The sequence below is a fragment of the Azolla caroliniana genome, unplaced genomic scaffold (assembly GCF_043228905.1).
Source record: "Azolla caroliniana isolate FFs.n. ecotype wild unplaced genomic scaffold, voAzoCaro1.0.p SCAF_6, whole genome shotgun sequence".
Lineage (NCBI taxonomy): Eukaryota > Viridiplantae > Streptophyta > Polypodiopsida > Salviniales > Salviniaceae > Azolla > Azolla caroliniana.
Window position 1 is genome coordinate 16,935,366 of NW_028230441.1, and position 72,089 is coordinate 17,007,454.

The 72,089-nt window shown below is 46.9% G+C and overlaps 1 protein-coding gene and 1 long non-coding RNA gene across 2 annotated transcripts; both read left to right on the forward strand.

Moving 5' to 3' along the window:
- The first annotated feature begins 30,858 nt into the window (after positions 1 to 30,858).
- LOC147863204 (uncharacterized) lies at positions 30,859 to 33,003 on the forward strand. Its single transcript, XR_015529985.1, has 3 exons — positions 30,859 to 30,929; positions 32,576 to 32,618; positions 32,801 to 33,003. It is a non-coding gene; the product is annotated as an uncharacterized LOC147863204 (long non-coding RNA).
- Positions 33,004 to 38,224: 5,221 nt separating this feature from the next.
- LOC147863205 (transcription termination factor MTERF9, chloroplastic-like) lies at positions 38,225 to 42,310 on the forward strand. Its single transcript, XM_087321307.1, has 4 exons — positions 38,225 to 38,501; positions 40,408 to 40,812; positions 41,012 to 41,704; positions 41,810 to 42,310. Exons 1-4 carry the CDS (start codon positions 38,343 to 38,345, stop codon positions 42,143 to 42,145), a joined length of 1,593 nt encoding a protein of 530 aa, XP_087177433.1. The 5' UTR covers positions 38,225 to 38,342; the 3' UTR covers positions 42,146 to 42,310.
- The last annotated feature ends 29,779 nt before the right edge of the window (positions 42,311 to 72,089 follow it).

Below are 72,089 nucleotides of genomic sequence, written 5' to 3' on the forward strand. Positions count from 1 at the left end.
CCTCCTTTATCTTCGGTCTTATCCCGACACACGGTCTCGACTGCCGAAGTCTCCGGAACCAGTGTGAAGGAATGCCTTCGCTCATGCACATTTACCTTGTCTTCTTCATCGCCCTTCCGGTCGTCCTCTTTTTTGTCCACACATTCTGTCTCTCCGGTCTCACGTTGGCGCACGTGCACAACCGCCGAAGTCTCTAGAATAGGTGTGGGGATATCCTTTCTTCCTCGATCTTCTTCCTCCTTGTGTTGGGCCTTCGTCTTCCCGTCACCACCTTCCGTCTCTCCGGTCTCACATTGGCACACGGGCGCAACCGCCGAAGTCTCTGGAGCAATCGTGGAGAAAGTCTTGACATGGCTATCCGTTGTCGACTCGTCCATAGCCACCTCCAACTCGATGTCGTTTGTCATGGCTACCTCCTCAATCTCTTCATACTCAAACACTTTATCTCCCTCGATCATGCAAGATTTTCTCATGCTTGCACCTTCATCACCCGGTGTTTCGTACACAATGTGTGTTCCGAAACATTTATCCTCCCTGGAAGTGGCGTTCGTCGTCCTCGAGTCATCGGCCTCCTCCTTGGCCGTCGTTTCTTCGTAAGACAAGAAGGTGACTTGTTTCACACCTTCTCTCTCGGTACCGTCATACCGAACCAGAGCCTTTGTATCGGCCACTTCATTAACCCGCATTTGTTGGGAGGTCTCTTCTTCCTCGATCACCATTCACCTCGGTTTTGTCTCCCTTTTAAGCTTCATTTCTTTTGTTGGTGGCGCGTTGTTGCATCTCGTCCCTCTTCGATCGTCCCTCATGGGCCGTCTTGTTGTCGCCGATATTCTCGCTTGCCCCTTATCGTGTAGTCGGCATACACTTTCCACTTTGCTCCAATCCTCGATGAGGCCATTTGCACCATCATCTTCTTCGAGTTTGAGACCGATCGCCATCCTTTCCATTCGATCGATTGACTTCACGAACATAAGGACCTTATCGACCCCCACCAATCTTTGTTCCCGCTCCGAAAATTGAGAAAAATGATGCTCGAAGTCTACGAATGCTTGTGTCGCACCTTGGTGGGTCTTCGCTGATGTCACCCATTGGTCGAAGTTGCGTCGATCTCGTCCCTTCAGTCTCTCATAGCCATATTCCTCCAATAGAGCCTTCTCGAAAGTCGCCCACGAATCATGAGCTTCTAGAAGCTCTTTTACATCTTTGAAGATCGGTTGAGACACCACCCGACAAAAGTACTCTAGCCTCATAGCTTTGTCCACACCTCTTGAATCCATCTCCGCATTGTAGACTTTTAGGAAACTTTGGACTTCGGCGCCGTTGAAATAGCTCACTCGCTCGACTACCCTGTCGACGGCTTGTTGGGCTTCATTTCTTCTTTTCCCTTCTCTCAGAAACTCCATCATCCTTCTTGACATTGCCTCCATGAGATATTCGCCATCCATCTTCGTCCTCCCCTGCTGCTCTTCACGTCGGGTTCACCAAATGATGTCGCGAAGATTCGCGCGTGCGTGTGCTACTCGAGCGATCACCGGGGTCTTGGACTGGGGAGGACGTTCGTGGAATTATCGACGCTAGATGACGATCAATGTAAGATTGGATGAAATTTGTTCACTTGAGAAGAAGAAAGATTGTACACCTGAGAAGTAGAAAAACATGAAGAAGATAAAGACAAATATAATTATATTGATGATAGTGGTGTTGGTGATATCACATATTGAGCCCCCCTTACACAAGCCCAACTAGAGGCTTTTATAGGTCTTTCCATGCTCGTGATATTCACAAAACCATGGGCTAAAACCATGGTTTTGTGCACACGGTTTTGCTTATGTCATGCACAAACCATGGGTTTAAAACCATGGTTTTGTGCACATGGTTTTCTATGGTTGTTTCGTCTATAATTTGTATATGAAAAGGAAATACATAAAATCTACACTATATGATAGTTGTCCTAGTGGTAAGGCAATTATCTTGTATCTTAGAGGTGCAAGGTTCAAACCTTGCTTGCACCCCTTTGTATGAACTCAAGTGCCACTAGGCCTTAGGAGGCTTATTTGCTAAGTGTATGTGCAATGTTGCACATCCTTGGTTTATTCGTCTCACTCGGTTTCACACCGTAGCCGAAAATCGTCACGATAGCGCTCTGGAGTTTGTCATCCCAATCGGTCCTGTTTTCATTGACGATCTTCTTCAGTATGGTTTGGAGGATTTTATTGGTCGATTCGGCCAAGCCGTTCACCTGCGGGTAGTATGGTGTGCTTTTCTTGTGCACCACCGCGTAGTGGTGTGTAAGCTCACGTATTATGTGATTGATGAAGTGCCCACCTTGGTCACTGACGAGCTAGATTGGACATCCATAACGGCACCAGAGGTGCTCGTACACAAATTTAGCTGTGGATGCCGCCGTGTTTTCTCGGAGTGCCTTAGCCTCGACCCATTTGGTGCAGTAATCCATGGCAACGATAATATACCTATTCCCTGTTCGGGCCGCGGGTGGTTTGAAAGGGCCTACAAAATCCAAACCCCATTTTTGAAATGGGTCCAACGGAAGAATCGGCTGGTGTGGCATCCGTGACTGTTCCATTGGTTGCCCCAGACGTTGGCACAAATCGCACTGCCGGCAAAACTCGTGAGCGTCTTTCTTCGTTGTCGGCCACCATAATCCACTTTGCCAAACTTTCCTTGCCGTGGAATTCCCGGCGTAGTGTCCCCCAGCTACTCCCTAGTGGGCTTCCTGAAGAACGACGTTCTTCTCGAATTGCCGAATCGCGCGGCGCCATATGCCGTCCGAGCCTTTGTGGTAGAGAATGTCCGAGACGAGGCAAAAATTCCGGCTACGTACTGCTAGGCGTTTTCTCGTGTCAAGGGTCATGTGCTCGGGAGGTACACCGGTAGTGAGAAAATGGGTCATCTCCGTGATCCATTCATCTCCGTTATCTTCTGGTACCGTGGTCAGGTTAAATAGGCTGGCATCCGGTAGCTCGTCGTACGTTGTTTTCGCCGGTTCTCCTGACTCAAGAAGGCTCAAGTAGTCGGCGACGGCATGTTGTACCCCGGGTTGATGCTGAATCTGAAAATCAAACTCTTGTAGTAGGAGCATCCACCGAGCCAACCGTCCGGTGAGGGCTTGTTTATTGACCAAATAAAGAAGGGCCGAGTGATCCACGTGAAAGGTAAATTTTCGGCCCAAGAGGTAATGCCGAAATTTATTGATGCTATAAATCATACCGAGGGCCTCCCGCTCGGTGGTGGAGTAATTCTTTTCCGCGGTCGAGAGCCGTCGGCTGGTGTAGTACACGGGCCTAATATACCAATTCGGGGGTGTGCATTGCATCAGAGCACTTCCGATGGTGATGTCCGAAGCATCTACGAAGACATGAAACGGTTCGGACCAAACCGGAGACTAGACCACCGGGGCATGTGACAGCATTCGTTTCAGGGTCTGATAGGCCGTGTCCTCGACTGACGTCCATTGGAAAGGAAGGCGATGGACTGCCGCGTGTAAGGGTGTCGCGAAATCGGCCAGGTGTCGTATCATTCGACTGTGCCACCAGATCTATCCCAAAAAACGACGGCTTAGTGCCTTAGCGTTCGAGGGTGCGGTGGCATTCAGGATTGCCTTTACTTTATCCGGGTTCATAGCGATGCCTTCTTAACTGACAATGTGGCCGAGAAGGTTGCCGTTGGCGACTAAGAACGTGCATTTCGCTGGGTTTAAACTCAATCGAGCTTGGCGACATCGGTCCAGGCAGAGTCGTAACTGGGTCATGTGTTCCCATCGATGGCCATACACGGCGAAATCGTCGAGAAAGACTTGCATGAACGCCGGGATGTAGTCATGAAAGATTTCGGTGAGGATGCGCTGGAACGTAGCCGGTGCCGTTTTTAGACCGAACATCATAACTTCTGCTACAAAAACACCCCATTCCGTGACGAAAGCAATTTTCTCCTGATCCTCCGGGTGCATTCTTATCTGGTTATAGCCGCTGAACCCGTCGAGGAAACTGTAGCATTCGTGGCCAGCTACCGTGTCGAGGACGCTATCCGTGAATGGGAGAGGGAAACCGTCAGTGACTGTTGCCACGTTAAGCTTCCGATAGTCGACGCAGACGCAGATTTTTCCATTCTTCTTTGGGACCACTACAATCGGGCTCAACCATGTAGCCCGTTTAACAGGGCGAATGAAGACCACTCGGAGTAGTTTGTCAATTTCCTCTTTGACTTTAGCGGCGTAGTTGGGGTTCATCCTATAGCGCCTCTACTGAACCGGCCGAGTGTCGGGTAAGATGTGAATTTGATGTTGGTAGTATTGAGGATCCAGCCCCTTCATATCGGTGTAAGACCAAGCGAAAACATCCTGGTAGTCGGTGAGTAATTTTACGAGGCATGCCCGTTCGCCGGTTGGTAGATTATTGGCAATTTGTACCTTACGGGGATTCTCGTCCGAACCGAGGTTTATTGTTTCCAGGGTTGATGCTTTCACTCATTGTGAAATGGCGAGTTCGCGTTCGAAAGCCTCCCGAGCATGACGTAGCTCGACAACTGTGGTTGCATCGGGTTCATCCTGTGGTGGTGACTCCTCCGTGACTTCCTCGTCTTTAGATGGCTCAATGGTTGGTAAGGCATTGATTTCGAAGAGAGGGATGATCGTGGGATGATCATCTAGGAAGTCATCGACCTCCTCATCGGCCAACCCGTTGAGCATATGAACCCCTTCCGCATATAACGTCGAAGTGTTGAGGGCGACGGGGACTCGTTCTTCAGTGATGATTCGGACTTTTGTCTTCCCTCTTCGGAACGAGATCATCTTGCGTTGCCAATGTTGCTTGATACTCGTTGTACGCAACCATGGTCGACCTAGTAACATTGGGTAGGCACCTTGTGTCTCCAGTCGTACCACGACGGCCGAGATCGTGAACATGTGGCCTCCGAGTGTGAAGTCGAGATGGCGGATTAAACCAATGGGGCGAACGGAGCGGGTGTCGGCCATCCGAAGCCAAAAGGGGCATGGTTCCCATTGATTCAGGCCGAGGTTGAGACATGTTGACTCGCTAATAACGTTTACGCCGAATCCGTCGTCGATGATGCATCCGTGCAGGTCTTGTCCCTTAATGATGATTCGCACGGCTGGGTTCTGAGAATCCATGAGTGGTGGACCGGTTCTTGCTTCGGTGAGGTGTACCGGTGGAGTCACGAGCTTAGTATTGGCCTGGAGTGCCGCCAGGGTGTCCCGAAATCTCGGCATGAGTGGTAGCAGTTTATGTAGGGCCAGCGAGATGCGGGAGTTGGTAAGAACATCCCATAGCTAGTCGTCCTCCGATGACGTGGATGGTGCTGAGGTTTGTGGTACTTCACTGGGCCCATCCCTCATGTCAGTTTGCATGCGTATGGCATTATTTTTATTGGCCGTGTCGACCCATTCTTTTGCTGCCTGTCGTACGTCATCTTGGATTTGCCACTGAGTAGTCTGCGCTTTACTCCGGGTAGTGACCGTTTGAACATCGGCCATGATACTGTTCACCGCGGGTGCCTTGCCACGGTTGGTTGTCGGACATTGCGTGGCCTAGTGGCCTAGTTGATTACATTTAAAACATGTCACGTTGGCCGAGTTGCTGGTGTCCGCTCGGTCTGTGTATGGAAGCTGTTGTTGTTGATTCTCGGTCTCGTTTGGTGGTGGGTTGTGTTGGCCGGTCAGAGAAGGCAAATGGGAAAGCAAGGTCGGATCGGATAAATATAGAAATAGGAATAGAATTATTAGGAGGGACGGATCCGGTAGTTGTAACCGATCCGGATCCGAACCGATTCGGTTTCGGTTAACGGTTGCATACCGAGCACCGATTGTAATCTGGCCGGATGCCTATAAAAGGATCCGATGTTTTGTAATGAAGTAACGAAGAATTAATATAGTTTTGCTTATGCTTCTTAATCTTGTCTTCGTCTGTGCTTAAGTGGAATTATCATACGCGTGTATTAACATCCTATCCCTACCACCCCTTTGGAGAAGTGTCGGATAGACACCTGTGTTGCGGCTAGTCCAGCCATACATACAACACTATTTTGGCGACCACGACGGGATGGATGTCTAGACAAAATAACGACCACATCACCGAAAGAGGGAGACGCCACGCCGAACGGCAGCGACGACGGGAAGCCCTGCAGCAAGCCGTCGACGAGATCCGGCGCGATCGGTCATTCTCAAAAACGCTTCGGCAAATCGCAGAAGAAGCACTGCAGTTCCAGGTTCTACAAGCTTCCGACGAAGGCAGTAGCATAACCAGCCTCCAAGAAGCGGAGACACTACTACAGACTCTCGCCGGCGGCGACGGGGACGCAGCGGCATTTGCAACATTAGAGGCGGATTCGAATAGCGGGGAAAGCGTGGGATCCCGCTATAAAAGCAGCCACGAGAACAACCCCTTTGAGTCGGATCACTCAGCAACATCGGAGCCAGAGGAGGAAATAACTCTGGAGTTCGGTGACCGGCAATCGCCGAGGAGGGAGGAGCGGATACCAACACCACCCGCGGAGGAACCGCAGGAGCGGTTATCAACACCACCCGCGGAGGAACCGCAAGAGCGGATACCGACTTCGGAGGAACCAGCGCAGGAGAATCAGTGGGACGACACACTGCCGTATCCGTACCCAAAGTATCGGGATGAGCCCGACGGAGAGGCACATGTGTATGCATTCCTGCGAACATGGGAAGCCAACCACGTGTCCCAGAGACTGACGGAGCCCGAGGCCGACCGATCCAAAGTCGCCGAATTCGGCATGACATTAGAAGGACCGGCGGCCCGGTGGCACGCAAAGCACTTACCAGGCAGCTTCGCCACGTTCGAGGCATTGAAAACCCAGTTTTTACGCCTGTTTCATAGACGAGTGGAACAAAGGGAATTGGTCGGACAATTCTACACCACTCGGCAGGGAGAAAACGAGACGGTCCCACAATTTATCATTCGTTTCCAGACCTTGCACAGTCAATTAGCAAGAGCACCACCCGAAGAGGAGGCCAAGGCGGTCTTTTTGGCTGCGTTGAAAGAGCCACTTCGAGCGATGTGTGGAATCCTCGATTTCAGCACCAGCACAATGGACCAAGTCATTGATCGGGTCCTGGAAATGGACAACACGAGCCCCTTCTTGCCGATGGGGGCGTTACACCAGGCGCTTCCGAAGGAGGAGGACCTCCGGTTCCGACAAGCCCTACAATGCACAACATGCCTAAATTCGGGGCACTCGACCGTCGACTGCACCCTGCGTGCACAGTGCATGATATGCAATTCTCGCGCCCACACAACAAATCGATGCGAGTATAACCTATTAACTCGACAAGCGGCACCGGTCCGACACATAGAACCACGCAATCGGGACCCGGAAGAGGATCGATTCCGGAGGGACGACCGCTACCGACGAGAACGCGGCGACAGATACCCCGATAGAAGACGCGACAGCTATGACCGAGAGGAGAACCGCAGGGATAGCTACCCCCGGGACCGGTACGACCGAGACGAATCCCCGGAATACGAGCGACGCAGAGAAGAAAGGCGGCCAGGGAACCGGAATTTCCGACGGAACCAAAGGCGGGGATTTTTCCGTAGAGAGGAGCGTCGGGAGGCAACAAGGAATGACAAACCAGTAGTGGCACCGGAGAACCGAAAAACCGAGGACAACCGCGGGGAATGCCCCTTCCCCAAACATGGGAAAAAGGAGAATCCAGCAACACACACAGGGTGTACTGTTATTACTGCCGAAAAGAAGGGCATTACAGTAATCAATGCCCAAGCAAAACAGCTGACAAGCAGCCAGCAGTCAACATGGTGACAGCCGAAGTACAGCAGGTTACCACGCGGTCGAAGGGGAAGGCCGCCGAATGGGAAGCCCAGGAAGCAATCAGAAAACAAGCGGCACAATGGATCAAAGAAGCCAACGAACAAGCTGCGGCGGAAGTAAGAGACCAAAATATGCCAAAGAATGAGGAAATCGCACAGCCAGGAGAAAACCCGACATGGCAAGCACTACAAGATTGTCAGATCGTGCTGCCGTTGGCACGGTTACTGCAGTTGGTGCCGCGGTTTACAGCAGACTTACAAGCCGCCGTGAGCAAACCGACGCCGACACCAGCACCGACATTTTTCTCCAACCCGGAGGAAGGCCCAGTGGTGGTCGATACCAGTAGCCCAGCAATCACGACAATCGTCAAAGGAAAGGAGATTCCAGGAACAATTATTGACGGAGGCTCCGGGGTGAACGTCATCAGTCGACAGACATGCGACGACCTAGGCATCCAGGAGTGGGAACCATGCCCCTTCTGGTTACGCATGGCGGATACAAGCTCAGTCCGACCAACCGGTCTTATCCGGGACCTGGAAGTAACGATAGGAGGCCACGTATTCCGGATATCGACCGTGGTACTAGAACTGAATGTACAAGGCGCATATCCCCTACTGTTAGGACGACCATGGCTGCGAACGGCGCATATCAAGCAAAACTGGCAAAAGAATATGATCACGTTCCGGCGAGGGAAAACAAAGGTACGGGTAGCCACGCAACCACGGGTGCTCACTAGCAAGGAGGCAACCCCTTTATATGCCGAAAGCATCAACATGTTGGAGGGCTTACCGGATGAGGAAGTTGATCGGTACCTCGAGGAACACCCACAGATCGTCCCACTTTTTGAGGTGGATATCACGACAGCAGTAGAGCCGTACATCACAAGGCCGGACGAGCCAGACAAAGCGGCGATCCGGGAACTACACCAAGCACAGGAAGCCCTAGAAAGAGAAATGACGATATCCCAAAGGGTGAAAGCATCCCAGCTGGAAGAGGTGGACCTCGGCACAACAGAACAACCCCGACCGGTAAAAGTCGCGAAGGAATTGCCGAAGGAGGAAAAACAGGCAATGGTAGCACTGTTAACAGATTTCAAGGACGTGTTCGCATGGTCATACGAGGACATGCGAGGGCTGGACCCCCAGCTCTACCAGCACCAAATTCAACTAAGTACGGACGCGAAACCCATCGCTCAACGCCGGTACCGGATGAATCCAAACTATGCGGCAAAGGTGAAGGAGGAAATTGACAAGCTTCTCCAGGTCGGATTTATCCGACCAGTCAAGCAGGCAACCTGGCTGAGCCCGATAGTGGTGGTCCCGAAAAAGAACGGCAAAATCCGGGTATGTGTGGACTACAGGAAACTAAATGCCGCGACAGTGACCGACGCTTTCCCACTACCATTCACGGACGGAGTGCTAGATACGGTGGCCGGCCACGAAGTTTACAGCTTCCTGGATGGATTCAGCGGCTACAACCAAATCCGAATGAACCCAGCCGACCAAGAGAAAACATCGTTCGTGACGGAATGGGGAGTGTTCGTCGCGGTCGTGATGATGTTCGGATTAAAAACAGCCCCTGCAACATTTCAAAGGATAATTATGGAAATCTTCGGGGATTTTATTCCCGGTTTTATGCAGGTCTTCCTAGACGATTTCGCCGTCTACAGCCGACACGGAGAACATCTCGACCACCTACGACTATGCTTAGAAAAGTGCCGCGAGTACCGATTAAGTCTGAACCCGGCTAAGTGCGTCTTTGGAGTCTCAAGCGGCAACTTGTTAGGGCACGTGGTGAGTCGGGAAGGAATCGCGGTAGATCCGGATAAAGTAAAGGCAATTCTCGACGCACCGGCACCGAATAACGCAAAGGCTTTAAGCCGATTCCTTGGTCAAATAAGGTGGCATAGTCGGATGATACGGCACCTTGCCGACTTTGCTACACCATTGCACGCTGCTGTACATAGAGTACCTTTCCAATGGACAGAAACAGAGGAGAAAGCCTACCAAGCGTTGAAGGTCATGCTGTCACAAGCTCCGGTGGTGCAGCCGCCGGACTGGAGTAAAAGCTTTCACGTCTTCGTCGACGCGTCGGACGTAGCAATCGGCAGCGTTTTGATGCAACTCACGGAACCGAAATGGTATCGGCCGGTGTACTACGCAAGCAGGAAACTCTCGAAAGCCGAACGGAACTACTCTACAACGGAACGAGAGGCATTAGGAATGGTGTACAGTGTCACAAAGTACAGGCACTATCTGCTCGGACGAAAATTCTCCTTCCACGTTGACCACTCGGCACTACTCTACCTGGTCTCAAAGGCAGCCCTGACAGGAAAACTCGCACGATGGACGCTGCTATTACAGGAATTCGAATTCGACATTTTCCACCGACCCGGGGTGCAGCATGCGGTAGCAGACTACCTGAGCAGACTAGAATCCGGAGAATCAGGGGACGGCGTACAGGACGAATTTCCCGACGCCGAGCTGTTTAGGGTCACAACGGCACCGGCAACGGAGGCCACAATAGCGGACGAAGACAAATGGTTAACCGAAATGCATCAGTTCCTGAGCACCGGAGTTCCCCCGGAAAACCTGGACCGAGACGAACGGAAAAGGATGGCAGTACGGAGCAGACATTTCTGCTTGGTAGGTGACACCCTTTATCACAAGGGGGCAGATGGCGTATGGAGGCGAGCAGTGCGGAGCGATGAAAAGGATCTGATCCTGAGAGAAGCCCACTGTGGAATTGCAGGCGGGCATTATGCCGGCGAAACAACAGCCCGGAAGATATGGCAGAGCGGACTATGGTGGCCGACTACCATGAGAGATGCCGTTAAGTATAGCAGGGAATGCGACCTGTGTCAACGACTGGGCCAACCCACGGAGCAGGCCCGAATGCCACATCACCCGGTCTTGCCATTAGAACCATTCCAAAAGTGGGGCTTGGACTTTGTCGGGCCCTTCAAACCACCGGCAATGCGGACCGGAAATCGGTATATAATAGTGGCTACCGACTACTGCACGAAATGGGTAGAAGCAAAGGCATTACGGGACAACACGGCGGCGTCCACGGCCAAATTTTTATACGAATGCATATGGTGTCGGTACGGATGCCCGATTGAGCTGATCAGTGACCAGGGAGGACATTTCCTCGGGCAGGTGGTGGAAAGTTTGACATCATTCTATGCGGTAGTACACAAACGAAGCACTCCCTACTACCCTCAAGCCAATGGATTAGCGGAATCAACGAACAAAACGCTACAGAACATCCTTAGAAAAATCGTCAATGAGAACCGGACCGACTGGGACACGAAGTTGCAGAGCGTGCTGTGGGCGTACCGAACGGCGTACAAGACCAGCATCCGGACGACCCCGTTCCGACTGGCATTCGGCTTGGAAGCAGTTATGCCAGTAGAATTTCAAATTCCTAGCTTAAGAATACAGGTTAAGGAGCGGTTAAGCGAGAAGGAATCTGAACGAATCCGGATGGAGATGCTGTTGGAACTGGAAGAAAATCGAATAGCCAGCCTGCTACAGCTAGAACTAGAGCAAAGGAGGAGGAAAGCCTTTGTAGACCGACACCGGCGCGGTAACGAAAAGGAATTCGAGGTCGGGAAACCTGTATTACTGTTCCAGACAACGATGGGGAGCATGCCAGGGAAATTGCGATTTCGGTGGACCGGACCATTCTGGATCACAAAGGAGTACAATGGGTCTTACCAGCTCGGGACGTTGTCAAGAGAAGTTGTGGGCAAATGGGCAAATGGGTTTCGCCTAAAACCATATAAGGGGCACATGCCAGCTAACCCCTTCAAGCAAGACCCGGAAATCCCGAATGGCGAGGAACCGACACAGATCCGGAGGACCGAGGAGCCGACACCGACGCGTAACAACGAGGAACCGACAACAGTGCGCACCGACCCGAACACATCGGGGGGAACCGAACAATGATGCGGCACATGCTTTAAAAAAAAAAAAAAAAAAAAAAAGGAATGACGTGGTGCTACGGGTAGAAAATTCAAGACAAGAAGATCAAGAAAATCATGGTAATGATGAAGGAAGTAGTTACAACCGTCACACGGGTGCACGAGCTATTTAAAGCACAGAACGTGGGGGGCCGATGTACAGGAATTAAAACGTGCGGCAATCAAGGAGTTATAATGACAGACACGTAGGAGATTCGACACACGCGGCAAAGAAGCGCAAGCATGACACGCGGCAGCAAAGGACAGACATGCGATTCATGACAGAGCATGCGCAGGCGCCAAAAATAGGACATGCTATTCAGGACAGAGCATGCGCAGGCGCCAAAAATAGGACATGCTATTCGAGGCAGAGGACGTGCAGACGCCAAAATTAAAAAGTGACATGCTAATTATGGCAGAAGATACGCACGCGCGAAAAACAGGAAAAGGCGGCTCGAGGGAAACGCCACTATATAAAGGAAGAACCGGAGAAGGGTTCACTTTTTACGAATTTTCCCACAAGCAAACGCAGGCTCAAGATAGCAAGATCCGACGCGCAGAACACCTACACCCCGACCTCAGACCACAGGCAGCAGCAGACGAAGAAGAAGCGATGGCACTGTCGGACGGAGCGCGACAATGGCTGACGGAGAACGGATTAGGAGGGCTGCTGTGGGTCGCTGACGCTCCACCACACAAGGAACCGGAGCAGGCGGCAACAGCGGTGGACTTAGCAGAAGTCACCGAAGGAGCGGTACAAGCGCTCACAGGGATTTCGGAGGGAGGACTTCAGACGATAGAGCTACCCTCGAGCCAAATATTCTTCGAGTATTTCGGCGAATACTCCCTTAGCAGCAAGGCGTATCGCACACAGGGCAGAGAGAACCTGCTGTTCGGAGAGGTGGCCCGCGCCCTGATGGAGTATGGGTTCGTGAACCCTCGCCCGCCAGCCATAGCCAAATACCGAGCAGCGATAGTCATCGCGACATTCAAAGGCCTGCAGGTGGACTGGCTCCACTTCATCACCGAAGGACTGAAAGAGGCGATCAAGCACTTGGTGGAAGGGAAGAAGCCATGGGCCGGAATATCCCAATGGTTAACAGTGTTGGTCCCACCAGTGTCCCCCCTCAAGCACAAGCAAAGAAGTCGGCAGGAGACTACGCCGAAGCAAACCATGAAGCGTCGACGAATCCTAGAGAAACACACTCCAGGATGGACACAGGAAGAAGAAGCGCCGCGGGAAGAGGGATCATCCCGACAGCCGCGGAAAGAAGGCTCATCTCGACAACCGCGGGAAGAAGACTCCTCCCGACAGCAACGGGAGGAAGGCTCATCACGGCAGCCACAGAAACAACAACAGCAACCGACAACGAAGAAGAAAAAGGCGGAAAAAGGCAAGGAGAAGCTGGCGAAGAAGACCAGCAAGAGGCAAACCGACACCGAACCAGTAACGCTCGAACCGGAACCGGTACCAGTAAAGGAACCGATAGTCGCACCGACGGAGGACGCTGAAACAGAGGAAGACTCATCCGAACCGATGTTAATACTACCACCCAGGCAAGGAAAGGAGAAACGGGCGACAAGACCGACCCCAACAGCGGACGGAACTCAGCAACGGGCGAAAGAACCGCCTCCAGTAACCGGAACAGAAGCGACACAGGATGAAGGTCCGTCTGCACCAAAGACGGCGGTACCGGAACCGACGGCGGCGGAATTCGAAGAACAAAGAAAGGAACAAGCGCCGGAGCAAGAGAAGAGGCCGGAAAAACAGCCGGAAAAACAGCCGGAGCTAGGTACGCCTGCTCACACCGACGAAGGCGGAACAAAGGCACAATGGCTAAGGTGGTTGTCAGGGCAGTTGTCGGGAGTGGCAGACCAGATGGAGAAAGAGGAGGAGCAAAGGGAACAAGTGACTAGGACAACAAATAAGGATATGGTCATGCTCCGGGCACAATTACATGAGCTGCAAGAAGAGCTAGCACAGGCAAAAGAAGGCAGCCGACAAGCACAAGATGGCACCGAGCCGGTCGGGACATCAGAAAAGCAAGCCGAACCAGAAACGGAGAAGGCCTTGCAAACCGGCCCTGAGACCGAGAAGTTAATAGCAACTTTGAAAGAGGAATTACAGGCTCAGGAGGCATTGAGAGATAACGAAAGGGAACAGCGGAAGTTGGTAGAAGACGACAGACGGCGAATGGAGGAAGGCCTTCGCCGAAGCAAAGCCACCAATGACCGACTACAAGAAGAAAACGGGAAGCTGCAAAAGGAGAAAGATAGGCTGCGCCGACGAATGGAGCAGGAAATCGAGCGGTTGCGAGAGGAACTCCGACAACAAAAGGACCGGGATGATCGGTTGCGAGATCAGGCGAACCGACGCCTAAAACAGAAGACGGAGGAATTCGACCGACTATGTAAGGATTATAAACAGGCCACGTCGGACATCAAGAATCAGGCAGCAACGTTCGACCGACAGATAGAGAAGCTGAAAGAGCAGCTCAAGGAAAACCGCTTGGAATTGTCCAAAGCAAGGGAGGAAGTATCGGCGGAGAAGACCTTGACGTCGGAACAAAGAAAGGAGATGGAAGTACTTCGGCAGAAAGTAGGGGAGCTGACAAAGAGCAGGAACGAGGAAAAAGTGAAGTCGACTTTCGAAATCAACAAATGGCGGAGTACCTGTGACAAGCAAAAAGCCGACTCTGAAGCTCATTCTCAGTTAATGGCCGACATCATCAAACGGATAAGGAAGGAAAAACAAGCAGCTTCGGAACAGGCTAAAGCAGGGGTTGACCGAATTAAGTTCATCATGTCAAGTTGGAGTACCCGAGCTCAGGCCAGCATAAATGAAAGCACGGAGAAGCTCTGGAGGGAATGGGCACAACAGGCAGCTGAACTGCAGACACTCCGTGCTGATGCAGAAAATCGGAAGAAAACCGGAGATGGGTTCTATAAAATGGACGAAGAAAGTATCGTCAACATCCGGGAAGAATTGTCGGAGGATTTCTATGCTCTAGCAGAAGAGCATCTCAAGGAAATCCGAGGGTTAGTAGAGAGGTTGGATGACGGGCAGCTCGAAACCCAACTAGAATTGGAAGGGTACGAGAAGGACCGACTGCGACAGGAAGCCGAGGGACACACAACGCCGATCTCCATCAGTGAGGGCGAGCGACCGGCTGAAGAGGACCCAACCAACAATGCACCCCGACAAGAATTACCCGAGGAAGAACTTCCGGAGCAAGAACGGGTTGATGCCGGGGATGATGTAGAGTGGAGACAGAGAAGTACCGAATCCGGGGAGGAAAGGACACAACCAGTGGAAACCGGAGAGAGCGATATCGGGAACGGAACGGAGGAAGAGCAGGACAGACCCGGACAGGATACAGAAGAAACACCGGTACCACCGGTACAAGCAGAGTCGGAGCAGCAAGATGCGAAAAGGCAGCCAATCCAATCGGAAGTCGGAGACGGCACAGACAAGACAACACTTGAAACCTCTGAGCGGAGTTTGCTGGATAATTTGGAGGAAGACTGAAGCCGGCTGTGGGTTCGAAGTGCATTGCACTTTCCCACGGGCGTGCCATGTGTTGGCCGGTCAGAGAAGGCAAATGGGAAAGCAAGGTCGGATCGGATAAATATAGAAATAGGAATAGAATTATTAGGAGGGACGGATCCGGTAGTTGTAACCGATCCGGATACGAACCGATTCGGTTTCGGTTAACGGTTGCATACCGAGCACCGATTGTAATCTGGTCGGATGCCTATAAAAGGATCCGATGTTTTGTAATGAAGTAACGAAGAATTAATATAGTTTTGCTTATGCTTCTTAATCTTGTCTTCGTCTGTGCTTAAGTGGAATTATCATACGCGTGTATTAACATCCTATCCCTACCACCCCTTTGGAGAAGTGTCGGATAGACACCTGTGTTGCGGCTAGTCCAGCCATACATACAACAGGTTGTTCCGAGGTGCGTTGGAGTTGCGTTGGTCATGTTGAGGAGCGTCCCGTCGGCGGTTGTGATTAGGTCTTCTATTGTTGCGTGTGTTGCGATTGCCGTTTCGCCGATCCATGCGTGAGTTCCTTCGGTCATACCAATCATCGCAATCATCATCGTATCGAGCATAATCGTCATGCCGGTCATCGCGATAATAATCACGGCGATTATCACGTTGGTAGTCGCCGTTTCGGCGCCATCGATCCGGGGATCGTGGTTGGTCGTTATCTTGGTCTCGGTAGATATATCGCTCGTCCTGCCGAGAGTATGTATTTCGTGGCTCGATCTGGCGGACCGGTGCCGCCGTTGTGCGGTTCAGCATATTATATTTGCACTGCTCGACCGTGTGAGCTTGAGACTGACAGATCGGACACTGTGGTCGGTGGGGACATTCGAGGGCCAGGTGCCCTGATCCGGAACACGTAGTGCATTGGAGGGCTTGGCGAAAGCGATTGTCCTCTTGGGGAAGAGCGTTTTGCAAGGATGTCATCGAGAAGGTCGTGTCGTGCTGGTTCCGATCGAGGGCGAGAACGCGCACTATGACTTGTTCGATAGTATGGTTGGTGAAATTTGTAAGTGCGAGAGTCATTCGTAGAGGCTCTCGTAAACTGGATAGGAAAGTGTCCGGTATATGTTGTGCCGAGACATCATCGGCCACTTGTCTGTAGAGATCCTGGAACCGGATCGTGAACTGCGCGACCGTTTCGTGCGGTTCTTGGCATATAGAGAAGAATTGCCAGAGCAGTTCCCGTTTAGGCACCTTGCGATGAAAAAGTTCAAGGAACTTTATGCGCACGATTTGGAAAGTGGTGGCCTCTCCTATTTCGAGGCGAGAGTACCATCGTGCGGCCGGTCCATCGAGGGAGAGTGTGAACTCGGCAATCTTCGAGGCATCGATTTCGGCCGGCGTGAGGCGGTGCGTGGAGTGGTTAGCCTGCCACGTGGATATGAAGGCACGAACGTGTGACTCTACGTCTGGTTCGTCGGTATATCGTGGGTATGGGTACGACATGATGTCGTACTGTGGTTCTTCTGGTAGCACTAGAAAAGGGTTTAGTTCTAGTTGATTGACCTCCGGAGGGCTCGACGGGGGTTCTGGTGGTGAATCAACTCGTGATCGAGTGTCCGGTGGCGAGGATTGCACTGGACAAGACCCCGATTGATCGGGAAAGGATTGGTTAGTGACCGCCGAGTTGGAAGTTCCTTCGACTGGCTCAGGGCGTCGGGCGGGTGGCCGAGACCTCATGGTGCGAGAGGGCGCCGTAACGGCGGCTGGTGGTTACCTTCAACGAAGTTCGTTGTGCACTCACAGCTGTAACCGGGCGTGGCAAATTGTGTTACCCGTTCCTTTGGGTGAACACCTTCGATAGATCTGCATCTATCAGTCTTCAAGGGCGTGGTACGTGAAGGCTCGTAACAGAGGCGTCGAGAGAGATACAGGGCTCAGAGAGAAAACACTAGCAAGGTCTTGATAGACGTGGCGGCGTGAAACTCATAGGTATGGATCAAAGCACAGACTCATGCAGCAAAGATAGGCACAAATAAGATATATTACTATGGCAGAAAAGATTACAGAACACGGCCTATGGCCGGTGACCTTATGAGCCTATCTAATTACGAATGACTAAGCTAGTGCTTCCGCCTATAGTTTTCTTCTCTCCCCTCTCTGAGGTACTAGTCCTCGTTTAAATAACTTTTCCCCTAATACACAGCCGAGCCGTCGGTGGCCCGTGATACTCAGACTCGGCGTTTGCTAATTTCCTAATTTTACATTTCTGTCCCCTGGACAACAACTTGTAAACTTGTTTAGGGCAAAGTGTGCATAGCCGACCACTCTCATCACTTGTGCCCCAACGCCCTGTTTCACATCGCAATGCATGTGAGCTAAGTCGCATGGAAGCAATGGTTCGAATGGCAAATAACGGTATGGGCTCTAACATGTATGGATGTGTACGATTTCCCCGTTTCGCAAAGAATATGGTTTTGTAGTTAGGTGCAACATGTGTAGTATAATGTGTGAAGCGTGAGCCTCCACATTTATCCCATGTCATGATACATTGGCGTTGCAAAAATGCCTCATTTACAGAAGAATCTAAAGATGCATCATGAAGCAAGTGTCTCGCATCCCATCTACCAAACCATTTTTCTATATCTTGCATCTAACCGGAACACAAAATTTTGCTTTTATGCGTCTTTTGGATCTTTTTGCTTGCTCCCACACAATTCTAGGAAGTCGATGTGAGGGACTTTTTTGAACCTTAAGCATGTATTCAACAACCCTTTCCATGGCCATGATCTCAATGGGAAGCGATCCCGTCTCAAGGAGGAGGGTGTAGGGCGTTTGTTTCTTAACTTGTAGAAACTTGGTAAGAAAATGCTTTTGGACATTTTCAAACTCTTTCCACATAGATTTAGGGATGCTACCGCCCCATACTTCCACCCCATAGAGAAGAACCGGTGTCACCAAAGTGTCGAAAAGATATTTCTTGAGGACCCAACACTTAATATCTCCAAGATTGCATGTGTTCTCAAATGCATAGTATGCTCGCTTACCCGCCTCTAAGCGACGTGTAGCACATTCATTCCATCTATGATTTGAAGGAACTTCAAGGCCAAGATATTTGAAGGTTTCCATACATTCTAGTGGCTCATTGTTGTACATAATGCATGGTTTATCTCTTTTTTGGCTCTTCACAAGCATAATCTTTGTTTTAGAGCTATTGACACTTAATTTAGTATGCATGCAAAAAATTTCCAATGCCTTCATAAGCTTTTGTGCATCTCCTAAAGTATTTGCAAAAAGCACTACATCATTTGCATATAGCAAAAGCATAATCACAACATTCCCAATGGCAACTTCTTCAACACATTCTTCCTTTGCAATCTTGGTAACCATTTCTTCCAATTCATCAATGCATAGACCAAATAGTGTTGGTGAGAGTGGGCATCCTTGCTTAACACCAATAGTGCTTTTGAAAAAATCTGAAAGTTTATCTCTCATGCGCACACAACATATAACCTTCTCATAAATTCGGGAAATTGCAAGCATATATTCACTTGGCAACTCAAGTTCTTCCATTCACCTCCAAAGATGCTCATGAGGTACCATATCAAAAGCTTTCTTGAAGTCTACAAAGCAACAATATAAACCTTTACCTCTAAGGCGACTTTCCTCCATTAATACTCAAAGGGTGATAAGGTGATCAATGGTGCTATGGTGTTTCCGAAAGCCAGCTTGTCCATAAGCTCTCTTACCACTTTTTTCAGCCCATACACTTATCTTTGATTCCATTATACATCCAAATAGTTTTGCCATTAATGAGCCAACCATGATGGTTCGATAGTTGTTTACATTATTTATATCTCCACCTTTATGTAAAGGTTTGATCCAATTTGTAGTCCAATCGTACGGCATACCATGTTGCAATGCATCATTAAACATATCGCTTATCCATATATGTGCTTCCTTTCCTGTCCATTTGAGCATTTCAGCCTTTATACATTGAAGATCGCTTGCCTTTCGAGAGGCCAATTTCTTAAGTCCTATGCATATATCTTCAATTGTAAAGAAAGGAGGCATATGTGAAAGAGAACCATAACACATCATCTTTCCAGCAAGAGATAACTCATATAAATTCTTACAATGCATAGACAAGTCGTGAAGAGTTAAGTCACCATAACTCTCAACACGTTTCCCCTTTAGATTTCCCCAAAATTTAGCACATGCATGTGCTTTCTCTTGCATTTGGATAAATTGTTGAGTAACTTCCCATATTCTTCTCTTTCTTTGAATAAGCCTTTTATACTCATGCAAATGCTTTTGGTAATTCTCTTTATCCTTAACTACATCCAAAACCATAAGGCACTTTCGAGCTTCACGACATTCTTTATCAAACCATTTTTTCCTAAGTTTCTTGGTGCATTTCCAAGATGTGTGGTTGGTCGAAAAACATTTGTTTGTACATGAGAGAATGACTTTCTTGAAAGCTTCCCATTTGCATTCTAGTGTGGCACCATGTTGTATCTTTGTCATTTGTAACATATCCTCAACCACCTTGGAATACATGGGTGCTCGCTTAAGGTTCATGCTCAAGTGCGGTTGTTTATTCTCTTCAATAGCCTTCTCACAATCAAACCTATGCATACATTTGAGATCAATACATAAAGCCCTATGATCGGATTCCGGTGTCCATTCACCAAGTGAGAATTTATGTATACGATCCAAAATACCTTCGGAAAGTAGCACATAGTCAATCACACTATTTCCGTTGTGTTTTCTACATGTAAAACCATTAGCGTTGGGCCATAAGGAAATACCATTTGCAATAAGCAATCCGGTACTATTGCACATTTGTAGGAGTAACTTCCCAAATTGGTCCGGATCTTTTTCATCGCTAGAAGAGCGGTTATACATTTGCATATCCTCTTCCATCCTTGAGATATGTGGCATGAAAGATTCTTGTGAATCAAGTTGGAAACTTCTTGTACGAGCATTCATGTCACCAAAGACAATAACTTCCCCTTTGGATTTGAAATAAGCAATATCATCTTCTAGATTGGCAAACGGTTGATCTTTATCCAAACAAGCATAAAAGTTAGAATCTTGATGAGGAATGTAACATCCAACTACAAAAGTGGGCAAATCATTAGGTGTTTGTATTTTGAGCCATATGTAGCATTTATTTTCATCATTTTTTATGATTGACACATATTTCTCTATTTCCTTCTCTAATCAAACATGCCACCCCTCCTTGTCCTCTTCTTTGTCTTGGATTTTTCTTCCATATCAAAGAGTGTACATTATAGTTTCCTAAACCTTGAATCCTTTGAGTATCATGCTCCCATGTTTCAACAAGAAGTGTGATATCCAAGTCATCGGTGAACTCCTCTATGCCAAATCCCGCATTCCATGGGTATCCATTGCAATTCCAAAAGCATAGTCGTAAAAGGCGTGGGTTAGTCTCATAGATCACGTGTCCCTATTTGCCTACATTTCCATCTTTAGGCACATCCTTAACCTTATTTTTCAATCTTTCTTCATATGCTTTACGACGAGCATTTTGTTGTGAGATAGTACGATCTTCACTCACAAAGCATTGTGTACCTTTGAGGTATGCCCAACTATTTTCGAGTATGATCCGCCGCTTTGTATCATCTGTCATTGTGCATACAAGAGAGAGAGAGAGAGAGTGACAGATCGAGGGAGAGAAAATGATGATGACAGCGATATATTATGTGAGAAGAATATACAAGGAAGGCTAGGAGGATTAAGACTAGAGTTGAACCGATTTGGTTCGAAATAATGTCATGTGCCTCCTTTTATAGTGTTCTCAGGAGTAATCCTAAAGCTTCTAGAATGTTATAGAGAAACATGGAATATACATTAATTTTCTATAGTAAAACTTAAATAAAAATAATATCCTACGTATTACAATAGTTAGTGTAATGGTCAAGAGCTCGACCCATGTAACATAAGGTCATGGGTTCGAGTCTTGCCATATCATGATACCCACAGACTCCAAACTATCACTATATAAGAAAGGTACACTCAGAGACTCGGAGGCAACGACCTCGAGCTCTGTATCTTCGTCAAGCGGCGGTTACAACGGAGTATTGCTCTGTATCTCTCTCGCTCTATATATATATACAACAATTATGCATATACAACAATATGACAACACACACACTTCTGTGATTGCCCTAGGTCATATTTATACTCATATGAACTTAGGGTTATTTACAAATATAGCCTCAATAGGCTTACTCAACACATATTTACAAATATGTCTTCTCTTCTAGTTCTCACCAGGTCCATTCGATCCGGTTTCCGAATCTCTTCCGGTTCTCACCGAGCCCTCTTCATTCATAACCGGATCCCATCCGGAGGGACCGACTTCCCAACATGGACCTCTTGCCCAGCGACGTTATGTGTAGTAAGCGTCGATTCGAGTGTATACTCTGAGAGAGACGGAACGCAATCGTTGATGTGTGGTCTTCGCGTAGCGCGTTCTTCTGTCTTCCGGATGAAGGACCTGATCTGTGGTTGATCTTGTCAAGTCAGTTCTCGGTTGCGTCGACGGCTAGACATCCATTCCTTGATGCTCGGCTGTGAGGATTCAAAGATCGTCACGCGTGCCAAAAGTGTTACCGATTAGGAACACGGCCTACCCTCAGTCCTTCGGGGTAGGGTTCAAGTAGATGGTTGTTCAAAGAATGGATTCACTTATTATGCACAGTCGTAGCATCTTAAGAGTAGAGCATCACTAAATGTCTGTGAAGGTAAGGCATACACTAGAGCCGACTACAACTGAGCTCCTGCCTATCGTGCATCCACAACACGGGTCAGTTACTTTCCTTAAGACGGTTACGCGTATGAACCAATACAGAGACAGAGACAAAGAAGACTAAACACAGATATTAGAGAAGACAGTACCACTATATTAGATGACTTACGCTAAAAAACTACGCTAGTTGTTACAATGTTTCTATGCCCTTGATATACGCAACACATAATCGGTTACGCTTCCTGCGTGAACTATTACATTTGTTACTTTAACGCTTCGTTCATAATAACACGCCTACTCTTCTTTGCTCTCGCCTTGTTTCACATTACTCCGCTTCCGGCGGACAACAGTGGTGCTCACGGTGAAAATCTTCTTCAGATTTCCCCAAGCATCCTTCAACGTCCTAACATTGTGAATGTAGCTCAAAAGTTGTTCCCTCACACAGAATGCAAAGTAGTAGAGAACTTTGCTTGCCGCCTGTGAATGCCCTATTGTCCAAGGTGTAATGGTCAAGTTGAGAACTCAAATAAAATCCTTTGCAATGTCCTCACGAAAAACCATTGCAACCTCGCAAAAGGATTGAAGTAGTAAGCTTCACACGACATTCTAGGCGTTCCGAACTTCTTAAAAATTGGCCGCTTAGTAAACTCCTTTTTTATTAGATTGTGGCAAGAATCTAGAATTCCCATTGAGTTTTTGGTATCACACTTACAAGTCATGCTCTATGAATGACGGGATGACATCCCTATTACGTGTTGCCTTATGAACCTTGAACATCTCACCAAGATTTTGTTTTTGGCATTCCACACTCTGCTCGTGGAGAAAGCAAACCATAATGTTTGTCATGACAAATGCTTCAAGGATAACAACTTAGAAGAAGGTTGTATGATGTTTCGATTCTCCTCTTTGACATAAGAAGAAACTAAAGCTTTGGGAGGAAAGGCCCTTACATAGTTGATTCAATCACAAAAACTAGTACGTCCATGTTGAAGGATCTTGATGGTCAAGATATCCCCAAATACATGAATGTAAGTAAGTTACAACACTATTATGGACCTCTCACATTCAAAAATGTTATCTCCCTTACTTAAGTTGAAACACAAGAACAATTAAACAAGTTTGAGGCATGTGTCAGACCAAAAATGCTCAAGCTAGCACACCAAGTTGGATCACCATAATCCAATCCATCCAATAACGAGGGATGTGGCTATGAACTTTAATCCCCCCCGTATTTTGCATTTACCCCATCCAATATAAGTCATGGGGGAAATGGGCAAAGGTTGGTGGGGATACAACAATATCGGGTGTCAAGACTTACTATTGCCTTTGTTGTAAATGTCTTTCTTTGTGTGTCAATAAGGGGTCTAGCATGCTATGCGAATTGATCTTTGTGGTGCCATCAACCATAGGTGTAGGCCATGACTTGTCTAACGTAGGGGTATGTTATTCAGGATTCTCATAAATCATTTCCCTCTTTAAGCAATCCTCTCTTAGGAAGTAGACAACAAATTCATTGGATGCATCAATTGGTGTGACACAAGCGAATTTTGTAACATAACATAAACATAACATAAACGTAACATGACATGACATGACATGACATGACATGACATGCGTGGTGTCTAACTACTACCAAATATTAAAGAGGGCAAGTGAGGGAATCGCGGAGAGGGACGGTGCAGGTCGCTAGATGCGGGCGCGTGCGATCTGGACCGTCCAATGTGGCTGTGGAAAAGGCGCGAAAAAGCGCGCCAATTAAAGAGGGAGCCCGTCTCACAGAAAAAGGAGCCCGTCTCATTAAAGAAGGGCTCCACTTTGTGAAAGGGAGCCCTTGTGGAAAAGGTGCGAAAAAGCGCACCAATTAAAGAGGGAGCCCGTCTCATAGAAAAAGGAGCCCATCTCATTAAAGAAGGGCTCCACTTTGTGAAAGGGAGCCCTTGTGGAAAAGGCGCGAAAAAGCGCACCAATTAAAGAGGGAGCCCATCTCACAGAAAAAGGAGCCCGTCTCATTAAAGAAGGGCTCCACTTTGTGAAAGGGAGGCCTTCTCATTAGTTTGAGGGAAGTATAAAAAGCCTTTTTCTGTCATTTTTTCCCTGTTTTCAAACAAGAAGCGTGAGGTTGAGGGTTTAGGGTTTTTGAGCGCGCTGCACCACCTGTTGTTTGGCAGCACCTGTTGCAGACATCTTCCGTGAGGCACAACACCGGTTGTCCGCGAGCACCTACAATCTAGAGGTAGGTATCATATTCCTTCTATTAGGTTTAGGGTTTTATTAGGTATCATATTCCTTCTATTAGGTTTAGGTTTTATTCCATGTCATAAAAACCATCAACCTAATATGGATGATTGCTTGAACCTAATATGATTTTATTCCTTCTATTGTGTCTTCAAGCAATCAACCATGGTTTTGAGTAGACATGGAATAAAAATAATACTTGTCTATGTGTATTCAAGCAATCATCATCCATATTAGGTTTGAATGTCATTATTTGAATGCTTGAATTTGCTCATGTGATTCATGCATTATTGGGCTTTTTTATGCCCACATTTAGAGGTCAAATCTCAAATCTTGTATACATTCTTTGCGATGGCTTGACCCCAAATAATAATAATGTAATGAATGCCTTATTAAAAAAAAGTTGTGTGCTATGTAAGTCTACGTAAGTATGTTTTAAGTTGGAAGTAAAACGTTGTGTCCATTATAGTATTCTAAATGATAAATGATAAATTCTTGCTTAATGAAATTAGGATTCTCCATGAAGACCAACTATTTGTCATGAACTCATGAACTATGACTATGATTTAAATACGTTGTCGTGAAGATTTTCGTCCGTAGGCGGAAACCCGAGCGAAGCAAGCAAACCCGCGATGTGCAACGTTGCACATCAACATGTTGTATTTCTATTTATCGATAGTGATAAGTATGGTGCTAGAAATGCACCTTAGGATTTGTAAAGTGTAAAGGTGATGTGCTTTTGCGCGCACATCCACGTGAGAGAGAGAGATAGGTACATAGTAGTTCGTGTAGAGGTGGGAGTTAAGACCCATCCTTCCCACCTCCCCAAAAATCAAGGGAAATATCCCCATTGATTGAAAGGGGATATTTTGTAGCACCCTTTTGTAAACGGTCTTCTCTCCTTGTGCTATAAAAGGAGAGGAAGAGCACCATTGTGGGGGTTGCCTTAATTTTGAGTGTGAGTGAGGTATACCATTTCGTTTTAGGGTTAGGGTTTCGTTTAGGGTTCCTTAGTTAGGGTTTCTTTCTTCTTCGTCGGATTAGGGTTTCGGGTTTATCATAGTCGTTTGGTGCGGCCTACGCGGCCGCCATTTTGTAATCGGTTTTCGGCTCTAATATACCTTGTTGAGCATTTGGCCTCCATCTTCCTCTTGTTCATTCTTTCTCTTCTTGTGCTAAGCTCCATTCCGAAGTCCTATTCCTTCTCCCCTTCTCCTTAGTCCAAGACCCCCGTGGTTCCGCCCTTCTCCACGCACGCGCGTAACAACGCGACATCTTTGGTGAACCCGACGTGAAGGGCGGCAAGGGAGAAAGAGATGGAAGAAGGCTTCGACTTCGAGGAGATGATGACAAAGATCTTGATGGACGCCGGACGGAAGAGGGCGAGGCGAGAGGCGGCTCAACAAGCGGTCGAAAGGGTGGTCCGTCTAGTCGGCCGGTTCGATGGGAAGGAGGTCCCAAAATTTTTGAGAGCCTACGATGCGGAAATGACGAGGATGGGCGTGGACGAAGCGACGAGGCTAGAGTTCTTTCGTCGAGCGGCGGCCGCATCAAAGTACGAGGAGGTCAAGGAGCTCCAAGAAGCTCACGAATCGTGGGAGTCCTTTGAAGGGGCTCTAATGGAGGCATACGGGTGCGCGGAATCGGAGGTAAGAGGTCGGCGAGAGTTCGATCGGTGGGTGGCGTCGGCGAGGCGCCATCGGAGCGCAATGGAGGCATTCCGAGAGTTCGAGCGTCGTTTCTCTCAACTCTCGGAGTGGGAACGAAGATCGGTGGGGGCGGACAAAGTCCTCCTATTTTTGGAGACGGTCCATCATGAGGAGAGGATGGACATCATGTTCGAGCTTCAAGACGATTATGGGGCGCATGGTCTCACCGAGGAGTGGCCCGAAGTGGAATGGGTGTGTCGGCAACATGAGGCGAGGCGGTCGGCCACAACACGGCCCGCGAGCGGGGGAGAAGAGAGAGCGACGACCGACTACGCCATGCCGCCGGACGAGAGCTCATCGCGAACCGGTTTGGAGGGGCCCGACCTACAAGCACTAATACGGGAGGCGTGCGGGCTCGTAATGGCGAAAATCGAAGCCGAAGAATGGCTTATTGCGGGGTCGGGCCCGAGCGGATCGGAGGACGCGGAGGAAGGAGCTTCCTCACACATGGAGGACAGGGCCTATGCGGAGGCCGAAAGAGAATGGTACATCGGTACCACGGGAGAGGGTGCGGAGCGAGCCGCCCTCTCAACATGGGGAAAAAGAACGACCGAGGACGAGGTCGGGGACGGTGAGGCGGCGATCGCCGATTCGAGCGGACATGGCGGATTCGGGACACGGTGGCCCGAATCATCGAGTACGGAGGAGACAAGCGGCGGTACCGCAACCTTCCACGCACCGGTTCGAGAGACCACGGCGGCCGGCCCGAGCGCCCGCGAGAGACCGAGGGAGAAGAACGGTGGCGGCGGCAAGGCGGGCAACCGAGACAACGGTAAGGAGACCGCGGAAGAGGCGGCGGCAAGCATAACCGATGCTTGCATATACGGAGGCGGGGTAGCCACGGACAGCGACGTCCGAGCGGAGGTGGCTGCGGACATTACATCGACGAGCGGCGGTCCCGCGACCTTACAGGCGTCATTCCTAGAGATCACGGCGGCCGGCCCGAGTGCCCGCGTAAGACCTATGGTGAAAGGCGGTGGCGGTGGCAAGGCGGGCGACCACGGCGTCGACACGAGAGAAGGTGCGGAGCAAGCGACCCTCTCATCTCGGGGAAAAAGAACGGCCATGGACGAGGCCGATATCTACGGAGCGATGGACGCCACTTCGAGAGTGGGCGGAAGTTTCGGGACGCGGTTGCCCGAAACGTTCTACGAGGATTTCGCGAGCATACTCGAGGCTTGCGAAATGGAGGAGGAAGACGAAACGAGCGATGGTGTCGCGACCTTCCACACACCGGCCCTAGAGGCTTCGGCGGTCGGCCCGAGTGCCGGCACGAGACCTAGAACGACGGGCGGTGGCGGAGGCAAGGCGGGCAAACGAGATGACGCGGAGACCGGCGAAGAAGAGGCGGCGGCAAGCATACTCGATGCTTGCGAAACCGAAGACGGGGTAGCCACGGACGACGATGTCCGAATGGAGGTGGCTACGGACGAGAGGAGTGGTGATGTCGCGACCTTCCACACACCGGTCCTAGAGACTCCGGCACCCGGCCCGAGAGCCGGCGAGAGGCCTAGAGTGACGGACGGTGGCGGCGGCAAGGCGGGCAACCGAAACGACGACGACATGGGAGAGGGTGCGGAGCGAGCAACCCTCTCGTCTTGCGGCGAATGGACGGCCAAGGATGAGGCCGGTGACTACAAAGCGGAGAGCGCCACTTCGAAAGTGGGCGAAAGATTCGGGGCACGGCGGCCCAAAACATCGAGCGGAGAGGAGGCAAGCGGTGGTGCCGCGACCTTCCACACACCGGCCCTAGAGGCTTCGGCGGTCGGCCCGAGTGCCGGCACGAGACCTAGAACGACGGGCGGTGGCGGCGGCAAGGCGGGCAAACAAAATGATGCGGAGAACGGCGAAGAAGAGGTGGTGGCAAGCATACTAGAGGCTTACGGAATCGGAGATGGGGGAGCCGCGGACAACGACGTCCGAACGAAAGCGGCTACGGAGACAACAAGCGGCGGTGCCGGGTCCTTACCCACACCAATCCTAGAGGCTCCAATGGCCGGCCCGAGTGCCGGCATGAGGCTTAGTGCGACGGGAGGTGACGGCGGCAAAGCGGGCAACGGAAACGAGAAGGAAGATCGGAGCGGACGGAGGCAAGACCCCTTGACACCGGGGCCGGAGACTTCGGCGGTTGTGCTCGAATGCCAACGTGAGACCGGAGAGATGGGCGGTGACCGTGAGGAGGTGAGGCCCGGAGAGAGCGCATACGAAGACGAGTATGCGGGGCCCGGAATGGGCGTATACGGTGGGTCCGACGGAGAGGACCGGAGCGGAAACGAGGAGAGAGTCGGGAACCGACCCGACCGGAATACGGCACGGAAGAAGAAGAGAGTAAGGGCCGGCGAACCGGGCCCAAACCGAAGGAAGCCGGCGAGACCGATTGGCCGGTTACGGTTACGATGGGAGCCGGTAAGCGCGAGATGGAGGCTAACCGGGCACGACGACCATGGTTCGGGGGAAAAACGGAAACAAACGAGACCCTCCATACCCACTCTAGAGACTACGGCGGTTGCGGATCAACATAAGACCGGAGAGACGGCGGGTGGCGGCGAGGAGTCGGAGGCCGGAGCGTACGAGGTTACCGGAACGGATATCCGGTACGAGATGGTGGACGGGTGGGTCCAAGACGGCGAGCCCGTGTCGGGACGGGCTACGGCGACAAAGGAGGAGAAGACCGACACGGAGGTCGGGTCTACGGCGGAAGAGCGAGACGAGATGCATGCAATACGGCCGATGGAGGGCCAAGACACAAGCATGCCTACGAAGGAGCCACATCGAGCGACCGAAGATGACGGTCGGATCACGCCTTCGAGAGGCGAATACGAGGAGGAAGGCGGCGACGACAAGACCTGGCACGATGCTAGGGAAGATTGGTGGGAAGAGGTGGCCTACGGAGAGGCTAAGACCGGCGGCCACGAAGATAAGGCCCGAGAGGGATCCTCCACACCGGCTATAGAGACTCCGGCGGTCGGCGCGAGTGCCGACGTGAGACCAAGAGTGGCGGACGGTGGCGGCGAGGGGACGAAGGCCACAACGGATGAAGGCACCGAGAGAGGCATACGGGAGGTCGCGGAGAACGAAGATGTATGCGCCCAAAAGAACGAACACGACATCACGAAGGATGTGTGCGGTCGAGCGGGCCAAGAGGGCCAAGAGGGTGCTCCTCCGAGCGAAACGGAGGTCGGGGAAGAAAGGTACCTTTCCGAAAGGGTACGCGAAGAGGAGCGGAATGCGAAACGTGCAATGCGGCCGCACGAGGGCCAAGCAACGAGCACGGGAATGATGGTATGCTCTACGGCGAAAGAGCACGGAAGGCGAAGGGAAGGCGGAAGATGCGTGATGGGGTCATCGAAGGACCGAAGCACGAGCACGCATTCGGGGGAGAGCATCGACATACGGGGAAAGCCTACGGAAGGCAATCGCGGAGCGGAGAGAGTCGGCACGCCGAGGTGTGCGGCACGGGAAAGGCGGAATCCGGCGTGCAACCGGAGAGATCGGGAGAGCATCCGGAGGCTATACGAGGCGGACAAAAGAAGAGTAACCGGGTCGGCAACGGCGTTCGGGAGGACCGATCGGGGAAGAAAGCGCGGGCATCGGAAACGGCGGTCCGGATGTAGACGGTGGTCCGAGGAATCACGGTGGATGTGGCGGATCGGATGGAGCCGACGGTTCGAGACCATTCGGCGGAGATGGTGGGCCGGAAGGCGACGGTGGTTCGTGTGGACGGGGTGGACTTGCTCGAAGTGGAAGACGAAGCCGGGCAAGCCCACGAGGTTGCCAAGGGCTCGGTTGGCCGCCTTGGCCGAAAATCTCGCGTTTTGTCCCCTTTTGGCACATACCGGTGGATGTGCGGTTAGGTGGGGGCGGATGTCGTGAAGATTTTCGTCCGTAGGCGGAAACCCGAGCGAAGCAAGCAAACCCGCGATGTGCAACGTTGCACATCAACATGTTGTATTTCTATTTATCGATAGTGATAAGTATGGTGCTAGAAATGCACCTTAGGATTTGTAAAGTGTAAAGGTGATGTGCTTTTGCGCGCACATCCACGTGAGAGAGAGAGATAGGTACATAGTAGTTCGTGTAGAGGTGGGAGTTAAGACCCATCCTTCCCACCTCCCCAAAAATCAAGGGAAATATCCCCATTGATTGAAAGGGGATATTTTGTAGCACCCTTTTGTAAATGGTCTTCTCTCCTTGTGCTATAAAAGGAGAGGAAGAGCACCATTGTGGGGGTTGCCTTAATTTTGAGTGTGAGTGAGGTATACCATTTCGTTTTAGGGTTAGGGTTTCGTTTAGGGTTCCTTAGTTAGGGTTTCTTTCTTCTTCGTCGGATTAGGGTTTCGGGTTTATCATAGTCGTTTGGTGCAGCCTACGCGGCCGCCATTTTGTAATCGGTTTTCGGCTCTAATATACCTTGTTGAGCATTTGGCCTCCATCTTCCTCTTGTTCATTCTTTCTCTTCTTGTGCTAAGCTCCATTCCGAAGTCCTATTCCTTCTCCCCTTCTCCTTAGTCCAAGACCCCCGTGGTTCCGCCCTTCTCCACGCACGCGCGTAACAACGCGACAACGTATCATTATTATGGCTATCTCCCTTAATTTAGAATGTGCCCTCTATGTATATATATTACAAAAACTAAAATAAAAACTGCAAGTAGCATTCATGAATTTTAAATTATTGACATTGATATGTTAGAATTTGTTAAGATTGATCTATTTTTTGAAATCATTGACAATTTTTGTCCATTTCAAAATCCTTAACACTAATGTATTGTGTAGAAACAATAGGATAGACTCAAGTATTCTTGAATTTAAAGACAAACATATGGTAATGTTTTGGCATGTGTTTTGTATAGATGGCTAGTCGGTCCAAGACCTTCATAGACTTTGATGCGGATTGGGGTGAAACAATACCCTATGAAGGGAGGTATGGCATGAATCATTTCTCAACTTTATATTGTGTATAAATAGTGATGTTTGTGTGCTAACTTGAATGATGGTTTAGGGTTTTTGTAAGAAAGGATGCTAGGTGCCCCAAATCCAACAATATGGATGCTGAAAACATCATTACTGAAGACTCGAACATGGATACGAACCCCATACATGATGTGGGGCCAGGTGTTGAAGATATCAGTGTAAATGGTGAGTTGATGTACATTCTTATAATCATTATTGAAGTAAGTATATATTGGGTTTTTCTAATGCAAATGTCACACCATTGTTGTAGTGGACCCCATGTCCCTCTTCAAGGCGGGAAGAGACTCAACAGGTATCAAATGTCGCACATGTATCGTTGGAGATTCATGTAGAAAAGAGGTACGATGGTTTTGCAAAAAAGTTGACATGGAGGCTCACTTACAGAAGGCACATGGCATCCGTGTAGTACTGCCTCGAGGGCTAAAGATAGAAGAAGAAGAGCAATCGACCTCCATGAGGAGTACAACCACGTCATTCTTCAGCCACTACGAAAGACAACGATCAATAAAGCGTTTTTTGGATCCGGAGCTAAAGTACAACAGGTCACACCAATCACACATGAGGAAGTTGAGGACAAGAGCGATTAAGATCTTCAAAGCCACTCCGAACGCACTTCAAACATCCAAGGAGGCCGATTTCATTGCCCAATTCGTCAGCCAACAGATGGCTAGGTATGACGAGGGAAAGGAGCATAGGATGGCAAAATTGAAGTTGAAGATTGCGGTTGTGTCTGAAGCTTATGTAAGTAAGGTTTATGATTATGTGTGCATCTTATGTGAGTCTAAATCTAGTGTGTGAATGATTATGTGTGAATCTTATGTATGAATTTTAGTGTAAGAATCATGGAATTCCCATGCCAGAAGATGAGACACATGTCGAGATCGATGGTGGTCAAGACCAACTGTCAGAATCGACAACCCAACAACCAAGGAGGCCTAAAATCCAAATCCGCAAGAAAACAGTGGACCCTAGTAAGTTGTCGTTCATTACATCATCTGACACAGATGAGGGTGCGGACATTGGGATTGTCTTTATTGGTCCTGGGACAATCACAAAAACATGGGATAACACAACAAGAAAAAAGTTCACTAGGTATGCCGTTATGGTGGGGGCATGAGATCAATAGTTAACTTCATGTTTTTTTTGTAGTTACTAATCTGGCCTAATAAACAGGTTTCAGGTGGCTTGTCAACGATTAGATCTAGTGGTCTTTTTGACAGAGGTAGAACTATGTTCGTTGTGCACTGTAGGGGAGATGGCATCCACATGGATGATGACCCTCTTCCACTTATGGATGGAGTACTCGTTGCCCCCCGAGATCAACAAGCGGTTTCATATTGTGGATCCACTATGGGTACAACTAGAAGGCCAAAGTGATAAGGGTGAAGACATACTCACTCGGGTCCCTGAACGGGAATATGTCTTCATTCCGATATTGCACTCAGGGCATTGGGTGCTTTGGTTGAAGATGTGACAGACTCCTATAGGTCTCGATGCCAAGGTGAGGAGCCATATTATTTTTTGCGATCCACTAAATCATCATCCGACTACCGGCATGAAGACATTGGGTGATTTGGCTGTACGACATATCTCTAGCGCCACACATGACCATTGCATCATCAACAACGAGCGGTTCCAGGTATTGCATATCCCAACCCAACCTAATGGGACGGATTGTGGGTATTACGTGATGCAAACCATTCGAATGTTGGTCGAGGAGTTCATTCAAGGATTTGAGTCTGATCAATTTGTAAGTATTTATGAGAATTGAATTTATGAGAATTGAATTTGGGCTTAGGTTGATGGCATCTTGTGGTGTAGGGTAAGGAGCAATGGTTTGGATTCGAAGATGTGCAACTCCTTCGGAAAATCATGGCAAAATGGACACGAAGGACTCTGGGCATAGGGTTATTTTAATCACTAGCATGTTGTACTTTGTAACATCAAACATATGATCTCGATTTACTATCTCATGTGGATTGTCAACTTTTTTGTAATATCTGGTAAATAGTTGAATCTCATTTTGGTTGTATATGACTCAATTTGATGTACATTCTGGTTGTGAGTCTTATTGTGTGAATCTCATTTTGGTTGTATATGTCTTTGTTGATGTACATTCTGGTTGTGAGTCTTATTATTTGAATCTCATTTTGGTTGTATATGACTCAATTTGATGTACATTCTCATTTTTGTAATATCAAATCAATATTTGAATCTCATTTTGGTTGTAAATGACTCAATGTGGACTCTATCTGAAAATCATTTTGTAATATCTGGTAAATAGTTGAATCTCATTATGAATCTCATTTTGAATCTCATTTTGGTTGTATATTTGGTTGTATGTTTTGGGTGTCAAAAGAATAAAACTAATAGCTTATTGACAAGTAGTCATGGCAATGGTTTTTGAGAAAGGCCAAGAAAGAGTAAGTATATAGAAAGAGTGTTGTAATCAAAGAATGTTGTTGTAGAAAGAGTAAGTATATAGAAAGAGTGCTTCGGTCCTTGCTGTAAACAATACGAAAGACATAACAAGACTCAATGTCAATCTTATTCAAAGACATAACAAGACTCAATGTCAATCTTCTTCAAAGACATAACAAGACTCAATGTGAATCTTATTCAAAAGGGAGCCTGACTGATTAGTGTGGAGCTCGACTCATTCATGTTCATTAAAAAAGGGAGCCCCACTCATTAAAAAGGGAGCCCGACTCTGGTAAAAAGGGAGCCCGACTGATTAATGTGGAGCCCGACTCATTCTTGTTCATTAAAAAAGGGAGTCCCACTCATTAAAAAGGGAGCCCAACTCTGGTAAAAAGGGAGCCCGACTCACTCATGTTCATTAAAAAAGGGAGCCCCATTCATTAAAAAGGGAGCCCGACTCTGGTAAAAAGGGAGCCCGACTGATAATGTGGAGCCCGACTCATTAAAAAAGGGAGCCCAACACAGTAATAGGGAAGTGCCCAACTACGTGTAATGATGGCGTCTCAACAGTCATATTAACGACTACAGTAAATTAATTCACCAAATTCAGTAGCATGCACTAAGAGTCTTCCCATCATTCCCAATTAACCCATTCCCTTCCTTAATAATCTATTAATCACTCGCACTCATATCATTCACTCTCATTCTCGATCGTTAATCTACTCCATTCATTCACTTGAATTCATTTGATTTCATTCACTTGAATTCATTTGATTTCATTCACTTCATTCACCTCAATCACTGGCATTCTTGATCATATTGTAGGCCATTTGATTTCATTCACTCTCATTCTCGATCATTAATCTACTCCATTCATGTGAATTATTTGAATTCATTCACTTGAATTCATTTGATTTCATTCACCTCAATCATTGGCATTCTTGATCATATTGTATTTGCTATGGAGAGCACAATGCATCATGGTGTCTTCGCCATGTCGGAAGATGAATTGGAGGATACGTCATGGTCATCCAATGCATCCGAGGACAAATTGGAGGATCCTTTTGAGTCATCAGATTCCGATCGTGAGGATGAGGCGGTCGATCCCTTCATGTATTGTTCCCCCAGGTATTTTGCATTTTCAAGAGGTACGTATAATTTGATGATTAAAGATTTATTGGGACAAGTTAAGGTAACATTGGAAGCATTACGTGATGTTGCGAGGGGAGCACCTCTTTCACTTCATGCATGGAGGCGCATGAAGAGTCGTCTCATTCTCAGGAATGAGAGTGCAATTTACCTTAAAGCATCACCTAATCTTCAAGTCTTATACGTCGAGAAATGGAGGGAAGTAGTATTAGCGTCACATGGTGACACATCCCATCACACGTTTTCAAAGACTCTTAAAGAGTTAAAGCTAGTTTATGCGACTGATGTACGTGATTATGGCATCCCACCGGAGTACGTGAAAGCACTCATTACAAGTTGTGGTTGCCAAACGGTATCGAAGGTCGACTCGATAGGAGGTTTGGGATCAAGCATGGCCAAATATAACAAGACCCTACCCATAGAAGTGATCAAGGTAGAAACCCACCAATTAGATGATGCGCTCACGGATTTGCAAACCAAGTACCACACACGTTTAAGGAAAGGAGTCAAGAAGGGTATGTGTGTGACTAGGTATAGTTGCCATTGTGCTGGGACATCTCGACTTGCGTCTAATTCCACTCGACGACGCAGGTGCACACCCCGATGTGGGTGCATATTCCATGTGGACGTTAGAATCAATGATGATGTTGACATTGAGACACTTACCATTTCAATATATGGACCTCATAGTGGTCATGTACCATGTAGTAGGTCGGATGTGTACCATTTGCCAGTACACCCCAATGTCATAAGTTGTTGCAAAGATGACCTATTTGATGTTGGGTGTGCAAGGCATGTGGCACGAATGAGCATGCGTAAGGAAGCATATCATAAGTCCAAGGCTAGTCCATTAGAGCTTGTTACCTATCGGTTCTTTATGATACCAAAGGAGGTCCATAACATGGCAAATAGGTTAAAAATCGGGAGTGTCATGACTAAGGTTGATTGGGCTTTGATGATGCAAGATGCCTATGCACTCCGAGATTGTTACCGGCCGGCAAGGAGTCCAAAATACGGAATTAATTAGATGGTTGTAAATGAGCATAGTGTGGACGGACGGACTGGAAACGGTATGCCGTTCCAGATCCGGACGGATCCCGAATAGGTTTCCGGCCCGTACCGTCCGTCCACACTATGCTCATTTACAACCATCTAATTAATTCCGTATTTTGGACTCCTTGCCGGCCGGTAACAGAGATCTTGGGAAAGTGGCTCATGTTCAACCCTACTTGACTGGTGAACCAGGATCTCCCCCCATACAACCATTTATCTTGATACTTCAAGATCAATGGATGTTGGAAATGTGTAAGCGGTTGACCCTAAACAACTCTTGGGCAATCGACTCGACATTTAAAACAAACCAATTCAGGCTACCATTATATGCAGCAGTTGCCCCCAACACCATGGGAATTGGGATCCCAGTATGGTACATGCTTTGTAGTTCTGATAAGGGGTCAAACCATGAGCAAGTGGCATTAGAAACTTGTTTGAGAGTCATATTCGCAAGGATGCCCATGGTGAGGCCAAATGCGATAGTGATCGATAAATGTTGGACATCATATAATGCCATAACTAATGTGGTTGCAATAGACCGTCAATCTTGGATTGTTGTAAATGGGCAACGGTCCCAAACACATTGTCGACTTTTGTTGTGTCAATTTCACGCCAAAAAGTCATGGGTGGACAACTTGTTGCCAAAAGTAAGTGCAAATGAGAGAATCCATCTTTATCAACGAATGTGCCAACTGATGCAATGCATTACTGAATCATCATTCAATGCAATGTGTGAGGAGTTAAAGTTAGAATATGTGGACAAGCCCGATGTTTGGCAATATATAGAAGGAGGATGGTGTGGCTTGACATGTGTGTGGAGGAAACTCTGGCCCAAGTTTGGTAGAATGTTCAACTATGGACACGTTGACACTACCAATATTGTGGAAAGACATTGGCAGTTTATCAAGTATACTGCCTTGAGGGGAAGAATAAACCGATCAATTACCGACCTTCTGCATGTCTTAATCGGGGACAGTGAAACTGGCACTTGCATAGGAGGAACGGTAATAGAGTGGTACAAGCAACGACAAGAAATATGTGAGAGTGGTCGGTTTGCACCCCGTGCGAATTGTAGGGATCAAAGGTCCCGACTTAAAGAAGCGGAGAGAATATTGGAAAGGTATGTCGACAATACTTCCACAATTGAAATTGTCAACGAGGCCCAATATTGGTTTAGAATCTTGAGCATGACGACTCCCACTCTATGGTATAATGTCTCACTCCAATGCTCATATTGTGATTGCCAAGACATTGTGAGTAAATGTAAACATTTACTAGGTATCCGAATGATTATTGAGAGGCATATGCCACATTTATGTGGCTCATTGCCTTTTATAGATCACGCGACCCAAATGCGAATGGACCATAATACAGAAATAGAAGTGGAGGCAGAGGTAGAGCAAGTAGAGGAGACAAACCCCACAATATCCGAGATTGAATCATTCAAGTCCAAAATACAAACGGTCGTGAAAGCACTTCAATGTCTCGAGCAAGGGTTAGGAACCTTCGACCATGCAACTATTGTCGAAGGTATACAAACATTGGAAGATGTGGCTGAGAAGGTGTATCGCGTTGGTGCACCAAAATCAACCAATGAAGAAGATGGTAGATCAATAAGTCGCAACCAACAAATCGGTGCCAAAAGAAGTGCAACAATAGACATCTCGCAAGAACTTATTGGCAGCTCCCCAAACACTTCCAAATCCCACTCCGGAAAACTACAAAGAGGTGCTAGTCGGGCTAGGAGGAGATTGCCATTGGTTGACCATGAGAAGGTTCGGTGTTTGTGTTGTGATGGCTTGACCTTGACTTCAAGGGACTCAAATGTTACATGCTGTAAAAATTGTGGTTGCATCTTGCAATCATCCCGACATGAGCCATAATATTAATATGTAACGTGTATATTCATATTTCATTTTAGGGTTGTCAACATTTGACATTTTAATATTTTATGTAAGACTTGTTATTTGAATCTTTAGGTTTTGTTGAGAAATTTTATGATCAGTTTCATGGCAAATATTTGTTGTACACTTACAATTTTGTGGAGTTTTTGATGTTTGTTGCTACAGAGTTGGGCTCCTTTTGTCAGAGTCGGGCTCCTTCTTACTGATGTGGTCTGACAGTGGGGCTCCTTCTGACAGAGTCGGGCTCCCTCTTGTAGAGGCTGTCTGACAGCGGGGCTCCTTTTGACAGAGTCGGGCTCCCTTTCACAGAGTCGGGCTCCTTTTCACAGAGTCGGGCTCCTTGTGACAGACGTTGTCAGCTTTTTATCCATCTTGGACGGTGGAGATCGAACGCGCCAACAACGGTGCGACCTGCACCGTCCCTCTCCGCGATTCCCTCACTTGCCCTCTTTAATATTTGGTAGCAGTTAGTCACGAGCCATGACATGACATGACATGACATGACATGACATAACATAACATGAGATGACATAACATAACATGAGATGACATAACATTGATATGGGCATACACATAGTGATGCGTCATATGGATATGTGTAGTAGTAGTAGTAGTAGTAGTAGTAGTAGTGAAACATACTAGTATGTACTATGTACATACATATACATATGTATGTATGTAATGTAATGTTGGCGATGGAATCCCAAGTGAATCCCACGAAATGGATGGAAATGGAAGGATAGAGAGAAAGAGATATTTTCTCAATAACTGATGCAAAGAAGCAGAAGAAGCAGCCATCGCCAAAGATTCTCTCTCTCTCTCTCTCTGTGCTTTCGATGCTCGCCTTCGCAGGAGCTTCCCATCCATCTCGCATCCTCCCCCACCATCGCCGCTTCAACCAGCTCAACCTTACTCGCATCAATGCTGATTTCCTCACCTCTGACGCAGACGACGATCTTGTGGAAGATGATGATGATGTGGAAGATCTTGAGCTTGTGAGTTCTCTTTCATGGATTTTCCTTGATTCCTCTTCTTCTTTCTCTGTTTAGTCTGTTTGATGAGTTTGTTTAGAGACATTGGTATGCATGAAAGTCTTCTACATGTTTTCTGTCTGAAGGCTACGTTTTCTATGATGCAGAAGTTTTTGACCACATGATTTATTCATTATTTTCTTCTTGCTTCCCATGTTCCTTTTGTTTGGCAGCCACATGTTTTTAATTTTGTGTAGAATTATCTAGCTATGGGATACATGTAATCATTTGAAGCTTTTTAGCCATCGTTCTGTGGCTGAATCCATGGGATCTTCTTTTTCCACTGTTTCTCTTGTTTAGTGTCTACATGGTCCGTTCCATAATCATAGTGTAAACTTAGTTACGTATGGCATACATGATATTGCCCTGTGGTTTCATTTTGGTTTTGCTGACAATGATGAGGTAGGAAGTGTCTTCTTCTTTTTCTTCTTCTTCATTAAACTGGAAATTATTGATTTCCCGTTTCCCCATTTTCGAATAAATTGGATTCGTTCTTGCTTTCTCCATTTTGATGCATACAAGTGAAACTTTTTGATATTCTTTTTCACTTTGTGAAGATTGCATTTTTTATGGTGTTAACCTGAAAAGGATTCATGCTTCATTTCTCTATTTTGGAACAAACTTAAAAATGATTTATGGTTCGTTTCTTCATTTATGTGTAAAATTGGTTATTTATAGCCTACAGTATACATAAAATTTTGCTAAATGGTTTTAGTCATTGTTTTCTGGCCGAACCTCGCCTTATTGATGAGAAATGTTATGGTAAGTATTGCTTGGCTTCTTCTTCTTCCACCTTGTTTTTGTTTAGCCTCTATATGGTCCATTTGTCAATTTTGGTGTAAAAAGAAGGGAGGGTTTCACAGGCCCTCGATCGGCATCCACATGGTAGCTAACTATGATATATGTGGAAGTTAGAAATTTTGATTTGAAATGAAGAGGAGGTTGCAGATGCAGCTAGAAAATTATGCAGTTTTATAGAAGTTATTTCCTAGTTGAAGCCTACCTTGTTTCCACTGTCTAGAGCAGTGTTGTCACTATTTCTCCATTTTGTTATGTCAAAAAGTGGGGACCATTTGCTGGCCATTGATCTGCATTGATACCATAGTCAGATATTTGATCAGGGAATATGCAAAGTTTTGAGCCATTGTTCTCCTCCTGAAACCGGCCTTGTTTGCAATGGCTAAAAAGATGGTTTGCAGTGTTTCTCGATTTTGCATGTCACAGCCTTCTGTGTATAAAAAGAGGACTTATAAGCTTGTCATCTGGATCCATGTTGTAGCTAGCTGTGCATGGTATGCACAAAATTCAGGAAGCTTGTAGACATATTTATTTTCTGAAGCCAGTTTGTTTCCGATGTTTAGAGCATGTCTATGTGGGAATTAGATAGATGCAATGGTCCAGAAATGAAGCGAAGTAGCCCCCCAATCTACTCTTTAACTCATTTGAGTTAGAATTACGGCATCTTATGCAAAGCTGATTTACTTGGATGTACAGCTAAGCATCTGCAATGGCCATGAAACAGATTTGTACAACGTTTTGCAAATTAGGGTTGATTGGCCAGTCTTAGGAATAGTTTCTAAAGGAGTTTCTGCGGATTTGAAAGAATACTATGTATATGCACGAATACAGAAGGGAACATCCACTTAATCATAGCAGATCACTTCCATGTCAGTGTTCGCAACAAGATATAAGTCCAATATGTACAAATTTTACATCTTATTTTCCAGCTGACTGTAGCTTTGTTAATTGTTTCTAGAGCAGTGTTCAGAGCTTAAGTTGATACTATGAACACATAAGTAAAGCCAGATGGTTCCCTTCCTCTACTTCTCTCTCTATTTATGTTTCAGGTTTTACTGTTTATTTTCTTCAGCTTGATGACTATGAAGATGGATATTTTAAGAAAGGACGAAGACAACTTCTTCGGCCTAATGGTATGAGACAACCTTCTACCAAACTAGAACTTTCTGCATCCAAGAAGTCCACAAATTTGTGTACTTCAAATCCTGTGTTAAACAAACGAGTGAAGGTGATTGCTAAAAGGCCAGAGCCCAAGAACGTAAAACCAAGCACACAAATTCAGAAGAGACCTCTAAAGCCTGTCCTACACACTGGTGATTATGATTTTGGTCCTAATCAGCTATTAAGGCTCTCGGGATCAACATGGGAGGAGCGTGCATATGAGTTCATCAGGAGAAAGAAGTTAAAAGAGAGTTTAGGTTCAACTCAGCTGACAAATCAAGCGCCAAAAGTGGAAGAATCTGCTGCCTCCACTCAGGTGAGCCCCATGTACATCATTTTCTCTGAAAGGTAAAAAGTACCTGAGTACGTCTGCTACATATGCAGCCAGATGGTTATTATATTTTGTGCATATTTTAATCGATATGAATGATGGTTTCTTTTTGTCTAATGCATTATGTGATATTCTTGATGGATGCATAATCAGATAACATTTAAAAGCTGTCTGTTCATTTCAGTCGAGCTGCTTGGTTGTTAAGGACAACACAAACTTCAGAATGTTGACAGAGCTTGAGCTAGAGAGGAAATGCCAGCCTGTTGTTGAGTATTTGATCTCATTGGGTCTTGATGAGGGCCATCTACATAAGATAGCCCGAAGACGTAAAGCCTGCTTCTATGTGAAGTTCAGTAAGGTGAAAGAGAGGCTTGAGTACTTGCTGAGTATAGGTGTAAAGGGTGAAGATCTAAGAAAAGTTATATCCAGGCATCCTCAAGTACTGGAATACACTATTGAACGCATGATGAAGCCACGAATTCAGTATTTGCAAAGCATTGGGGTGCCAGAAACAAGGATGGGTAGGGTCATCACAGTTTCTCCTTCATTACTCGAATGCAGTTTGGAAGGATCTCTTAAGAGGAGAGTAAGATTCTTAGTGGAAGAGGTCGGTGTAAGCAAAGATGATGTTTGGAAAATCATATTGCTGAGTCCACAGGTTTTAACTCAGAGTATTGAGGGTGCTTTGCGACCCCGAATGGATTTTCTATTGAAGAAGCTTGGGATTAGTCATGAAAGGGTGGCAAAAATGATAACCAAGCATCCACAGCTTCTCCACTATAGCATAACCAATGGAATTCAGCCACGAATTGATTTTCTAACAAGCATAGGAATGAGTGACCCTGACATTGCCACGATACTTTGCCGATCTTCACAGGTAAGGAGTGATATTACACGAGTCACTTTATGAGCATACAGAACATGTGTAGCACATGCTTGGTATCATAGTTTTAATGTTGGACAATTTCTGTTGTCAATGCAGATCCTCTCTCTCAGTGTGGATAAGTCATTGCGGCCAAAGTGTGACTATTTAACAAAAGAACTCAAATGTGGCTTGCAAACTCTAACAAGTTTTCCAGCATATTTGAGCCTTTCACTCGAAAAACGAATTCGACCAAGGCACAAATTTCTTGAATCACTGAATAGACTTCCTACAGGTCCATTCCCTATGCATCTTCTTGCCATAACTGATGAGGAATTTTGTGAACGGTGGGCCAAGTTGACAGTAGAGGAGTATCACATGTTTCGGCAGTCTTTATTACTGACAACTTTCGCAAAGCAATTTGAAAAGAGGCACAGGTGGAATTATGATCAATAACAGTGACGGGCATTTCGAATAATTTGGACTAGGTTCTTTTGCCATTCCATGTGCCGGGAATAGTTCGAGGTTTTCCTGTTATATACTTGTATCATGATCATACAGGCCTAATTGGTCAATATACATGTATTCTTCCATCTTTTAGTTTATGCAAATTGTCTCAAATTGAGTAGCTTTAATTCAACATTCGAAGGCTTGCGAGGCAGAGAGGTGTTCTTGGTACATCCAAATTACATATAATTTTGTTTATAATTTGGCTGGCTTAATATCTCCCTGGGCTCCTTGCTTCTGCAACATTGAAAACTGGAGGCTAACAGGATGCACGTAGGTGATCTTTGGAGAAAGTAATTCAAGAGTAGTGTTTAGCAACATAATATGTTAGGTGTAACATAACATAATATAAAGTAATCAATGTGTAAAAGAAGGCATACACAAATGAGAATGAGGAAAAGCATTCACAGCAACGAAAACTACCATGCTATATCTCAAGTGCATGTCTAGACATCCTTAGGTGACATCTTGCAACAATGTGTATCTCTAGTGAATGGATAGACATACTTATGTGACATCTTGGTGTTGTACTATGGCTCATGTGCATGTATGTGGACCATTGGGCGGAAAGTTGTCTGAACCTAGGCCCCTTAGGTGGTAAATGATGGTCGATTGTCGTTTTGACCACGTAACTCTAGCAAATGGAAAGGCCATACAACTCATGATCACACATCACCAATAAATGAGTAACATTGTTTGCTCGGATGGGAAATGATGGTACATGCCGAATTATCGGCATAGAAGATGTGTTGTTGACGACACCAACCGGATGCAAGTTGTTGTTGAAGGATGTTCGACATGTTTCGGAGGTTCGACTAAACCTGATATTAGCTGGTCGGCTAGATGATGAAGGCTACATGAGTAGCATCCGGAACAGAGTTATGAAGTTCACCAAAGGGAGCCTAATAGTGGCACGAGCTCGGAAGGTCAACACACTGTATCTGATGCATGCCTGGATATGACAAGAAGAAGTGAACGTAGCATCCGACACTACCAGTGAGTTGTGGCACAAAAGACTGTGTCAAATGAGTGAGAAGGGGATGAAGAGGCTTGCCGAAGACAATCTCATTTCGGTGAAGGACATGCAACTTGAGAAGTGCACCGATTGCTTGGTCGGCAAGCAAAACCGAACCTCCTTCCGATTAAGACCATCGATGAGACAGAATGCACCACTGGAGCTGGTGCATATCGATGTGTGTCAAGTGGACACGAAGTCACATGCCAGATCGCTGTACTTTGTGACGTTCATAGACGACCACAGCCGGAAGTTGTGGGTCGCACCATTGAAGACAAAGGATCAATTGTTATCTGTCTCCAAGGAGCTCCATGCGAGAGTAAAAAGAGAAATTTGCTGGAAGTTGAAGGCGGTTCGAGCGGACAACGGAGGAGAATATCGGGGGCAGTTCGAGGAGTATTGCCGGTTGAAGGGAATCCGGCTCGAGTTTACAGTACAGAAGACGCCGAAACTAAATGGGCTGGCCGAAAGGATGAACCGGACCATAATGGAGAGAGTCCGGAGCATGCTAGCACATGCAAAGTTACCCAAGATGTTTTGGGCTGAGGCACTGACGACGACGACCTATGTGATAAATAGATCACCCTCAGCACCCTTGGAAGGAGATTCGCCTCAGAAAGTATGGACAGGTAAAGATGTATCTTATTGGCATCTGAAGGTATTCGGGTGTGGGATCTGGTCGACAAGAAGGTGTTCCGGAGTTGGGACATAGTCTTCATGGAAGACAGGACCATTGTCGATTGGGAGTCGGAGAAGAAGGTGATGAACTCCAGATCATCCAATGAAAACCGGTTTGAGGACACAAGGAGGACCTACCCGGTTGAAAATCGGATGTTGGTCGGCAACCGGAGGACACTCGATGAACTGGCCGGATACGGACAAGAAACCGAACCGACCGAAGAAGAAGAAGAATACACCGGAACCGGACAAGATCCAGAATCGGATTCAGATTCGGAACAAACAGAGAAACCGGTAGTCAGAAACTAGGGACGAAGATATCATCTCCGAGAGAGAAGAGCCCTTCGGAGATTTTCGGATGCAGAGCATGTGTTGCTGACCGATGAGGGGGAACCAGAAAGAGAGACACCCACAACTGCAAGTGGTTGAGTGCCATGCAGGATGAGATGGATTCCCTGCATGAGAACCACACATATGAACTGACGGAGTTGCCGAAAGGGAAGAGAGCACTCTGGAACAAGTGGGTGCACAAGGTGAAACAGGGAGATGCCGGAAATCCACCAAGATTAGAAAGCCCGGATCGTGGTGAAGGGCTTCCAGCAGAAGAAAGGAGTGGACATCGATGAGATCTTTGCCCTAGTAGTAAATATGGCATCCATCCGGACGGTATTGGGCATAGCGGCAAGCATGGACCCCGAGGTAGAGGAATTGGACGTGAAGACGACATTCCTCCATGGTGACCTCGAAGAGGAGATCTACATGCATCAACTGGAAGGATTTGAGAAGAAAGGGAAGGAGCACCTGGTGTGCCGGTTGCAGAAGAGCTTATATGGATTGAAGTAAGCTCCCCGACAATGGTATCAGAAGTTCAACCAAGTGTACCACAAGAACGAGATACAGAGCAATACTATGTTGTAACTGTCTCTTGGCGAAGTTACAGAACTCGAGGTCGTTGCATGGAATCATCTAGCAACTCCTAAGCGCTTGGGGGGAGTTGGAGTATTGAACTTATCTAAGCATATGATGGCTCATAGATTTTCATTATTACAAGACATGTGTTCAATCTCACAACCATGGATATCTATTGTTCAATATTTCATTGAGAACAAGGGTTTAACACATGGGAGGACAACAATTAAGGCTTCATGGTGGCAATTACTAAATGGATGTATTTCACTTAGGATTCCAGGCTCTACATGTGTTCAACACTTGGTTACCTCATGGCAAGAAGCACTCTTGTTATGTGTATAGAAACCATCATCTAGTAGAGAGCATTGTAATTCTTTGCAAAAAGAGTTACTTGTGTCTATAAATATGTTCCTAGTGTGCTTGTTATGACCATATTTGTAAATAGTCCTAAAATCATATAAGTATAAATATGACTTAGGGCAATCACTTTGAGTGATGTGAGTATAGAGTACATAAAGATATTGTTGTATAGAGACAAAGGTGGCAGAGAGAGAGAAAGAGAGAGAGAGAGATACAGAAAGGATTTTCTGTTGTAACCGCCTGTTTGGCGAAGATATAGAGCTCAAGGTCATTGCCTCTGAGTCTCGTGTCTTCACCTTTTCTTAGGGTTCCCATGGTTTTTCCCTATTAGGGTTTTCCACGTTAACATCCTGTGTCCTCTCTGTTGTCAGTGTAAGTGTACTAATCTCCATTTCTGTTTTGTTCTTCCATTAAGTTTAAGGCTCGGTTGTGGCCGAGCTCTATTCCGCGCAATACATATTCCAATGCAAAGAATCATATCTGATTCTTTATATGGTACTAGAGCACTTGGTAGCCTTATCCAAGCCCATACACATGTATTGTGTCCAAGCCTACGTTCACGAAGAACCGGCCGATTACTGTAGCAGTAACCTGCACAACTCGCATCAAGGGAAGAAGAAGGAAACTCGCTCCATACAAATCGATCAACATGATACTAAGATGGGAAACACTATTCGTACCGAGAAACTCGATAGAAATAGCTTTGCATCGTGGGAGTACAAGATGCACTAATACCTTGTCGATCAAAGCTATTGGGGTTATATCGAGGGAGCACAAGAAACACAACCCAACCCAACACATGCCGACTACCCAACTTGGGAGCAAGCGGCTACATCCGAGAGGCCAAAATGTCGAAGGAGGCATGGGGGAACCTCAACAGAATTTTTGCGGCAAACATGACTACAAGCAATCTTCAACTCCGTGAGGAGTTGAACAATATTCAGCAGAGGGACATGTCAATCGGTAGCTACACATTAATGATCAAGGAGTTGTGTGATGCCCTCGGGTCCATCAATGTTGTCATGAAGATTTTTGGCAACGGTGTGAAAATCGTGTGGAATGGATGAAATCGAGAAGGTGCAATGTGCACGTGTGAAAGGTGTGATGGTCACATGCATACACTAGCATGTTGTAAATAGGAACAAAATGAGAAAAGAAAGGCTAGATGTAAGGTTAAACATGTGCATGTGTGATGTGCACAGAAATACTTGAAAATAAGCCTAGGGTCTAGTGGTATTTGTGTGCATCCCCAGGCATGCAAGTAAGGTTTTGAACCATGCACCTCCAACACAGGATAGAATTGACTTACGACTAAAGCTACTACTGAGCGTTTTAGATTTTGTATATTTTCTTATCATATTCAATATTGTATAGGAAATAAACATATAAATCCATGTGCACAAAACCATGGTTTTAAGCCATGGGTTTGTGCATGTCATAAGCAAAAACCATGTGCACAAAGCCATGGTTTTGTGCATATTACATGCATGGAGAGATCTATAAAAGCCTCTAGTTGGGCCTCTATAAGATGTAATGAGTTATATATTAAATCAATAAAATAATAACAAAATCCTAAGTATCTCATTGGTAATGTGCCTTGTCTTTCCAAATTGAAATCAAGGGATCAAAGTCGAATTTGGAATATATCTCTCACTATCTTAAATACTTTCTCTCTTACGCTAGTAAAAATTTAGAATCCTTCCGGTCCAGGACCCCGGCGGTTCCGCTTCATTTCACGAACACACGAGGGTTTCCTCGACAACGTCCGCTTCGAAGATGATGAAATGGTGCAGATATGCCTCGGAGTCCTAGCACCTCAGTTCGATGCCATACGGTCGGTATTCCTCACCAAGGAGAACTCTCCCTCCTTCTTCGATCTCCAGTTGATGCTATTGGTTAACGAAAATCACGTCCGATTGAGGAGCAATGTGAAAGAAGGACACATGCTCTATTAGAACTCAGATGGATGAAGAGGACAAAATCGTGGAAAAAGAGGTGGATTCGGTCAGGGAAGCCACAACCAAGAACAACCTTGCAAACAAAAATTCTACTACCGGCAAGATGTTTCAAACACATGGGGTGGAGCGTCTGGAAGAAGGGGGAGCAATCATGCCGGACTCGAGCGGCAAAACAACCCTGTCCAGTGTAGATACTATGGCAAATTCGGCCACCACGAGGCAAAGTGTTACATAAAGAAGAGTGAGTTGGCCTCCATAAGCCGACAACTCACCAACTACGCCTCAAACTCCGACTACGACGGCCGTGGCGTAATGTTCATGATATGGTATAGAGCAAATTCAATGACGACATCATGCCTCACAAGCACCATCAACTTAGAAAATGTATGGTTTGTCGATTCGGGTGCATTCAATCACATGACGTCTCATGAAGATTGGTTTCGAGAATTGCGAAAACTCGAACGACCCAACTATCTGGAAATAGGGGATGACAGAATTTACACGATTTAGCATGTCGGAAATGTCCCATTTGGTGAAGAGGGAAACATGACCTACATTAAGAACGTCTTGCATGTTCCAACGATAACTAAAAATCTGGTCTTGGTCGACAAGATCGTGGAACAAAGTATGCAAGTTCGCTTCAACGACATCGGGTGCTTTATCAAAAAGGAAGGCTGAATTATCGATCACGGTCGAAGAGAAGGCCAAATGTTCATCCTCAATTCTCACAAGCTCAAATCAACAATGTATTGTTGTTCATTCGACAGTTGACTATTGAGACCGACAACAAAACAGGGTCGAATGTTCTATGAAGAAACTCTAGAATTACAAAATGAATGCGAACCAGCTTCCTATGTAGTTTTACGATACCATATAAATATATCGTAATCGACTAATTGACATAATACAATTATGAGGAGAATATAACCAAGATGAATAGAACAATAGATTACTCAAAGAATACACAATACAGATTTCTACTAACTAATAACTATATTAAACTCAAATAAAAACGATAGTGTTACAATGTTCTCGGTCCCTTTTTATAGGTGACGGGAAAAACAGATTCATCAAGCATTACATTGTGCCTTGCTGGCAAGAATTGTTGAGTGGACAAGCTCAACCAGATCCGGATCAGAGTCGGAAACGAAGAACCGGATAGGTATCCGGAACCAGGCGCCAGATCAGAGAGCCTGATCATATTGTAACCGGTAGGCCATTAGGGGCCTACGAATCTAGCCTAGTACGTAGGCATATTTCTAGGAGTCAGTGTCACTCGCTCATATGACCATTGAAGTACTTGTCAATACTTCTGACACTCCTTTTAAGGACTTGTATAAATGCGCTCACATAGCACATTGTATGCATAGAGCATTATTATTTTGAATTGAGTTTATGTTTGAAGTACTTGTCAATACTTTTGACACTCCTTTTAAGGACTTGTATAAATGCGCTCGCAGAGCACATTGTATGTATAGAGCATTATTATTTTGAATTGAAGTACTTGTCTATACTTCTGACACTCCTTTTAAGGACTTGTATAAATGCGCTCACAGAGCACATTGTATGTATAGAGCATTATTATTTTGAATTGAGTTTATGTTTGAAGTTCTTGTCAATACTTCTGACACTCCTTTTAAGGACTTGTATAAATGCGCTCACAGAGCACATTGTATGTATAGAGCATTATTATTTTGAATTGAAGTACTTGTCTATACTTCTGACACTCCTTTTAAGGACTTGTATAAATGCGCTCACAGAGCACATTGTATGTATAGAGCATTATTATTTTGAATTGAAGTACTTGTCTATACTTCTGACACTCCTTTTAAGGACTTGTATAAATGCGCTCACAGAGCACATTGTATGTATAGAGCATTATTATTTTGAATTGAGTTTATGTTCTTCTTCTCTCTCCGTCTCTCTCACTCCTTATCTGTGTGATTCAAGCTTCCATTATACATGTGTGTATTTTCTGTTGCTATCCAGTTAAACCGGTTTGTCAAAGCTTCCGCATATTAACTTTTGTTGAGAGATCAAGCTCAACTTAGTTTAGTTAGTTAGTCAACCATGTAACTTCGTAGTTACCTAAATAGAATCTAGTTAGAAGTGCTAACTATAACGACTTAAATAGGACCTTGTACTTAAGTAGGATATTCTAGATCCTCCACTCCCAAAGTAATTTAATATAGGACTTACACGGTTGTACCTATATTCTCCTCACACATGTGCACCCTTGCACATGAGATCTATATACCTCATTGATGGTATTTTTGTATTTGATAATGTTTTATAATATACACTCATGTTTACTCATCCCCCATCTTGTGTTGTTCATAAGTGTATCTCTCCTCTCTCTCTTCCTCTCACACACATACATAAACATATCACATAATCTTCCCCACTTAACTAAATCAGATAATTAGGTACTAATTAACCCAGACTTAATTACTTCCCTGATTCTTAACATGGTATCAGAGCGAGTGGTTTAGAAAATCCACTAAGCCCACCCAACTCCGTGATTGTGTGTTCGAGATGCCGACAAAAAAATCCGGCTATCGGCTACCGTAGTGCCGCTACGTAGAACGTGTACGTGACTGAAGGAAGGAAAGCAAAAGAAGAGAAGACACTACAATCAACATGAACACACAAATGGGTAGCTCACTCCCTAGTGAAAAGCTAGACTGGAGCAATTATTCATCTCGGGAGTACAAGATGACCCAATACCTCGTCGGCCAAGGGTATTGGAGCTACATCAATGTCGCTCAAGAAAATCGACCCGACTCAAAGAACGCCGACTACGCAACATGGGAGCAAGCGGCGAGTCGAGTCATGTTTTGCTTGGCAACATGTGTCCATGACCACATGCTTAGCCACATTCGAGATGCCAAAACGCCTAAAGAAGCGTGGGCGAACTTAAAGAAAATGTTCGCCGCCAACACGACCGCCCGGAACCTTCAACTAGGACATGTCCGTGTCAGACTACACCGCCAAGATTAGGAGCATTTGCGACTCACTTGGATCCATCAAAATAAACGTTGACGAAGACGAGATGGTTCAAGTATGCTTGGGTGGCCTCGCACAACGATTCAATCCATTACGGACGACAATCTTGGCGAGAGAAAACCCTCCTTCATTCTTCAACCTCCAATCAATGTTGTTGGTCTAAGAGAGCCACGTCCGAACCAAAAACAAGACATCGGAAGGACAAATGTTCTTCTTGAATTTGGACGGTGACCGAGGACGAAGTCGAGGCGGTAGAAGAGGCCAATTCGGCCCATCACGTGAAGGGAACTCAAACCTTCACGGAAGCCATCAAGGAACCTTCAGAAGAAGGGGGAGCTTCCACGCCGAACATGGTCAGCAAATGATGCTCACAACTTGCAATTATTGCAACACTACGAGGCAGAGTGTCGGAAAAAGAGAAGTGAGTCGGCTTCAAAAGGTTGACACCTCACAAACTACACATCGAACTCCGACCACGACAACCGTAGCGGAATGTTCACAGAATCACGCGTCGAATTCCGACTACGATAATCGTAGTGAAATGTTTACAAATTACACCCCAAATTCCGACTACGGCAACTGTGGCGGAATGTTCATAATGAGGCATAGAGAAAACTCTATGACGGACTCCAACTCCGCAAGCACCTCCAACTCGGAAGACGTGTGGTCCATCGACTCCGGCGCCTCACATCACATGATATCTCACGAAGAGTGGTTTCATGACTTGCGTACACCGGACTGACCCGACTTCATAGAGACAGGAGACGACATCACACACCCCATTCGGCACATCGGCAATGTCCCATTCGTGAAAGAAGGCGAACAAACTTGCATCAAGAATGTCTTGCACGTGCCCATAATAACGAAGAATTTGGTCTCTGTCGGCCAAATCGTGGAGCAAGGCATGCAAGTTCACTTCAATAAAGAAGGATGCTTCACTGAGAAAGATGGCCGACTCATAGCGAAGGGGTGGAGAGATGGCCGAATGTTCATCCTCGATTCAAACAAGGTGAAATCAACAAGGTATGCTAAAGGTCTCAAAACCGAGACAAGCATCGAGTTTTGGCACAAGAGAATTGGGCACATAAACCTCCAACAACTTCAAGCGATGCAAACCAAGGGAGTCGTCATCGGACTTCCGATATTCGAGTCGAAACGAGTCGACCGAGTATGCGAAGCATGTCAACTCGGCAAATAACATCGACTCCCATTCCCGAAGGAGAGCTTCGCAGGGAAAGGCCTCCTCAACATCATACACTCGGATGTATGGGGACTAGCTCAAACACCGATAATCGGCGGATGCCGATACTATGTAACCTTCATCGATGACTACTCGCGCTATTCGTGGATCTACCCGATGAAGAAGAAAAGCAAAGTGTTCTCCCATTTCCAAAAGGTCAAGGGGCAAGTCGAAAAAGAAACCGGTCGGCACATTTGATGCCTACGATTGGATGGAGGAAGGAGTACTTCTCCGATGAATCCACCTACTACCTCCAAAGTGAAGGCATTCGAAGAGAATTCTCGTGCTGACACACCCCCCAACAAAATGGAGTCGCCAAAAGGAAAAATCGGCAAATACTTGAGGTAGCACGCACCATGATGCATGAGAAGCACATGCCAAATTTCTATTGGGCCGAAGCGGCATCCACGATCGTCTATCTCATGAATCGATGCACCTACATACGAGCTCCTCGTCGGAAGGAAACCGATCCTATCGCACCTTACGGTGTTCGGAAGCATTGCGAATGTACGCATCCCGAACGAACAATGACAGAAGCCTGACGCAAAGTCGGAGGAATGTATCCTAATAGGATACTCGTTCAAGAAGAAGGCATACAAATGGTACAACCCTTCTACCCGAGCAGTTCGGGTAAGTCGAGACGTAGTCTTCGACGAGTCCACATCGTGGTACGCACTAGAGCCAACTTAGACTCCGACTCCGCTCGACCCACAATTTGCCGAACAAGAGGTAGAAAATGGAGATCGCTTTGAACACATGTTCAAAGAATGTCTGATTACGGCAAAGCCTAGTGGCCACAAGAGCACCCAAGCGACCCAATCACGTCGCGGCCAAGTACGACCTTGGAGAAAGGAAAAGGTAAGATGCCCAAATACGAAGTCGACCACCCCGTCGACAATGATTCGGATGGACCAGCTCCCTCACTAGAGACTGAGTTCAGTGTAACCATCATGCGGACACCCGAGGAAAGAAGGAGCTCACATTGGCGACCGAAAAACTTCGACGCTCATCTAGAGCTAAGAACTCCGTCACTCGACACCGCTACAACAAGTACATGGCCCATCACTATGCCTTTGCGATGAAGGTAGAGGCTGAACAAGATCCCAAGAGCTCCACCGAAGCGGCTCGTAACCCACGATGGGTGGAAGTAGTCGACCTTCGCCCACACACTACAAGCCTTCGTCATCGGCTTGAGGGGGAGGAACTGAGATTGCCACAGTGAGGAAAGCTGAAGGCCGGACGGAACCAGCATAGAAGCCGACATCGAAAGCCGGACAACGCCGAAAACGAAACTGGATGTCGGACGCCTCACACTTGAGCTTGAGGGGGCGTGTTGAAAGATCATGCTCAACTTAGTTTTGTTAGTTAGTCAACCATGTAACTTTGTAGTTACCTAGATAGAATCTAGTTAGAAGTGTTGATTGTAATGATTTAAATAGGACCTTGTACTTAAGTAGGATATTCTAGATCCTCCACTCCCAAGGTCTTTTATTATAGGACTTATACGGTTGTAGCTTGTTAAAAGATCAACGTGTGGAAGCAACAAAAAACCGAACGTAGGAAAGAACACAGGTTTAATGGAAAGCTTGGACACACAATACACGGGAGAGAGAAAGAGAGAGAGAGAGAGAGAGAGAGAGAGGGAGAGAGAGAGATATACACCTCTAATCAAAATAATAATACTCAATCTGTACATAGGATGTGCTCAGTGAGCACTTTTATACAAGTCCATACAGACTGACAAAAGTACTGACACGTACTTCAATGCTCATAAATGAGCTCTATACTAACTCCCAAAAATATATTCCTAGCCAGAATATCTTTCCAATGGCCACGCGGTTTACGCACCGCTTCTTGTTGCGCACCAGTTTATGCACCCGGTTTACTCACCCGTCCGGCTGAACCGATCGGTCCCAACTGATCCGGTTCTCGGCTTGCACAACTGATCTAGGCAATGTTGAGCTTGTATCTTAGCAGTCCCCTTCAAGCTCAACTTGAGGCTCTTCTAGTTCTTCCGGATCACTACTCCGGTTTCTTCTGGCTTCACGCCTCACTCGCGCTCCCCATCTTGTTCGATTCCGCATGCCTTGACCCTTCCGGTCGGCGTGTGTGCTCGTGTGGCCCTTCTCAACTCCCTTGTCGTCGCGGTGTTGGCGCCTCTTCGGCTACCCTTTCTTCCGCTTGGCCCTCGGTTGATTCGGCATCTCCGAATCAAACATCCGAACCGAATCAGCTTCCTCCGATCATTTTTCGCTCTCGTTCGAGTTGGCTTCATCTCCTCCATGCTTGGCTGACTTCGGCTCTTTCTTACGGCTGCTTCCCTCACGTCCTCTTCTGGACTGTTTCGCGGATCTGCCCTGGGCTTCTTCGAACGACCCGAAATCGAAATCGTCATCCGACTTGGCGTCACGGTGTCTTCCGCTCCTTTCCTGCTCCCTTCCCTATTCTTACGGGACTTCTCTCCTCCTCACGTTCGGCACATCGAGGTGACGCAGCCCAAGGAGATCCTTAAGTAGCCGTTCCAGCTAGATGGCTTCGCACCTAGCGACAACTGCTCCTCTATACTCAGCTTTGGTGCTCGACAATGCAACTGTCGGCTGTTTCTTGCTACTCCACGCGATCGCGGAGCTCCAAGAGAGAACGTGAATCTTGATGTGGATCGGTGATCGCCGGTATTTCCGACCCAATCAACATTAGTGTAACTGACTAACTGCGCGGCAATATCGGTCCGATAGAGTAGCCCCTGATCCTTAGTGCCACTAATGTACCGGAGTACGCGTTGTGCGCACTGAAGGTGCTCTTCGGTTGGCCGCGCCATGAACTGACTAATCACACCGACCGGGTAACTGAGGACTGGGCGAGTGATAGTCAAGTAGATGAGGCTTCCGACAATCTGTCGAAACCTCTTAGGGTCGCAAACCTTTCTAGAATCGGGGCGAAGCTTGATGGTTCTATCCAGAGGAGTTGAGACAGACTTACAATCTGCCATCCCGAACTTGAAGAGCATACCTAGCACGTAATGTTGTTGGCTGATCAGTATGCCTTTGGGGGTACGGATCACTTCGATCCCGAGGAAGTAATGAAGGTACCCCAGGTCCTTCATGTCAAATGATGCCACGAGCTGGAGTTTTACGCGGTCAATTTCACCTAGGTCGGCGACACTAATGACCAAGTCATCAACATAAAGTAAAATACTAACAGTGAAGAGTCCGATTTGGACGATTCAAATTCCATCCGATGCAATCGCTGCGTGATTTTTGCGTTCCAAGCACGCGGGGCTTGCTTTTATCCTTAAAGGGACTTCTTCAACCGGCAAACCGCTGAGGTGTTCATTCTGAAGTAAAATCGAGGGGGTTGTACCATGTACACCTGTTCCTCAAGCTCGCCTTGCAGGAACGCATTCTTGACATCCAATTGATGTAAATGCCACCCCTTCGCCGCAACTACCACAAGCAAAACACGGACGATCGTCATCTTGGCGACCGGCGCAAACATCTCATCATAGTCGATGTCGTGTTGGTGCGCGTAGCCTTTTGCTATTAACCGGGCCTTGTATCGGTTGACCGAGCCATTGGTGTTGTACTTGACCTTGTACACCCACCTACATCCGATCGGCTTCACACCCTTCAGTGCATCAACCAGGTCCCAGGTTTCATTCTTCGCCAATGCGCGCATCTCTTCCTCCATTGCGGCATGCCAATTTGCGTCCTTCGCTGCTTCTGCGTAGCTCTCCGGCTCACGCACTTCCGCTACACGCGTCATGTATGCATAGTGATGTGCCATGTACTCGTTGTAACCGAACCACACAACAGGGTTCTTCTGGCGGGTAGATCGGCGTAATTGCTCATTAGCCGATGTTTAGGCTTTCTTGGCCGACACAGACTTTGCTCTAGAAGGCCCGTCATCGCTCTTATCGGAGTCGGATTTGCGTTGATCCGACTCGCCGTTATCCATGCCATACTCAAACATATTCTTCTTCCCTTTTTCCTTGCGTGTAAACCATCTCCTCGGCTTCCTACGCAGGGAATGCATGACCGATTCTCCACTACTCGCCGACTCTTCTTTGGACTGGTCAAACCGGCCTAGTTGCTCGTTCAGTCCACTTAGCTGAAATGAAATCGGACTCTCATCGAGGGTCTCGATTTTGCGATCATCCAGAGGCATTTCAGCCTCCATGACCTCATCGTTAGAACTCGGGTCTGGAGGTCCAGAGTTGGAGGCAAGTACCAGGACGTAGACTCATCAAACACAACATTGCTGCTCACGCAAGCTTGTTTGGTCGGGGGTTATGAGACTTATAACCCTTTTGTTCGTCCGAATAGCCGACCAAGATACACTTCTCGGCTTTTGCGTCCAACTTCCTCCGTTTCTGCTTCAGCACATGCACATACGCAATGCTACCGAAAACTCTCAAGTGTCGTAGATTTGGCTTTCTTCCGAAATATAGCTCATGCGCCGACACTTTGTCTCTGATCCTATTCTGGATGTAGACTGCAGTTCGTACTGCTACGACACAATAGAACTTGGGCAAGCTCTTTTCTTCTAGCATTGCCCGCGCCACTTCCACAACCGACCGATTTTTCCTTTCGGCTACGCCGTTTTGCTCTGGCGTATACCTACAACGGAATTCGCGCCAAATGCCCATTTGTTGTAGATAACTGTTGAATTGGTCGGAAAAGTACTCTTTTCCGCCATCCAACCATAGGCACATGATCTTTGTCCATGTTTCCCTTTCTACGAAGCTTTTAAGATCCCGGAAATAGTTGAAGACTTCACTCTTCTTTTCAATGAGATAGATCCACATGTGCTGCGTGTAGTCGTCGATGAAGGAGACAAAATATCAACTCCCGCCAAGACTAACGTTCTGTGTCGGCCCCCATACATCCGAATGTATCAAGTCAAGCTTGTTCTGGCTCCGATTACGCTAATTGGGGAAAGGAAGTCGGTGTTGCTTCCCTAGTTGGCAGGCTTCACAAATTTGGGCCTTTCGGCCACTAAATTTGGGCAATCCGAACAAAACTTATTTCGATTGCAAGTCCTGAAGCCTTTGATAGTTGACGTGGCCTATCCGCTTGTACCTCAAGTCGATATCTGACTCAACCTTTTGTCCTTTTGTGAACATTGCGGTGCCAACGTCATTGGTGTCGAGGATAAACATCCTTCCGTCTCTGCACCCTTGCACAATAACTTGGCCTTCCTCCTCGATGAAGCACCCGAGATGCGTGAACCGGACTTGCATCCCCTGGTTGACGATCGGCCCGACCGACACCAGATTCTTCGTGATTGTTGGGACGTGTAGCATGTTCATGAGTTTCCCTTTTTGCCCGATCAGATGCGGAGTGTCGTCTTTGTTGCGACTACTCCCGATTGCATCGGTTTCTCAAGGTATGAGAACCACTCCTTATGGCTCGTCATGTGATTTGACACACCGGAGTCAACGTACCACACCTCATCCGATTTCGGGGTGGTCTTCTTCATTGAGTTCACTTTGTGTCTCGTCACGAAGGTTGCCCCTTTTCCGACTTTTTCGGATCCTTCGGCGTAGTGCGATCACTGTCGATTTCCTTTATCGGTTTGTCCAGATCCGGATCTGGTTTTCTCTGAATCGGTGCGCTTCTTCCAACACTCTCTCTCCTTAAGGCCTTTCTTGCCACACTACCAGCATTCCCCGACGGATTTCCCTTGCTGGTTCTCGTCACCTCGACTCCCCCTGTTTCCAGAGGGTCCGGAATTGCTGTCGGCATTAGTACGGGGCCTTCTTCCTTAATCCTATCAGCCGCCTCCATTGCGCACCGACTCGCCTCGTCCGCCACGACCATGGGGCCTATCTCCCTCCGTGTACAACATCTTGCTATTGGCGTGCGTACTCGTCCATGCACTCGCGTGGTTCTCCTCCATGAGCATCGATTGTAGGTCGAAAAATGACGATGTATTTTCCCGTGTGCACACAACAGTTCGGAACGCTCCAAACTTCGATGCTAGTCCCCAGAGATAGATTTGCACCATTTTGCATTCCTCAACGTTCACATCGATGGAGGCTAAGGAGTAGCATATATCTTTGATCTTAGAAGTGTAATCAGCCACCGACAAATCGTGTTGTCACAAGTTGCTCAACTCCTATTTGTTGGGATTTCGGTCCCTCCGGATGGGATGTCCGGAGATGAATGACGGCAAGCCCGGTTGCGGTTACGGAACCGGAGGATGAAGAGTACCCGGCATGAAGCCGGATGAAGAGTACCCGGCTACGGATCCGGATGATGAAGACCCCGGCTACGGAGCCGGATGACGAATGTACCCGGAGAGAGAGATCCGGATGCGGGGACATATTTGTGAATATGTTTGCCAAGGGCCCTTAAGGCTATATTTGTAAATAGCCCGAAAGTCATATGTGTATAAATATGACTTAGGGCAAACAGTTTGTAGCTGCTGTTACTCATTTTTCTGGTTTTCCACTTAGAGGGAGCTAAGTGAGCAGCCGAGAGAGAGAGAGAGAGAGAGAGAGAGAGACGAAGAGGTCGTTGCCTCTGTGTATTACCGCCGCCTGCGGCGAAGACAGTGAGCTCAAGGTTGTTGCCTTGTAGCTTCACCATTGTACATCTCTGTTTGTAGTGATAGTTGGAGTCTGAGGACACCCATGGTTTTTCCCATTTAGGGTTTTCCACGTAAAACATCTTGTGCACTCTTCTCTCTAGTGTCTTCGTGCATTTTGTATTTCCTGTTTTCTGTGAGTTGATCCTATTCCTCGGTTGTGGCCGAGCACTGTGTTCAACAAAGTGGTATCAGAGCGACGGTAACACAGAAAATGGAAGGCGGCGGTAGTGGGCCCCCGGGCATGATGGTGTTGAACTCACAGAACTACGCCGACTGGAAGATAAAGATGGAAGACCTTCTCATCGTCCGAGACCTGTACGAACCGATCGACAATGCCGAGATACCCAAGGGAGTAATAGAGTCGGAGTGGAAGCTCCTGAACCGGAAAGCCGTAGCGACGATCCGGCAATATGTCGATGTAAGTGTTCTGCAACATGTGGCGAACGATACGAACGCCTATGAGATGTGGCAGAAGCTGTCCGGACTGTATTAGAGGAAGAATGCTCTGACCCGGACCTTCCTGATGAGGAAGATAGTGAATCTTAAGTACCGGGACGGCAAGAGCATGGTCGAACACGTCAGCACGTTCATGGGATTCGTGAACCAGCTTGCGGCGATCAAGTTCCCGTTGGATGACGCAATGCAAGCCATCATGCTGATGTGTACCCTTCCGGAGAGCTGGGAGAATTTGGTAGTTACTCTCAGCACCTCCTGTAAGGAAGAGAACTTGTCTTTACTAACGGTAAAGACAAGTATTCTAAATGAAGAAGCGCGTCGGAGAGATAAAGAACCGGTCTCCGACTTGAAGGCGCTGCTTACCGAATCGGAACGGGGAAGACAACGGAACCGGAGTCCGCAAAGACGGGAGAAGTCGGGGACACGGTCGCAGTCGAGGGGAAGACCTACATGCTTCTACTGTGGGAAGCCGGGGCACTTCCAAAAGAACTGTCGGCATTTCCGGAAAGACAACGGAACCGACGGTACCGATTCGAAGAAGTCACTGGAGCGAAACGGTGCATACCGGGGAGCCACAGACCGGAGAGGTCCGGATCGGCGAGGGCAGGACCGGAAAGGAACGATGGCACTCGCGGCAAGTGAAGAAGAGATAATGCTCATTACCGAAGAGAGGGAGCTGAACCTTGCCGGTGAAGAGATGACCTGGGTGGTCGATTCCGGAGCGTCGTTCCACCTGACCCCGGAGAAGAAATACTTCTCATCCTACACAGCCGGTGAGCACGGCTGTGTCCGGATGGGAAATGAAGGTACATGCCGGATTTCCGGCATAGGAGACGTGTGGCTGATGACATCAACCGGATGCAAGATGCTGCTGAAGGATGTCCGACACGTTCCGGAGGTTCGATTGAACCTGATTTCGGCCGGGAGGCTAGACGATGAAGGCTACACGGGTAGCATCCGGAACAGTGTCATGAAGTTCAGCAAAGGGAGCCTGATAGTGGCTCGGGCCCGGAAGGTCAACACACTGTACCTGATGAATTCCCGGCTATGTCCGGAGGAGCTGAACGTGGCAGCTGACACTGCCGGTGAGCTGTGGCACAAGAGACTGTGTCACATGAGCGAGAAGGGGATGAAGAGGCTTGCCGAAGACAACCTTATTCCAGTGAAGCATGTGCACCTGGAGAAGTGCACCGATTGCCTGGCCGGTAAGCAGAACCGAACCTCCTTCCACTCAAGGCCACTGACGAGACGTAGCGCACCATTGGAGTTGGTGCACACTGACGTGTGTCAAGTAGAAACGAAGTCACATGGCGGAGCCCAGTACTTCGTGACATTCTTTGATGACCACAGCCGGAAACTGTGGACGGCACCGTTGAAGACAAAGGACCAAGTGTTGTGCGTCTTCAAAGAACTCCACGCGAGAGTGGAAAGGGAATCTGGCAAGAAGCTGAAAGCGATACGAGCGGATAACGGAGGGGAATACCGGGGGCAGTTCGAGGAGTACTGTCCCTCGAAGGGAATCCGGCTCGAGTTTACTGTGCCGAAGACGCCGGAACTGAACGGGCTGGCCGAGAGGATGAACCGGACCATAATGGAGAGGGTCCGGAGTATGCTGGCGCATGCGAAATTACCCAAGGGGTTTTGGGCTGAGGCAATGTCGACGGCGACATACGTGATAAACAGATCACCCTCAGTACCTTTGGACGGAGACACGCCGCAGAGAGTGTGGACCGGTAGGGAAGTATCCTACCGGCATTTGAAGGTGTTCGGGTGTCTCGCATATGTGCATGTGGCAAAGGACCGGAGAGGAAAGCTAGATCCAAAGACCCGGCCATGCATATTCCTCGGTTACGGCGATGACGAGTTCGGTTACCGAGTATGGGACCCGGTCGACAAAAAGATATTCCGGAGTCGTGATATCATCTTCATGGAGGACAAGACACTCGCCGATTGGGAGTCGGAGAAGAAGATGAAGAGCTCCAAGTCGATCGGTGAGGATCAACTCTACGAGGAGCAGTCCTGACCGGCAAGGGACCGGTTAGCACTCGAGGATCCGGCCGAAGACGGTGAAGAAACAGAACCGGCCGAGGAAGATGAAACTGATACCGGAACCGGCCCCGATCCCGAAATGGATTCGGATGAAGAGGAAATGGAGGAGCCGGTTACCGAAGCTCCGGAACGGAGATATCCTCTAAGAGAGAGAAGGGCCCCCCGGAGATTTCCGGAACCAGAGCACGTGCTGCTGACCGACGAGGGGGAGCCGGAGAGTTTTGAAGAAGCAAAGCTTGACACCCATAGCCGCAGGTGGATAAGTGCCATGCAGGAGGAGATGGATTCCCTGCATGAGAACCACACATATGAACTTGTGGAGTTGCCGAAAGGAATGCGGGCACTTCGAAACAAGTGGGTGTTCAAGCTGAAACCGGGAGATGCCGGAAACCCCCCGAGATACAAAGCCAGGATCGTGGTGAAGGGGTTCCAGCAGAAGAAGGGCGTCGACTTCGACGAGATATTTGCCCCGGTAGTGAAGATGACCTCCATCCGGACGGTGCTGAGCATAGCGGCAAGCATGGACCTCGAGGTAGAACAGATGGACGTGAAGACGGCATTCCTTCACGGTGACCTCGAAGAAGAGATCTACATGCAGCAACCGGAAGGATTCGAGAAGAAAGGGAAGGAGCACCTGGTATGCCGGTTGAAGAAGAGCCTTTACGGACTAAAGCAGGCTCCCCGGCAGTGGTACCGGAAGTTCGACTCCTTCATGACCGACGAAGGGTACCACAAAACGCAGTCCGATCACTGCGTGTTTGTGAAGAAGTTCGAAGGAGGAGACTTTCTAATACTCCTCCTGTACGTGGACGACATGTTGATCGTTGGACGGGACCAGGTCAAGATACGGATGCTGAAGAAAGCGCTTCACCGAACCTTCTCAATGAAGGACCTGGGTCCGGCGAGGCAAATACTAGGGATGCACATCATCCGGGACCGGAAGAAGAAGCAGTTGTGGCTGTCACAGGAGAAGTACGTGACAAAGGTGCTTCACCAGTTCAACATGTCGGAAGCAAGACCGGTCGGGTCAACCCTCCCGGCAAACTGCAAGTTGTCCAGCAAGCAAAGCCCCAAGACAAAGGCTGAGAAGGAGGACATGATGAAAGTACCATATGCCTCAGCCGTCGGAAGCTTGATGTACGCAATGGTGTGTACAAGACCGGACATAGGATATGCAGTCGGAGTGGTGAGCCGGTACATGAGCAATCCCGGCAAGGAGCACTGGAACGCGGTCAAGTGGATACTCCGATACCTGAAGGGCACGGCAAACGTGTGCCTCCGATTCGGCTCCGGTAAGCCCGAACTCGACGGCTTTACCGATTCGGATATGTCGGCTGATGCAGATACCAACCGGTCCACATCAGGGTATGTGATGACGTATGCAGGGGGAGCTGTTTCGTGGCAGTCGAGGCTGCAGAAGACGGTTGCACTGTCAACCACGGAGGCGGAGTACATGGCGGCTGTTGAAGCCGGCAAGGAAATGATATGGATGAAGGACTTCATTAGAGAGCTCGGTATCCGGCAGGAGGAGTACCGACTCCACTGCGACAGTCAGAGTGCCATCCACCTTGCAAAGAACGCTGCCTACCATTCCCGGACGAAACACATCCAGCGTAGATACCACTGGATCCGGGAAAGGATAGAAGACAAGGAGTTCGTGCTGACGAAGATCCACACGGACGAGAACGGGTCGGATATGCTGACCAAGGTGCTCACACCCGACAAGCTGGAAGCATGCAGGAAGAGGATCGGATTGGAGAGACATCCCATGCCGAAGTGAAGCGGGAGTTTGTTGGGATTTCGGTCCCTCCGGATGGGATGTCCGGAGATGAATGACGGCAAGCCCGGTTGCGGTTACGGAACCGGAGGATGAAGAGTACCCGGCATGAAGCCGGATGAAGAGTACCCGGCTACGGATCCGGATGATGAAGACCCCGGCTACGGAGCCGGATGATGAAGACCCCGGCTACGGAGCCGGATGACGAATGTACCCGGAGAGAGAGATCCGGATGCGGGGACATATTTGTGAATATGTTTGCCAAGGGCCCTTAAGGCTATATTTGTAAATAGCCCGAAAGTCATATGTGTATAAATATGACTTAGGGCAAACAGTTTGTAGCTGCTGTTACTCATTTTTCTGGTTTTCCACTTAGAGGGAGCTAAGTGAGCAGCCGAGAGAGAGAGAGAGAGAGAGAGAGAGAGAGAGAGAGAGACGAAGAGGTCGTTGCCTCTGTGTATTACCGCCGCCTGCGGCGAAGACAGTGAGCTCAAGGTTGTTGCCTTGTAGCTTCACCATTGTACATCTCTGTTTGTAGTGATAGTTGGAGTCTGAGGACACCCGTGGTTTTTCCCATTTAGGGTTTTCCACGTAAAACATCTTGTGCACTCTTCTCTCTAGTGTCTTCGTGCATTTTGTATTTCCTGTTTTCTGTGAGTTGATCCTATTCCTCGGTTGTGGCCGAGCACTGTGTTCAACACTATTGAAGTTGGAGCTTTCTGGCTATGGTGCTTGCGGCGAAAATCTTTTTCCGATTTCCCCAAGCATCCTTCGGCGTTTTCGCATCCTGAGTATAGCTCAGAAGTTGTTCTCCCACCCAAGACGCAAAGTAGTAGAGAACTCTGCTCTCCGACTGTTCCCAAGCCGGGAAGTCTTTGTGTGTCGAATCGGGTGTTGGGTCATTTGCTCCGTCGACATAGCTCCAGTATCCATGCCCAAGCAGGTACTGGTGCATCTTGTACGACCAAGACGTGTAGTTGTTTCTGTCGAGCTTCTCGGTAGGAAGCGAGCTAGCCATGCCTCTATCCATTTTGTTTTTCTTGTTCTTTACGAAGGTTAGGTTTTCTTCTCGAGCTAAGGTTGGCTGTAGAGGTTCTCAAGCCTCGTGCTCTGATACCATGTTAAAAGAACAACGTGCGGAAGCAACAGAAAACCGAACGTAGGAAAGAACACAGGTTTAATGGAAAGCTTGGACACACATAGTACGTGGTAGAGAGAGAGATACACAGCTCTAATCAAAATAAGAATACTCAATCTGTACATAGGATGTGCTCAATGAGCAATTTTATAGAAGTTCATATGGACTGACGAAAGTACTGACACGTACTTCAATGCCCATAAATGAGCTCTATACTAACTCCCAAAAATATATTCCAACGGGGAATATCTTTCCAACGGCCTCGCGGTCTACGCACCGCTACGGCTTCTTGTTGCGCACCGGTTTGCGTACCAGTTTAAGCACCGGTTCTCGGCTTGCATAGCCAATCCGGCCAATGTTGAGCTTGTATCTCAACATACCTATATTCTCCTCACACATGTGCACCCTTGCACATGAGATCTATATATACCTCATTGATGGTATTTTTGTATTTGATGATGTTTTATAATATACACTCTAGTTTACTCATCCCCCATCTTGTGTTGTTCATAAGTGTATCTCTCCTCTCTCTCTTCCTCTCACACACATACACACACATATCACATAATCTTCTGCACTTAACTTAATCACAAAATTAGGTACCTGATTCTTAACAACTTTGATATGGTATTAGAGCATGAGGATTGAGAACCTTTGCTGCCACCAAGCGATTTCCGAAGACAAACTCTAACTTTCGGAAAAGCATACACCGAAAAGGAGGACATGGACAGAAGTATGGCTTCCAACAGAAAAGCTCGACCTGAGCAATTATGCATCTTGGTCGTATAAAATGCACCAGTACCTATTGGGGCACGGATACTGAAGCTACGTGGAAGGAGCAAATGTAGCAGCGCCGGATTCGGCACACAAGGACTTCCTGGTATGGGAACAAGGAGCGAGCAGAGTATTGTACTGTCTCGCGTCTTGTGTGCATGACCAGATGCTCGGCTACATGAGGAATGCAAAAACGTCAAAAGACGCCTAGGAAAATCTCTAGAAGATTATCACCACAAGTACCACGGTTCGGAAGTTGCAGCTTCAACAATAGCTCAATATTATGTGGCAACGGGACATGTCGGTCATAGATTACACCACCAAGATCAAGGAGATCTACGATGTGCTGGGTTCCATTAACGTGACGGTGGACGAGGACGAGATGGTCCAAATTTGCCTCCGTGGTCTAGCACAATGACACGGGCCAATCCGGATAGCGATTTACACCTGGGAGAAACCACTGTCCTTCTTCGACCTGCAATCTATGCTGATGCTCAAAGAAAACCACGTGAGTGGGTCAAGGACAGTTAGAGCGATGATCTAATGTAAGCATATGATAAGGATAAAAGATATAAGAAATACGCAAGGTGAGAGAGAAATAAGGGTGCCGATCCACCCGACTACCCCCGAGCGAAGGGATTGCAATGGACTCGAGCCTCGATTGGCGTCCCATACCACCACTATGGCGTCAAGGTGTACCTAGTGCTGGCGCGCTCGCTACAAGAGTTGATCCACCACGAAACAAAGTCTCGACGTACATCTCTAAGGAAGTGATACTTCACCTCTATGTGCTTCATCTTTGCATTAAAGACGGGATTCCGAGCTAGCATGATAGCACTCTGGCTGTCACAATGAAGAATATGTAACTCTGTAATGCCAAGATCTCTCACTAGATATGAAAGCCATAAAGCCTCTTTGCATGCCTCAGTGGCAGCAACATACTCTGCCTCTGTAGTAGACAATGCAACACACTTTTGTAGTCTAGAGATCCAAGAGACCACTCCTCCTGTGAAAGTAAACACATACCTAGAAGTAGACTTCCTGCAATTTGCATGACCAGCATAGTTCGCATCCGTAAAACCAACGACACGTGCCTTTTGCTTTCCAAAGCAAATGCACAAGTCCTTTGTGCCTTTGAGGTATCTCATAATACCTTTCACCGCTTCCCAATGCTTTTTGCTAGGATTTGCCATGTACCTACTAACCACTCCCACTGCAAAGGCAATATCAGGGTGTGTAGCAACCATCGCATATATCAAACTGCGAACGGTTGAAGCATATGGAACCTTAGCCATTTTAGCCTTCTCATCATCAAATGTAGGGTTGTCTTCTACACTGAGTTTCAAATATGGAGGTAATGGAACCCCAATTGTTTTCCCCCCTTCCATATTGAAACGCCGCAAAACCTTACAGATATACTTCTGCTAAAATCCTTTCGACCGGTTTTGGAGTATTCACATGCCAAGGATGTGATTTGCTTCAATGAATCCAAGGCATGAATATCCTTGCCAACAATCAACATATCATCAACATACAAAACCAAGATAATCATGCCGCTATCTCCTACTTTCTTGGTGTACCAGTAGTCGTCCACTTGACTTCTACGAAAACCTTGAGACTGCATAAATGCATCAAATTTATGATACCATTCTCTTGGTGCTTGTTTCAACCCATACAAACTCCTTTTGAGCTTACAAACCATCTTCACTTTGCCTTTAGCCACAAAACCTTCAGGTTGCTGCATATATATGTCTTCATGCAGATCGCCATGTAAAAAGGCAGTCTTCACATCCATGAGCTCCATATCTTCAGCTGCAACTAAGCCCAAAATGATTCTTAATGTAGTCATCTTGGCTACAAACGAGAAGATCTCATCAAAATCAACTGCATATTCCTGCTTGTATCCTTTTGCAACCAATCTTGCTTTGTACTTTGGCGAGGAATCAGAAATGACCTTCATTTTATAAACCCATTTGCATAGAAGTGTTTTTTGCCGTTTAGGCAACTGCACCAAATCCCAAGTGTCATTTTTCTCAAGAGATTCCATCTCTGACAACATTGTCCTGTTTGTCCATTGCTTCCTTGAAGCAAGTTGGTTCGCCACAATCAGTTACCATGACATAATCAGCCACATTGTTTCCATCAGGAACAAATCTGGCAAGTTGCCTAGTAACTCTAGACGATCTCCTAACCCAATGCTCATTGTGTGGTAGCTGTTGAGCCTACAAATCATCATTTTAAACTTGTTGTCCAAGCATTTTAGCCTGCAAATCAGCAATAACAACTTGTTGTTCTAGCCGTTCCTACACATTTGGTGGCTCATCATTATTAGCAAAGGTTGGCTGATCATTTCCAACCTCATTTTCTGCATTTGTAGGTAAGTTTACGGTAGGTGTTTGTTGTTGTACTACGGGCACATTTTTCTGTCTAAAAGGTATTTCTTCTCGGAATACAACCCTTCGTACTTCCTCGGTCTTTTTGGGTTGTTTATGCATGCAATTTTTCCGGAAGATAACATCATTGTTGCACACTATTTTTCTTTTCTCGGGATCCCACAATCTATACCCCATTTCACCTTTGTCACCGTATCCTAGGAAAATACATTTGAAGGACTTTGGCTCAAGTTTGTTGCGTTCTTCTTTATGAAGGTGCACAAAAGCCTAACAACCAAACACTCTCAAGTGAGCATATGAAGGTGGCTTGCTTGACCACACTTCTTGGGGTATTCCCCCTCCCAAAGACCTATTAGGTGACCGATTAATCAAGTGAACAGTTGTCATAACAGCCGCTGCCCAAAAACCATGGGGTAACGCAACATGAGACAACATAGTACGGACCTTATCTTGAAAAGTCTTATTCATACGCTTTGCAAATCCATTTTGGGGTGGATTATCAGGGGCATTCAGTTCCCTCTTTATCCCTTTGCTGTCACAAAATGCTTGAAAAGCCTTGGACACATATTCCCCACTATTGTCAGAGCAAAGACACTTAAGTGTCTTATCAATTTGATTCTCAACTAATGCCAAAAATGTTCGAAACTTGTCGAGCACTTCATCCTTGTTATGAATAGGGTAAACCCATACATGTCGTGTAGCATCATCGACAAAAGTGACTAAGTATTTCTTTCCCCCTAATGATAGCCTTGGCATGTGACATACATCTTAATGTACTAACTCAAGAGGGGACGACTTCAGCGAAAAAGACTTTTAATGAGATGTTTGTACATGTTTACCATAAATGCAATGATCACAATGTGCAAAATCAGCATAACGAAGACATGGCAAGTAACTCAAACGAAACAATGCTTTCATACAAGTTTCACTCATGTGTCCCAACCGGCCATGCCACAAAGAAACACTAGGCTACTCGGTTATGGCAACAACATGGTCACTCACACTAGATACATGGAGCGGATACAAAGTATCACTTTTACTACCGTTGGCAATAACTCTAGATCCCTTACAAATCTTCCATTTCCCATCACAAAAGGTTGTCTAAAATCCATCATCATCTAGCTGTCCTGTGCTAATCAAGCTCTTCTTGAGCTGAGGTACATGCCGTACATGCCGAAGTGTGAAAGCAGAACCATGTTGAAACTGTAATTGCACAGTGCCAATACCTGCAATTTCGCATGCATAGTTGTCCCCAAGATGGACAACACCATGTTGACCCCTTGTGTAATCTGAAAACCACTCACGATGAGGGGTGGCGTGAAAAGAAGCACGGGAATCGAGTATCCAAGTGTGCATGTCACCATCCGTATCTGCAAGTAAAGCATGTTCTCTATGGTATGATGAAACAAAGAGTACATCATTTCCACTATCACTATCATGAGTGACTACATTCACCTCTTCAATTTTAGTATTACCTTTCCTCGGTTGAATGTCTCTCTTTTCTTCTATGAAATCATCTATCTTCTTGCCCTTTGCTTTCTCTTTCTTCCATTTGAAACAATCACGTTTAAAGTGACCCTTTTTGCCACAGTGATGGCATTCTACATCTTTACCATGTGATTTACTACGGCCATAACTATCACATTTGCCTCTTTTTGGTGACCTACCCCTCATATGCAACGCACTAGAGGACTTATTTGATGCATTGTTTTTCCAACTCATCTCTTCCATGAGTAGAGAACTCTTTGCATCGACATCAAGAAGCATCACATTTGAATTGCTCATAGCAGTCCTGAAAGTATCCCAACTTTCTGGCGAAGTGCAAAATAAAAATGTGTCCTTAAACTCATAATCAATAATGAATTTCAAGGCAACCAGCTGGCCTAAAATGGAATTGAACCCACTCAGGTGAGTTGACATGGGTGTGCCCTTTGTCATGCGTAAATCCATGAGTTTCTTAAGCCAGTAAACTTTGCTAGATGTCGTCTTTTGGGCATACATTTGCTCTAGTCTAGTCCATATAGAATAAGCACAGTCCAAACCTTCAATATTAAACAGCAAGGCATCAAAAACCGACAACTCAATAGTCGAGCGTGCAAGATCATTCAACTCTTTAGTCGAGCGTGCAAGATCATTCAACTCAATAGTCGAGCGTGCAATCATCTTGGTCCATATCTGTAGGCTTTACCTCTTTGACTTTTATAGGCTTTGCATGCTTCTTTTGCAACAAGATGTTGTAGCATTGCTTTCTCCATACCACAAAGTTATGTGCACCCTCAAGCTTCTTGATGTGCATAAGGTGGCTACCATCACTTTTGCTAGTCATGATTTCTTAGCCCAATTGGTGGACCAAACATGTACTATAGAAAACGTGACCTGCTTTGCAGAAAACCCTAAATTCTGCTCTATAGAAAACCCTAAACCCTGCTCTACAGAAAACCGTAAACTCTGCTCTGCAAAAATAACCTAAACCCTACTTTACAAAAAGCCCTAAACTCTACTCTACAGAAAACCCTAAACCCAACTCTGATACCAGTTTGAAGGCAACACGAGGATTAGGGTTTAGGTCAAAAAACAGTCAAGGAGAGAGTCTGAGTGAGAGAAAGGGAGAGAGAGAGATGCACGTTGTCTTGGGTACAAAGAGTGTACCTCTTTTGTTTTTAGATATTATGTATATATTCAAAAGTGGGCTACGAGTGTGTTCACACTCATGCACTAATAAAAGGCATGATGGCCCTTTATTCCCAACAAGTTGTTCTCAGAAAATGTGATTCATTTCTTGTTGAAATGTGGCTGGAGCATTGGTCAAACCAAAAACTCATAATGGCAATAACGCGTACGAAATGCCGTTTTAGGAACATCATCCTCACTTATACGAATTTGATGGTATCCCGTACGGAGATCAAGTTTTGAAAAATACTGAGCTCCCTAGAGACGGTCAATTAGATTGTCAGCCCGGGGCAATGGATATGAATTCTTGATCGTCACTTTATTCAGGCATTGGTAATTAATACACATACGCCATGTGCCCTCTTTCTTTTTTACCAAGAGAACATATGCACCCCATGGAGATTTACTATAACGTATATAACCCATTCGTATATAGTCCTTCAGTTGCTTAGATACCTCATCCAATTCGGATCGACTTAACCGATAAGGAGGTATACTTATTGGTGCAAAGCAAGGAACAATATTGTTGGGAACTCGACGTTCCTTATGTCCGACGCTCGGCCACAACCGAGATTCTTTTCATACACAGAAAAACAGGTAATGAAACGCGACACAAAGGGGAGAAATGGTACACAGGAGGTTTACGTGGAAAACCCCAAAATAAGGGAAAAACCACGGCAGCCCACAGGCTGCAAACTGTCACTATGTAGGAATATACAACAGTGAGATCACTGAGGCAACGACCTCGTGCTCTCAGATCTTCGCCATAGGCGGCGGTTACAACAGAGGCAACGACCTCGTCTCTCTCTCTCTCTCTCTCTCTCTCTCTCTCTCTCTGTACAGTTGCGCGCTCACACTTCTTCTTACACCAACAAGGAAGAATAACAACAATAAAAAAAAACGACAACAACACTAAAAGTTTGCCCTAAGTCATATTTATACTAATATGACTTTTCGGCTATTTACAAATGTAGCCTCCATGGGCTCTCAGAAACATATTTACAAATATGTCTCTTCCTCCGGTTCATACCGGGCCTGCACCATCCGGTTCATACCGGGTCTACACCATCCGGCTCTCCGCAGTCGGGTACTCCCCATCCGGTTCATACCGTTTCGGCCTCGGCCAAGTTTGTTCGTCGGCACTGTTCTTCTCCCTTCCCATCCGGAGAGACCTGTCTCCCAACAAATATCTATACAACGGTCTATATTACGTTTAGGAGGTAACCCATGTGGTAGTTCACTCATAAAAACATCACGAAAAGCATTTAAGATTTCATCGAGTTGTTCTTGTTCAAAATATGATAATTGAACCGAGACATTATCGATATTGTACACGAGAATGTTTGGATCAAGTACACAATAAAATAGAGTAGAACAAGACAACTCGGATATTCATGGAGAGGAAACAATCGAAAGAGATTGTTTTTTAACACGTTGAATAAAATGAGTACAATCGTTCAATACAAAAGTAATTGAATGATGAACTCAATCAATAGATAAAGAAGATTTTATATTAAAAAACCAGGGATAACCCAGTATTACATCAGTGGTACAAAGATTCATTACATGGAAGTCTACTTCTTCCATATAAGTACCAATAGAAATTCCTAATGAATGAATCGCCCCATTGATGTATTGTACTCTTCCATCATCCAAGTGCACCTTATAGGTGTGATCATTTACGGTGGGTTGGATTCCCCATATCTGAACCAAACGATCATTCACAAAATTGTGTGAGCTTCCAGAATCAAATAAAAATAGTATGGGAGATCCATTGATATACCCATTTGCACGTAGTAAATCATTGGGTTCCAATACATAGTGACGAAAAGAACATTGACAATTACTTAAATGATGTGTATAGACCTCAAGGACATTAGGAATCTAACCTTTATGGTCTGCAACTTTTGCTTTGTTGTCGTGCTCTTTCCGTTGGAGCTTTCAACATTATTTTGTTGTTTGACCCTACTTTATGCAGAATACGCCTAAAAGATGTTGTTGCTTAAAATCGTGATCCATGAATTCGTTGGGTGTCTTGCGTTTCCTAGAGAATTGCGACTATTTAGTCCTGGGCACTTCGTTGGGTTTGTTATGGTCCTTCTTCGAATAACTATTTCAATGGCCTCTTTCAAAGATTTTGGATCCTTATCGTGCACTATCCAGTGATAGTCCAAATTGGGGATGCCATTGACAAAACAAGTTATTAACCAATTGTCCCCTTCTAGAACCGATTTTTGGATTTGGGTTCTAGCATGGTGGACATAGTCTTCTAGCGAGGAAAACTTCCTACTAGAGAGGTTCATTAAAGGTTGTGCTGCCTCGGTTCGAGAGGGAGGTTGCAGAAATTGGCCCTTAAAAACTGTGACAAAATCTGTCCAGGTATCACGCAATTTCCCCAAAGTTTGGAGCCCATGTCACTAGGCAGCGGACTTACCCCCTAGTTCTTGGCCGACATATGCAATATTCGTACTATCTGGCATGGGATAGAGCTCAAAATGAGACTCCCATTGGCCTAGCCACGTGCAGATTGCGTCTTCGGTTCTTTCCTTTTTTTCTCCTGTAAATGGCTTTAGGAAAAATGATGGTTCACCCTAATGCTCATCGGGTCTATTATTCTCACATTGTAAACTAATGACACGTGCCTCAAGAGCACTTTGACCTTTCCGAAGTTCGGACATCTGATGCATGATTGAACTAACGAAATGTTGTATATGTAAAAAATAGGACTCAATGGACATTGGTCCAAGAGGATTTCCTTGAGTTCCTTCCGCTTGAGCGGATGACATCGGGTCGTTATTGTGAGCCATTGAATGATTATTTTTGGCAAAGAAATAGGATAAGGTCAGACAAATAGTCATAACATCAAGTCGTGATGTAAA

Coding starts and splice junctions, on each gene's coding strand:
- LOC147863205 (XM_087321307.1), top strand. CDS start 38,343: ATGCTCGCCTTCGCAGGAGCTTCCCATCCATCTCGCATCCTCCCCCAC. Junction 38,502..40,407: donor ATGTGGAAGATCTTGAGCTT/GTGAGTTCTCTT, acceptor TATTTTCTTCAG/CTTGATGACTATGAAGATGG. Junction 40,813..41,011: donor AATCTGCTGCCTCCACTCAG/GTGAGCCCCATG, acceptor TGTTCATTTCAG/TCGAGCTGCTTGGTTGTTAA.